The 54417-nt window shown below is 39.6% G+C and overlaps 1 protein-coding gene across 1 annotated transcript; it reads left to right on the top strand.

Moving 5' to 3' along the window:
• Positions 1-10442: 10442 nt before the first annotated feature.
• LOC133779821 (diphthine--ammonia ligase-like) lies at positions 10443-39150 on the top strand. Its single transcript, XM_062219724.1, has 11 exons — positions 10443-10520; positions 11073-11134; positions 11236-11349; positions 11722-11947; positions 12037-12069; positions 12172-12251; positions 12326-12401; positions 12703-13048; positions 13179-13510; positions 13645-13982; positions 38892-39150. Exons 1-11 carry the CDS (start codon positions 10443-10445, stop codon positions 39148-39150), a joined length of 1944 nt encoding a protein of 647 aa, XP_062075708.1.
• The last annotated feature ends 15267 nt before the right edge of the window (positions 39151-54417 follow it).

Raw genomic sequence — 54417 nt, 5'->3', positions numbered from 1 at the left:
CGAACAGTTTGAGAAACAGATCAAAGGGTGAAAGTAAAAAGTTTTTCAAAATTTTTTTTTTCAACTCCCCTTAGGGCGGGAAAAGCCTATTTTCCAACTAGCCTAAAGATCGAATTTTTACTTCGACTTTACGTCCTAAAAGCATGATCCTGACTATTAAACTAACTCGTAACCTTTTTCGCCTACAAGACATTCTACTCACAAGCATCTCAAACCAGAAGCAGATGAACTCAAACAGGCAACATACAGAAGCATGCATCATGAAAATTTGAAGCATAAGGATTCAAAAACTTACCAAGAAAATGGTCGTGGAGATTGGAAAAGAGTCTTCGGAAATCAAGGAACTCTCGGACTGAGCCTTGAAATTGCAGAAGAACGGTCTCCGGAGAAGATTAAAGCTCTGGTTTTTAGGGTTTCTTAAGAAGACAATGGCGTGCATAAAAAGAAAAAGGGAAGTTTGGAGATGTTATATAAGTTTGTCTGTGACATAAAAAAGGTGTAATCATCAGTTTCCCTTTTTTGAAGTATGGGGAAGCGGAATAGCCGTCGAATTATTACTGGGGAACCGAAAAGTCATTATTAGACAGGAGTAGGTTGCTTTTTCCAAGAACACACGAAGGGTTCTGACACGTATGGTGGGGTTACCGAAGAGTCGTTCGCTCAAAAGTTTATTTATTGCTCGTAATAAATAAACTTGGGGGGCAAATGTTATCCAAAAAATTGGCATTGATGACGTGGCAAGTGATCCCAGGACATGTGGCTGACATCTGGAGGAACTCTGCTAGTGTATCGACCAGAAGGTATATTATAAGTAGGAGGCGACCCAGCCTCACCTACGACCAGTCTGGTCGATAGTTTCGCATGAAACGTAATATTACTATAAAGATCTTTGTAAATCTCGAATTTAACTCACACAATCTCCTGAGTATCCGATTATTCAGGAGAGAATATCTGTAACAATCTTGTGTAATCCCCCTTGAGCCTATAAATAGAGAAAGATAGTTCAAGGAAGGGACTTTTGGCTTTTGAATTATTTGAGACTAGAATAATTCTCCTTGGAATATTGTATTGCTCTTCAGAGGTTAGTGAAACTCATTGAACCCTTGTTCTTTGATCACTCCTTTGATTCTCATATCAATAATAATCTAAGTGGACGTAGGTCATTACCAGATCCTGGGGCTGAACCACTATAAAATATCGTGTTCTTATTACTTTTTTCCATTCAATTCTTGTTAACACATTCATTCACATCAAGCATATTCTGACTCCGTGTCAGTTGACCAAAATCTGGGTCAACAATTATTATCATCTTTATCTTCTTCCTTACCATCAGTTTCTTCTCCAACACATTTTCCATTGTCTTCATCATCATCATCATCATCACCCTTACTTTCATCCTTCTCTTCATCAGATTGGTGCACCTTTTCTTCCTCTTCTTCTTCAAACTCGACATCTTCTTCTTTCGAATTATTTTCAACCATTTCATCATCAACAATGTTGGTATTGCCATCCTCCTCAATATTATTTTCTTCAACAGTGTTCAACTCAACAATCTTTTCTTCATGTCATTTCTTGATTCTTATCTCATTAAGGCGACTATCATCACTACCATGAGAATCCTATTAAACAATAAAAATACAAAAAAAATTAAAAAATAAAAAATAAGGAACAAATAATAATAGGACAAAGCACAAAAAGTTCAAAAAATATCCATAAAATAATACATACCTGATTCCCTAAAAAAATGGGAACTAAATAGATTATGAAGCTTCAAAAAGCCTTCCTGAACATGACTCTTCAATGAAGACAACTCATTAATGAAAACCTTATGGCTCTTTTCTAATTTCGTGTTGCTTTCTTCTAATCTTATGTTTCTTTCTTCTAATCTCTTACTGCGTGCTTCTAAAGCTCGCAACTGTGCATGCATGTTGCTTAGCGAAACCTGAGGCATATTAGACATAGGAGATGAACAACTGCCAATAGCAGACTGAGTGTGAATAGCAAGCAAAGAATGTGAAGAACCACTATAAATAGACTGAGGAGGAGTCTCCACAAAGTCATCAACTCCTAATGCAGCAACTCTAGAATTAGTTGCAGTAGTTACATGAGCAACACTAGCATTTTTCAGCAACACCACTGTCAACCTCAATAGCATCATTTTCTTTTGGAAACAAAGTCTTCATTTATGAGTTTTTTCTCTCCTCAGAAGTAGGATATATATTCCTCAATTTCAACTACATGAAAAAAAAGTCAAATATATATATACAAAAGTATATCATTAAAAGCATATTATTAAAAATAAAAATACCTTTGCAACATTCAAAGATAACACCTCGGTCACCTCTGAGAATGAAGGCTGAGTGTTTCTTGACCATTTGACAATGCATGGGATAGATCCACGAGAGAGATGGCAATATCTCCCATTCAAGTATGGGCAACACTCAAAAAACCATACTTGAAAGGCATATGGAAACCCAAGCAACCTATAAAAAGACTTGTCTTTTTTCTTTTCATCTTTGTTGCTAACTTTTTTACTTTTCATTCCAACAATCTGTTTCTTCAAAGATTCAGCAGTGGCCTTGAAAACTTCCTTACCCCAAGAAAATTCAGAAAACTCACCACTGTCTATAATATTGAAGTCTTCTTTTGGGACAATATTAGTATTAGAAGAACTAAGCAAGAAATTGTGCAAAAAATGCATCAATAAAATCTTCAAAGCATCCTCATCATTTTGCCAGCACTTCCCATCAAAGCATTCCTTAAGAACTTTCTTATTGATCTTTGAATGGTCCTTAAAATATGAAGAATAGAATAAAGACCATCATCCTTCGTAGCATATTTCATTTTATCTGTTGATCCCAAACAATGTAAACCTATGACCAATGCAAACTCCCTCATCCCAAAACGAAGCTTCATTCCATTTATACCAACCCAAATCTCAAGTTTGTTGGGTTGATGCAACTCCCTGAGCAATAGACTATGGATAAGTTGATGTTGTATTGTGAACTCTGGCAGATTTAGGAAATGGCCAAAACATGAATTTCCAAATTCACTAACTTGCTTCGTTGAAAGCTTTTCGAGGATAGCTTGAATCTGAGAATGTTTGATTGTAGAAGAAATTGTTGAAGAACAACGATTATCCGAATGTATTAGGAAATTCTGTAATGACCCAACTTATTCTAGACTTTGGACCATTAATAACTACTATACATAGATACTAATTTTAAGAAAACATACATGTGAAACATTCATAACTTTATAAAAAACTGTAAGGCAAAGGTTGAAATACATAAAAATTCAGTTAGGATATGGGATCCCATTGTAACGCTCTGGTTACCCCAGAACAGTTACGGTGAACGGTGAACCAGAAATTTGACCCGCTTCCCGAGTCCCTTGGTTAAAAACGTGCTCTAAGTATGATTAACAGGTTAAGGTGGAAAAACTAATAAAAATGAATGGATATTTTTTATTACAAACTGCTCTGCAGAGCCAATCAAAATATTTACAAGTTGTTCTCAGTACAAAATGGTCATTACTGTTCAAATTTTACAATCCCGCCGACCTAAGCAGCAAAAATAGGGTAAACCCCCTAGTTCCTCTGAGAACGCCTTGGCCGTGGTGGTCAAGCGGCTGCATATGTACACATCACCACCTAAGCTCTCCACTCAAGGCTGGGTGAGCTTTTCTTTCCCTTTACCTGCACCACATAGCACCCATGAGCCAAGGCTCAGCAAGAAAACACAATAAAGCATGATATAATATCAACAATGATCATAATAATCATTCAGGACCATCAGTCCAAACAAATAGGTGACAGTTGCAAAAGTCACAAAAGTGGGTACAACCCTCTATAGCCATGTGACGATAGGGCCACTCGGGCTTAACTGATAAGAGAACCTTTCATAAGTTTGAACAGGATAGGTGTATGGTGAATAGTCACCAACATAACCTTCCTCATGACCATAGAGTCATAACCTTAGAACAGCGTTCCCTAGCCATGTGACAAACAGTCACCAGGGCCACATGCCTTGGCTCTGAGTAACTAGTCTTAGACTAGCCAAGCGCTTATAAGTTCATCGATCTTAGGGTCGGTCTAGTGTTAATGCCTTAGAGCCATTCAACACTGCTATCGATTAGATCTAATCTTCATTTGGCTCGACGTTCATGACGCTATGCCATTTCTGACTCTTTAGGTCAGTGTCCCTGACTAGTCAGTACATGTAAAAGTAATCAAAATATACTAGAATTTAATATGCAATCCATATCCACATTTATCAATCAACATGCCTCAATAGCAAACTCGCATGTCACATATGCACAGGGTGCAGTTTTCTTACCTCCTATTCGAGCGAGAATTAATAATAAGAACGACCCTTGAGAACGATCAATCTTTTGGTCCTTTAGCGGTTACATGGTCATAACCAATTATAGGGTTTCCATCAATAAAATGAATAATAAAGGGTTCCCAAACCAAAACCTAGCCTCCGAGACCTCAAACACTACTAAACCGGGTAGTAGGATTGACTTCGAGGCCTAAGGCTAACATCCCTAAGCCAAAAAGCCATTTCTGGCCAAAAAGCCACTAAGGGCCGCGACCCTCCTTGGCCATGCTGCGGCCCACCCCTCAAACAGAGGCGGCCAACTTCAGCACTCTTCAAGGGCCGCAGCCCTCCCTGGCCATGCCGCGGCCCAACCTCCAGTTCAATCAAAATCCCTGTTTTTCTTCCCTTGCAATTTCTCTTGGAACCAACCTTTCAAACCAAGCTTAAACACCACTCAAACCTCCAATACAACCCCTAAACTTGATCTATAACACTCCCTCATCAAAACCCAAGTGAAATCCCAACCAAAACATCCATCAATTCCAACTATCCACAACAAAATCACAAGTTGAAAACTAACACCAAAACAGAGCATACCAGAAAACTAATGGTTGGAAACTTACCTAAAACTCAGGTTGTGATGCTCTTCAATGGTGGAACACTCTCCCAAACCCCCAAAGTCTATTTCTCAAGCTTGAATCCTCAACAAGATTACCAAAAATCACAAAGAAGGTGAAGGGGAAGGAAGGTACGGGTAAGCTCCAAACTTGCTCTATTTTTCTCATCAATTTTTACTGCTGAACTGAGTTTATATCTATCCTAGGGGTAAAAAGACCATTATACCCCTAGGTCAATTATGGGTTTCTAAAGGCTCCCAAGGGCAAATATGTCCTTTCCAACCCATCCCGTTAATCATAATTAACGCTCTCCAATTCCCGTTATTCTCAATAATCCCAAACACCAATAATTCATAACCTGTTACCCTTTTACTCCCGGCAATGCTCTAATCTTTAAAATCACCTCGAGACTCAACCCGAGCCCCGAACTTAAACCTGTTATGACCAGACCGCTAACTAGTAATCCAGGATCGTCTCATGCCGAATAGCTCGAACAAACCCACATTATAATGTGGTCTCAACACATATCATTGACATGCACACAATTATACAATTATACCCTCAACGGGCCAAATTTCCATCACACCCCTGTAATTAAAATGTGGACTCACATGCATGCATTTAACATCATATTATAATATAATTCACATATGCATGCATAATATCATTTAATGGCTTAATTAAGCAAGTATAGCCCTCCCGGCCTACTAATCCCGCCATTAAACCACATCGGAGAAATCGGGGCATTACACCCATTGTTTGAAAGTAAAACATAACTTAAGTCTTAAAATTTATTACAAAACAAAGTGCAGAAAATACACAGAAACTTAATAAAATGACTAAAAGCAACTTCATCCTCGAATCGTTCACACAGTCCACCGAATCCGTTCTCCCTCAATACACAATCCCAAGCTTCCAAGAATCTTACCGTCGCCATAACTATTTTCCTGCACGTATAAAACAAAGGAATGAGCCTAATGCCCAGCAAGGAAAATCTACTAAAAGCATGCAACATAAACTATAAACATATAAACATTCACTATAAACATATATCATAATTCTAACCCATGTACATGGTAACTATTGGGGTTTGCTAACTAAGCAACTATAAGCCTCAAAATAATGAGGTTTGCTAGCTAAGCAACTATAAGCAACAAGAACATAAAAGTGTTAGGGTTTTGTAACGACCCGACTTTTTCTTAACTAGATCCACTGAAATACGACTATGACTATATGGGGTCAACTGGACCCTAACGATCAACTTTGGTCAAAATCGGACGTTAAGAACTAAATAAAATTTAAAGTAAACTTTAGAAAATTTTACATTGGAGTACTTTGAAATAAAATAGTATTTGGATGGGATCCCATAGTTTTAAAAACAAAATGTAGTTAAACGTAACTTAAGAAATAGTTTGTAGCCACATGGCTTTCTTTAAATAAACTAGTAAACATTAAATTGATAAAACTGTTACTAGACTCAGTGGAAAACTTAAGAGAACCCTGACAACCCTGCAGGTCGGTTGTTTCACAGTATGCATACTTCAGACAAAATCCCCTCCAGCTTATTGCATTACTACTTAAGCTTTGCCCTTACCTACACACACAGAGTAACTGATGAGCTATAACGCTCAGTAAGGAGGCTAGCTACAACTTATGACTCTACTATCAAAAACAAACTTTGCTTAACAGAATTTCATATCTAGAAACTGCAAACTGAGCAACACGTCTAGCATATTCACATAAGTCAAAGTGTTGCCTAACATACTGAAAACATATAATTGAGCCATCGTGTTATCTGTGGGGTTTTAATCCCAGTGTGGCCTCCACGGCCTAGAGAATACTCTCCTCCCGTACCAAAGGGGTACACTCCGCTAAAACACGATGACTTTACTTACTTGGCGGATAACCCCACTGTACGGCTGCATGGGGAATCCGCCCTCACAAGGCCTTGTAGTGAGCCATCGAGTTATCTGTGGGGTCATGATCCTCGGGTGGCCTCCGTGGCCCAGAGAATACTCACCTCCCGTGCCAAAGGGGTATACTCTGCTAAAACCTGATGACTTTACTGACTGGATGGCTAACCCCACTACACGGCTGCATGGGGTCCACCCTCACAAGGTTTCCCTTGACAGTCACAAACATTGCACATGCATTCATGATACACTGAGCACATTCAAACACGATATATGGGTACTATCATGCGCATCCAGCCATATAATCACACACATATATATAGCAACTAGAATTTAACCAGCAGTATACAAACATGCAAACAATTCACTAAAATCACAACAAGCTAAGTTACTCTTGGTGTATACTTCCTTACCTCTTGTCCTTAGCTTTCGTGAATTATGTCTTCGTGAGTATTTCCGATCGCGTTTAGACCCTATAATCATATTGGGACAATATGTCTTAGTTTATGCTTACTAAGATTCTAAAATATATAAGGGAATTTAAAAAAACAAAACTGAAATTCCCGACCCTGGCCCAAACCCGAGCCCTTGGGGTAAAATGACCATAATACCCCTCTCAGAATCCCAAACTCAACTTAGAAAATTATTATTTCCAATAATAATTTTATCCTAGGCCATGTTCGAAGCTTCAAGTCAAAACTCCAATTATTTCTTAAAATTTTGTTTTCCGATGCTCGAGTCCAATTCACGAGCCCCGAGCCCACCTCTTGACCTTGAGACTTAAAATTGGTAATATTGTACTTCCTAAAATATTTTCTAAGTCCTTGAAAATATTTTTTTAGGTTCTAAGACATCAAATCTAAACTTTGAAACTGTACGCCCTGGTTTTCCCACGGGCTGTTAGCAAGCTGAGGTACGGCCTAATTATATCTACCACGTGAACATCCCCAAGACCGGAGCTGCCATAGAAGGTTCCTACCTCCTCAGCTCCGGGTAGCCTAAGGGTTCGCCAAGATTAGACTGAGTTTGGACTCTGGAGGCCACAGGTCGAGGGAAGCATCCAGCTCGTGGTACGAGCTAGGGTTGGAGGCTGTGACCTTTTATAAAGTCAACCACGCAAGGTAAACGTGCATATATCAGACATCATGTGTCTGATATATCCCAGACTTCTCAGACACGCAGCATGAACGTGAGCATTCAGACACCCACGACTAGGTTGGGCCGTGCGGCCCATTATCCCCCTTACCTATTGATTAGACCACACTTCATGTGTCAGGTTTTAGGAATTAATCATGAATGTCACAGAGTTGACATGATAGGTAAGAAGGTCACGGGATGACCTTCTTACCAACTCCTAGGTGCCGTCTCCTATAAATATGGAGACCCTGGGAGTTGGTAAGGGTTGGATTCTATTATGTAAGAAATACCCTGTAAAAGAATACCAAGCATATAACAATAATATTGACTGGTGGAGTAGAAGGATTTTAACCTTTGAACCACCTAAAAACGCAATTGTGTCACCAGCCCATTTCTAGAAAGATCATTCATCCATTTCGGTTCAACATAAGCACTAATCCCTTCCTCTTATTTTCTTAATTACCTGTTGGCGAAGAACCGCGTCAGTAGTTTGGTGCTTTCATTGAGGGCAAGTTAGATTGGTGCTGTCGCAAACATCCACTATGGTGACCACTCGATCCAGATACGGTAACGAGACGGAACAACATGATGGGCAGGAGGTTCATCATATCGCCATCCCCGGCGAACAAATTTCTGAGGTTCAACAGCGGCCGGGCAAGCAACTGGTGGGCCAAGATGACACTGGAAGTTCGGCGCCCCGGCCACCTAATCCAAACCTAGGTTATTACACTGCGGTGGAGATGGAGAATGCTCAGCTGAGGAGCCTGCTAGCAACAGCTAATCAGCAGATCAAGGATGTGTTGGCCCGACTACCCCCTCTTACAACCGACGCTAACGTCGGAAAGAGGCAAGGCGAGACTCATAAGTCCCGCCGGGGTAATCGGTCCAGGCATAACCACTCGGACAGACCTCCGACAGCCAACTCTATTCCCTCATCGCATCGTCGAGAGGCAAACTTCGAAGAAATGCCTAGAGTCGAACAGCAACAGTACAGTCGTTCGGTCTGAACTTCAACTCCCAGCTCCCAACCAGCCTCGAGCGTGCCCAGGAGAGCTCGAGGAAATTCCTGAAGGAGATCCGAGGAGGACTCACAGCATCAGCCCGTCCCCACCAGCCGTCCTGAGCCACAACCAGATCGCCAAGCGCGGGACCCGCAGGTTGGCAGGGCTGAAAGGCCCTCACCTAACTTGATCCGCCCTGATGGAACTAGGATCGCATCCCCGGTCAGGCATCCTCCCTCTCCAATAAGATATCCATCTCCTCCTCGGCCCATCCGAGATATTCCAGCCTATGGAAGTAGCAGGAGAAACCCGCCATCTGCAGGACCTTCTCGACGTAGCAAGGCGCCGAGAGAAAGCACAGGTCCTCACCACCAAAGGCGAACTCCGAGCTTTTCTAACGGGAGCTACTGGACCGGCAGTCGCCGGAGCGACCTTTCTGGCGGAGACCTGCGCCAGCGTTTAAGCTCGGCACAAAGTCCTCAAACCACCCAGGGGGGCGACCTGCGAGATTGCCTTAACTCTCACAGAGGAGAGCCAATAGGAGGCGGCAGCCATGCACGCTCAGGGGGAGACCTGTCCGAAGTACGTAACGGCGGGAATGCCCTAAATAACCTATCTCAAGATAGGAGGGGCAATAACCCACCAAATATGTACAATGGATCCGGAGCTGTTGAGCAGCCCCGGAATAACAAAGGAAATCAGGACAAAACCCTCGAGCGTCTGGCTCAGATGGAGGAGCTAATGAGGAAGCTCCTGTCGGAGAAAGAGAAAGATGACTATGATTCAGAGGAAGAGATGGAGCTCTTCGCCCCCAGCATAGCAGCAACAGCTTACCCACCCGGTTTCTGTATGCCGCACCTGTCCAAATTCAATGGACACTACAACAATTTTGACTATATATTACGGTAAAAAATGACACATATTAGAAAGCGTTATTAATGGGAACACACGCTTTTTTTTTTCAGAGACAATTTAGGCGCCAACTATTTCATTTGCTGCCTAATGAAAATCTATCTATCCCATTTGCCTCCTTTGCCCTCTCTTTCACACTCACTCCATCGAATCTCTTCTCCCTCACGCGATTCTCCATCACGGCATCTCTCTTGCTGGAAGTAAGAACCCAAGAGTCTCTTGCCTATGGAAAGAACCCCTTCATTCCATCTGAACCTCTTTCCCCTTTCCCTCTTTCTCTCTTCAATTCCGAATGTGTGCTCCTCTCAGAAATTAGGGTTTTTTATTTCCCTCTTTCCTCTTCAAAACCTCACAACCAAAACTAAAGATGTTATATTCCCTAAAATTTTCCCAACTTTCGACATCTTCTTTGGATGGGTAAGTTTCTACACTTTTAGTTTCAGATTTTTGGCAATTTCTCCCTTACGTTGCTATGTATCTATATCATATTTATATATATATACTGACTCCGTAGCCTCCACCACTTCGACAACGGCGACAATGGAACCCCCGGAAGAGGCCGAAGAGACACTGCAGACAAAGCTTGAGTCTGAGAAGCCTGCTCCGGTTTCTTCCAGGGTATCTTTTTTTTCGTTATCTGTTATCTATATTCAGCAATATTTTTGTAAGTATCTATTTCAAGAATTTTTTTTTTTTTTTGTGTTGCTTGAATGGAATTATGGACTTAGCAAAATCAATTTCTACTTTTGTTATTCCTTATGGTCTGTTCAAAACGTGATTTTAAGGACGAAAGGGAAAAGCAAGATTTATGGGATTTTCATTATAAAGAGGGTTGAAGGAGGAAATTTAGGGATGTAAATTCAGTGAAAGTTTGGATTTTTCATTTTTCTACGCCATGATGAAATGCGTCCAATACGGTCACCAGGTCCTTTCACTTTTCTCTATTTGGCTCTCTCGAAAATCCGTTATTAGTTTTTTGAGTTTCTTTTTTTGTTTTGGTTAAATTCATTTTTTATCATCTTCAAGAACTTAACTGCCCAACTGAATAATCTAATGCTAGTTATTGTTATGGAATTTGATGAATTGGGTTTGTGTTATAACCACTAATGTTGGGTTGGGTTAAACTGAAAGAGTAACGATTTTCCACTTAATCATGTTGCCATTGGGTAGGTTGTGGCATTGGCGAACTTGATGCCAGTTGATGATTTAGTTGACGAGCTCGATAGCTACATGTACCAAACTGTAAGCTTTTTATTTTTTTAAATGAATGCCCCAGAACTTTATTTAATGATGAAATATGAGCTTCAAGTCCCCGAAAATGTATCTTAATTAGTTGTTTGGATTGGACTATTGATTGCTTTGATCAGGCTGGGCACCAGATAATCGTTAGCTATGCTGAATGCATGGGAGTGCCCCTATTTAGAAGGAGAATACAAGGATCCACAAGGTAAGCCTTTATGCAGAAACTTTTGGTAAAAGCTGTATCTGATATTTTGGCGAGTTACAACGTTTTCTTCATATTTTCATAAAGTGATATGGGGAACAGTAACAGTATGACTAGCTTCGTGATCAGATTTCAGAAGTAGAAGGGTTAGGAGAAATCATTTATTTTTTTTGAAAGCTGCAGCTTTTTGAATGAAGTTATCTTGATGAGATCTTTGTACTTAAAAAAAGGATCTTTACTACATCACAAGAGCTTACAGTAGTGTCTTTTTTATTAGGCGGTTTGGTCTTCTTAAAGAATTTTTTGTGTCCTGTGATAGAAGGGTCCATGTAAAGCTTACTTTTCAGTTTCCAATGAATTTTGTGGATATTTCAGGCATGAGAAGCTTAGCTACACAACAACTCCAGGTGATGAAGTTGAAGATATGTTCATTTTGTTAAATGAAGTGAAAAAGCAAATACCTTCTGTTGGTGCAGTATCTTCTGGTGCCATTGCATCAGATTATCAGAGGCTACGGGTGGAAAGTGTGTGTTCAAGGTTAGGGCTTGTTTCTCTAGCATATTTGTGGAAACAAGATCAGTCATTGCTCCTTCAGGAAATGGTAATTTGTATTTTGGTATGTGAATTTGTTCATTTAACATTGAAGATTCGTACATCTCATACAATGGTTTTCTTTTCTACTATAATCAGATAACAAGTGGGATATTGGCTATTACCGTAATGGTATAATTTTTAATTTCACTTGTTATTTAGTCATGCCTTTTCTTGTTATATTTTGGAAAGAGTTCTACCTTCTATTGAACAGTTTTTTTTCTCCTGTTATAGGTCGCTGCAATGGGGTTGGACCCTGCAAAGCACTTGGGCAAAGATTTAGCTTCCCTGAGTCCCTATCTGCATAAGTTGAAGGGGTATGCTATTTTTTTACCTTATATTATTTTAAGTTTAGCATTGTAAATTGATGGTTAACTATCATCCTTGGCAAGTTGTATGGAATTAATGTTTGTGGTCAAGGAGGGGAATATGAAACATTAACACTTGATTGCCCTCTCTTTGTTGTGAGTTTCTTCCTTTCCTTTTGCCTGTGGATATTTTATAATTTCCTGCTTTCTTAAGAGGTTTGTTGTCTTCATGATGACCATGAGTGTGCAGTTAGTAACTTAGCATCATATATTTATAAATTTTTTGTTTGTGTTATTATTTGGTTTAGGTAATGATCTCTGCTACTAGAGGAAATGTTTTCAGATTATTTATATTTTGATAAAATATACACTTGTTATGGTGTCACCGTTACAAGGTTTATGGTGATTGTATTTCCATTTTTGGCTCTATTTTATTTATTTAATTTTGTGGTTACAGAATGCTCGGATTATGCTCGATGACTCTCAAGTTATTCTGCACTCTTCAGATTCTATTGCTGCAGCTGCGGTCCTTCATACCTTAGCTTTTCATTTGGAACATAAGAAATTGCATTGTTCTTTGCCTGGCAGTGGTGAAACCCACGAGATCTGTCTGGAGAATAAGGGTTCTATCTTTGAAGTGGAGGGAGACAGCTCACAAGTATGTGACGCTGCAGTCCAGTCTGCTGTTGAAGTCCTTGACTCGATCATTATTGCAGAAAATAAGCTTCACATTTCGAGAACACAAAAAGGTGATACGTTTTCCATTTGTTGCTGGTTGGACCATTCAAGCAAATCTTCAGCAGGTAATCAAAGGATAATTAGTTTGTAGTACACAGATCTGCAAGCTTCTGTGTTTCCCTCTTGTTCATTCCTTATGGTCAGTGCTTCTAGTCTACAACATAATCATTTTATGTTTTCTGAATATTTTGGTAGGCGTACAAGAAGAGTTGACAGTTGTGCTAAGGAAAATGGAATTGAAACTTGCGGAATATGGTTTTGGATGGGAAAATGTCCTCTATATTCATCTCTATATTGTTGATATGAAGGAATTTGCAACAGCAAATGAAACATATGTGAGATTTATCAAACAGGAGAAATGCTGTTTTGGTGTCCCATCGCGCAGTACAATTGAATTGCCTTTACTGGAAGTGGGGTTGGGTAATGCATACATGGAAGTTTTAGTGGAAAATGACCATACCAAAAGAGTTCTACATGTACAAAGTATTTCCTCTTGGGCTCCCAGTTGTATTGGACCATATAGCCAGGTGCAAAGCTGCACGATCCTTGTTACTGAATTGATAATTGGGATAAGCAATGTGCATTATTCTTGTTTGGTCAATTATTTAATTCTAGAGAATTTCTTTTCCTGCTCTGATTTCATGTTTTTGTTTGTTGATAGGCAACACTGCACAAGAATATACTTCATAGGGCCGGGCAATTAGGGCTTGATCCTCCCACAATGATCTTATGTGAGGGGGGCGTCACTGCTGAGATGGAAAAGGCATTAGAAAACAGTGAAGCTGTGGCAAAATGTTTTAATGGTTCAATATCTACTTCAACTATTGTATTTGTCATTTACTGTTCAGCATGTATTCCCTCATCTGAGAGACATCAGATTCAAGATAAGCTAGATGTATTCCTTAAGCAAATAAGGCCTTCCCATTTCAACAAATCGAGCATATATGAAGCTGTTGATCCCATTTTTCTGTATATCCTAGCCCCTGATCTGCCAAAAAGGTATATGTGTAGTTTATCTATATGTAAACTAACTTTTCTACATTTTCACTAAATGTGTCTCCTGAAATTTGGTTAAATTTATATTCATATGCCCTCGGCATCTTTTGTCATACAGAGCACTTATGGAAGTTAAGCCCATTCTTTTCATCCAGACCTGGTGACCGTATTGGATGCATTTCATCAGGTTTGTTCTTTTTTTTCTTGGAAACATCCACCCTCGCTGCCCTAGTGGACATTGTTTGCACATGTTTAGAAACTCTATTATGTGGTCAGGGAATTTTTGAGCCTTTTTCTCCTTATTTAATGTTGAAGTTAAACTAATTGCTCATTATTTTATGTTGGAAGTTAAACTGTGCTGAGCCTTTTACATATTTTATTTATGCATATTCTATAATATGATTTACACTAATGAACATGACTATTTCATATATGTTTCATATCTTGCAAAGCTGCTTTGTTATGGTTTATACTGTACATATTTTTGTTTAATCTAACATTACTTACTTAAGTAGTGTTGGGTTTCATTGCTTTTTGCTTTTCATATATGTTTCATTGCAGAGTTAAATTGTTTGACAATAAGAAGAGATTAACAGTTGTAGGCTTTAAAAAATTTCAGAGCAGCATCATGAGGAGGTTTTCCTTGGAAACTTGAGGAGATTTCAATTTAGAGAGCTTCAGATGGCAACAAACAACTTCAGCAGCAAGTACTTGTTTGGATGATGAATTGAAGGATGGAGCAAATTTCATGCATGATTTACTTTTGTGTATCTTGTAATGTTTCTGTTTTTCATTTTTAAAGTAAAAAATGTTCAAGATTATAAAACTTTATTATGTTATGCTTTCAAATTTAAGTTAGAACTAAGATCTCATGAAGTAGACATATTCATGGTTTGAATTAGTTATTGTTTAATGTAATACTTGTGGTTTATCAATCTATTGAGAATTAAATTTTATGATTAATTTAGATTTTTTTTTATCAAAATACAATAATGAAAATCTTTTAATTAAAAAAAAAACCTTATAAGTATACTTATCAAAATAAAATTTAAAATATATTATCCACACTAAAGTAACAAAATTTTATTACTAGACTTTTAATATGTTAAGATTTAGAAATATATTATAAGCATAACAAATTGTTATGATTTATATATTATAGCAAACTAAAAATGCTATCAAAATAATCAAATGTAATAGTGGAAAAGTGTTATGCATAAAGTATAAGATTAAACTCCAAATTTATAATCAAATACTCTAACTAAATGTTATTATTTGATTATTATAGCAACTAAAAATGTGTTATTGAATAGTTTAAGATAACATCGAACATAACATTCGAATACTGTTATAGAAAAGACAGGACTTTTAATAACAGGGGCTATGTTAGCATTTTCAGAAGCGTTATCAATACTCCCGGTTAGCAGTTTTTAAGTGTTATGAATACTGTTTTTTCTTGTAGTGGGAGACGGAGATCCGTCGGACCATCTGGGATGTTCAACACCTTGATGATGGCTCACAACATCGGCCCCGAGCTGAGGTGTCTGATATTTCCCTCCACACTGACAGGACTAGCCAGGCAGTGGTTCAAGCAAAGCAAAAGACAATCGATCAGTTCCTGGAAGACTTTTTCTGCTGACTTCAAAAGGGCATTCCGAGCCTCCTAGGCTGCCCGCGTCAAGGCCGATTCTCTGGCTAACGTGAGGCAGCAGCCCGACGAAACTCTGAAGGCTTACCTGAGCAGGTTCGCGAACGTCGCTGCTCGGGCCAGAGACGCGGATGACAGCTCCAAGCTCATGGCCTTGAGAACTGGAATCCTCATCGGAGGGGAACTCTAGAAAGATATACAAAGGAAGGGAGTTAGCTCAGTGAATGAATTCCTTAACAGGGCCCAGGAATGGATCAACTTGGAGGAGGCCGAAGCCTCAGCTGTAGGGACCAGCTAGGTCCCTGAGCAGCCCGCTGGAGTGGGGACGGAGGTCGTGACAGCGACCCAAAACATCACACAGAATAACCAGCACGGTGGAAGCAAAAGAAAGGGGAACGGCGAGAATGGCCAGCATGGCCCAAAGAAGAATAAGCCCATAGACAAGTTTAAGCCCGTCTACGTGACTTATACAGAGCTCACCCACTCTAGGGAGAATATCTTCCTGGCAAATTCTACTCGTCTCCCTTGGAAGAGGCCGGAGCCGTTGAAGCACCAGAAGGGGAAGAGAGACACCTCCAAGTTTTTCCGTTTTCACAACGATGTTGGCCACAATACCGATGATTGTAGGAATTTGAAAGATGAGATTGAGACTCTCATCCGAGCTGGCCCCTTGGCCCAGTACGCGTGGAACAGGGTTCCAGCAAGTCGACCTGCTCCGGAAGTCCCAGTCAGTCAGCCCGGGTCTCGGGTAGATCAGGACGTCCCTCCTCCCGTGATAGGAGGAGAGATATCCACAATATCTGGAGGTCCGCATCTGGCTAGCACGAGCAGGGGTGCCCAGAAGAGGTACGTAAATGAACTCAAGGCGCATAATGGAGTAGAGTTCATCCCAGAACAGCGTCTGCCGAAGCAGCAGCGATTCGAGAGGCAACCGATCATTTTTACAGAAGAAGATGCGGGCCATGTCCAGTTCCGTCATAACGACCCTCTTGTCATAGCAGTTCAGCTCGCTAATAGGAAGGTTAGGAGGGTGTTGATCGATAATGGGAGCTCGGTAAACCTTCTATTCCGGTCCACGTTGGAGAAGATGGGTCTGGCTGTCGCCGAGCTGAAGGCAACCTCCATGATGTTGTATGGTTTTTCAGGAGAAGGATCAGCGGCTGTAGGGACTATCGAGCTGCTAATCACCCTAGGAGAAGGACCTCGGATAGTCTCCAAGCTCCTCGAGTTTGTGGTCATTGACTGCTCCATTTGACGCGCTCATAGCCTTTGAGGCCGTCACTTCCATTCGCCACCTCGCGATGAAATTCCCTACTTCCACGGGAATATGCACTGTCCATGGCGATCAGCTCACTGCCAGGGAATGCTACAACATTTTTATGAAGGGAAAATCGAGACCCGGGCAGCTAGCAATGGCCATCCAAGGTGGTGGAGAGGAATCTCAGGAACCCTTAGCTGATCCTGAGATTGAAACCTCAGAGTGCCGAAGGGGAAAATATCGTCTTAAGTGAGGATATTGACCCCCAAATAGGCGAGGACAGGTTCGAGCTCCAGGCTATTGAGGAGCTCGAGGAAATAAACATCGATCTGCAAAACCCTTCATGGATGGTCAAGCTCGGGAAAAACCTCTGTAGCAAGAGGAAGGCGGAGGTGACTAAATTTCTGCAGAACACACTGGATGTGTTTGCGTGGTCACACGAGGACATGGTGGGAATCAGCCCAAGTGTCATCATGCACACCCTTCATCTGGATAAAAGCGTTCCTGCGAAGTCTCAGAAGCAGAGGCGCCTCGGAACAACCCGGGCTGAACCCTTAGAGGAAGAAGTAGCCCGGCTCAAGAAATGCGGCTTTATCTGTGAAGCCAAGTTTCCGATTTGGGTCGCCAACCCCGTGCTGGTCCCGAAGTCCAACGGGAAGTGGCGGACCTGCATTGACTTCTCTGACCTGAATATAGCCTGCCCCAAGGATTGTTTTCCATTGCCAAGGATTGACCAACTGGTGGATGCCATGGCAGGGCACGAGCTCGTGTCCTTTATGGACGCGTACTCAGGCTACAATCAGATCGCCATGAATCTGGCGGACCAGGAGCACACCAGCTTCATGACCCCGACTAACGTTTATTGTTACAAGGTCATGCCATTCGGGCTGAAGAGCGTCGGTGCTACGTACCAAAGGTTAGTAAATAGAATGTTCGCAAACCAGATCGAGAAGAACATGGAAGTGTACGTTGATGACATGCTAGTCAAGTCAAAGACTACCGATAACCATGTTTCCGACCTGGGAGAATGCTTCAAGATACTACGGGAGTATGGCATGAGGCTTAATCCACAAAAGTGCACTTTTGGAATCGCATCGGGAAAATTCCTGGGTTTCATCGTCAATACCCGAGGAATCGAGGCAAATCCCGACAAGATTAGATCATTGCTCAAACTTCCCTCACCCAGGTCGCACAAAGATGTCCAAGGCCTGACAGGAAGGGTGGCAGCCCTCAACTGGTTTATTTCAAAATCCACCGATAAGTGCTTGCCATTCTACAACCTGCTCCGAGGAAATAAGAACTTCGAATGGACAGAAGAGTGCGAAAGCGCTTTCCTCGACCTGAAGACACATCTGGCCAAACCGCCCGTATTATCCAAATCAAAGGCAAGAGAGCCTCTTTTTCTCTACCTAGCTGTCACCGAGGATGCAACTAGTGCCGTATTAGTCCGAGAAGAAGACCGGGTTCAGAGACCAGTTTACTACATCAGCAAGAGACTTCTCGGAGCTGAATCCCGGTACCCGTTGATGGAGAAATTGGCGTTCTGCCTTATCACAGCCTCTCGAAAGCTCAGGCTGTACTTCTAGTCCCATTCTATACACGTCATAACCGATCAGCCTTTAAGGCAGGTTTTGCAAAAACCTGAAGCATCGGGACGTCTGTTAAAGTGGGCTATCGAACTTAGTCAGTTCGAGATTTTATACACCCCACGAACTGCTATAAAAAGTCAGGCCCTGGCCGATTTTGTAGCAGAGTGCACAGGATTCCGGGAGGATCCTGCAGAAGACTCACCCCAAATCACCTCGTCCCAGGCGTCGTGGAGGATCTTCCTGGATGGTTCATCCAATGAGAACGACTCCGGGGCTGGAATCATTTTAATATCCCCTGAGGGACATAGATTCCACTCGGTGCTGAGATTCGGATTCAAGGCCTCCAACAACGAGGCTGAATACGAAGCTTTGCTGGCCGGGCTAAGAATAGCCCAGGAGCTGAAGGCGAGCTCCGTCCAGTGCTTCATTGACTCCCAGCTCGTGGTAAACCAGGTTCTGGGCGAATATCAAGCACGGGGACCCAAGATGGCTGCCTACCTAGCAAAGGTAAAAGTTGAACTGTTCGCGTTTGGGCGAGGCTCAATCGAGCAGATACCTCGGGAGCAGAATGCTAACGCAGATGCTCTTGCCAAGCTCGCCACCTCCGGGGAGACGGAGGCTCTGGGGTTAGTTCCGGTAGAGTTCTTGAATAAACCAAGTATAGAAGAAGCTCGGGCAGAGGTCGAGATGATCGATGCTAGGCCGACCTGGATGACCCCCATCCTTGAGTATCTCACCGAGGGGAAGCTACCTGAAGGGCGTAATGATGCGCGGCGAGTACTGTATCAAGCTCTCAGGTATACGATAATAGACGGGGTGCTATACCGACGAGGGAACTCCCTACCTCTCCTACGATGTGTTCTTCCAGGCGAAGCAAAGGCCATCCTGCAGGAGGTGCATAAGGGTTTTTGCGGAGGTCACACTGGGGGGCAAAGCTTGGCCTTAAAGGTCCTGAGGCAAGGATATTACTGGCCCACTCTGTCCAAGGACTCGATCTCGTATGTCAAGAAGTGCGACAAGTGCCAGCGGTTCACTACAGTTGCCCGAGCTCCCCCAGTCATGCTGAAGATGATCTCTTCCCCATGGCCATTTTCAGTTTGGGGAATCGACTTGGTTGGCGCCCTCCCTACTGGAAAAGGCGGGGTCCGCTACACCGTGGTGGCCATTGACTACTTTACGAAGTGGGCTGAGGCAGAACCTTTGGCAACAATAACTTCCAAAAAAGTCCTCGACTTCGTGGTTAAGAGCATTATCTGCCGATTCGGGCTGCCTAAGAAAATCGTGTCCGACAATGGGACTCAATTCGACAGTGACCTATTCACCGAATTTTGCGAAAAGTACGGAATTATGAAAAGTTTCTCCTCCGTGGCCTATCCTCAGGCGAATGGCCAGGTCGAGGCCGTCAACAAGACGTTAAAGGCGAGCCTCAAGAAGAGACTAGACGAAGCGAAGGGGGTCTGGCCAGAACAGTTCCCCCAGGTTCTATGGGCATACCGGACCTCGCATCGGACTCCTACGGGTCATACTCCTTTCTCACTGACCTTTGGGAGTGAGGCAGTCCTCCCTGTGGAGATTAAGGTACTTTCGCATAGGGTCCAGGCATATGACCAGGATCGCAACCACGAGCTACTCTGCACTTCCCTCGACTTGGTTGATGAAAGACGAGAAGATTCACAGCTCTAGCTCGCACATTATCAGCAAAAAATCACTCGTTATTTCAACTCAAAAGTCAAAAAGCGCGCCTTTAGCATGGGCGACCTGGTCCTCAGGAGGGTTTTCTTAGACGGTAAGGATCCCAAAGACGGAGTGTTAGGGCCAAACTGGGAAGGGCCATATCAAATCATCGAGGTCATTAATGAAGGAACTTACAAATTAGCTCGGCTCGATGGAGGCGCAGTCCCATGAACTTAGAACGCCATCCATTTAAAGAGATATTATCAATGATTGCCTTGTAAGGCCTAAAAGGCCATTTTTTATGTATTACGCAATGAGAATTAACTTTTTCGTTTATGATTGTACATATTTACAAGTGTAATCTAAAGTAACCACGAAAGACCCTTTCCCAGTTACTTGGGGGGCATATGGTGCCTAGATATAACCAGGTCGCCTTAAAAGGCTTAGAAGTTAATTCAAATCGATTGATCATTGTTCTTCTTAAAGAGCACGAGATATTGATAAAAATTAACACGAACTAAGCTGTACCCTGGATATAACCAGGTCATAAAACTTAGAAGTTAACTTAAATCGATTGATCGTTGTTTTTCTTAAAGAGCACGAGATATTGATAAAAGTTAACACAAACTAAGTTTTCAAATTAAGTTCCTGGAAATAACCAGGTCATAAAACTTAGAAGTTAACTTCAATCGATTGATCGTTGTTTTTCTTAAAGAGCACGAGATATTGATAAAAGTTAACACGAACTGAGTTTTCAAATTAAGTTCCTGGAAATAACCAGGTCATAAAACTTAGAAGTTAACTTAGATCGATTGATCGATGTTTTTCTTAAAAAGCACGAGATATTGATAAATGTTAACACGAACTAAGTTTTCAAATTAAGTTCCTGGAAATAACCAGGTCATAAAACTTAGAAGTTAACTTAAATCGATTTATCGTTGTTTTTCTTAAAGAGCATGAGATATTGATAAAAGTTAACACGAACTGATTTTTCAAATTAAATTCCTGGAAATAACCAGGTCATAAAACTTAGAAGTTAATTTAGATCGATTGATCGTTGTTTTTCTTAAAGAGCACGAGATATTGACAAAAATTAACGCGAACTAAGTTTTTTCGAAATAGTAACTAAAGTGCGTAAAGACAAGGAAATAAGTCAATTAAAAATAAAATTGATAATTAGATTGTCTCGAGGTGGAAACACCTCATGCAAAAGTTACACAAAAAATTTGAGAATACTAAAGGAAAGGGTGCGAAAGAGGAAGGCCCTAAGCTCCGCCAGGCTGCCCCGTGGAGGTCGCCGTCTCGCCCTCCTGCTCAGCTGTGCCGGAGTCTTCCCCGATCTCGGAAGTTGCTTCTTTCTCGAGGCGAGCTTTAAACCCCTCCAGCAAGGGCTCCCAAACGTCCGCTCCCACGAAGGAGAAGTCACCGTCCGAGTTGTAGACCCAGCAGTGATAGAGCATGTCCTCCATGGAGATGCTGGAGGCTGCCTGCTCGGCTTCCAGGGTGGCCTTGGCCTCCTCGGCCCTAGCCTTCACGGTGTCTAGCTCTGCCCGCGCAGCGGCAAGGGCAGCTTTGGTTGCCTCGACCTCTTGAAGCTTGGGACGGGCTTCTTCCAGCTCGGCCCGCGCGGCTGCTAGGGCATCCTTAGCCTCCTGCAAGGAAGTCTGGTGGGTGGCCACAACCGACTGGTGCTCTCCCCTCATATCCTCGAGCTGGGCCTTGGTCCTGGCTATGCTCCTGTGAAAGGCCAAGGCGCTCTGCAAAAACAGAGAAGCAACTGCCTTAAGAAAAAGAGAAGGGAGAAAGGAAAAACAGGGCAAGGCATGCTAATCAAAGATCACAAAAGGATAAGGTCAGCTTACTGTAAGGGCCATGCCCAATGAAGATTCCAGCACGCCCACCGGGCTCATCGTTTCGATGGCCCGTAGCTCCATCTCTTTGAAGCGGTAGAAGTGGCTGACAGCGTAGTTCACCGTCTCGTACACCGTCCCCCTAAAGACATCTGGGATCTTCTCCAGATCCTGGGGGTCCACCAGGATGCGTAACTCGGAAGGCACAATCGACGAAGTCCCGGGCTCCGCCCCTGTGCTTCGGAAGAAGGCCAGAGCTCGCGGAGGTGGTGAGGGCATGCTCCCTCCTACAGCAGGGGGTACGGTTTTCTCGACCTGGGCGGTTGGGGTCTGCTCTTTCTCCTTTGCAGGAGACTTGGTTGGGGTCCCGGCGGCTTTCTTCGCCATCCGGAACTTCTTCATTTTGGGCCAAGAGGCCCCAGCTGAGGGGTTCCCCCCGGCGAACACAGCCCACTGATTTTTTCCCCCGGATTGAGACATCTCCTCTGGCAAAACAAATATATGGTTAGTACACAAGTCAGCAGTCATGCAAAAACAAAAACAAAGGGAAAAATGCGAAATTCAAGTATATATATGTACTAAAGGGAATCCTACCCCCCGAGCTAGAAGAAGAGTCTATGGTTACGACGATCGGCCCCGGAGCTTCCGTGGGGGAATCTAAGGCAATTATTTCTCGAGCTGGCGCAGGTTTTGGATCCGAGGCTGTCTCAGGACTAGACTCTTCTACGTACTGCCTAAGACCTGGAGCTACGGTACCCTCCCAGAGTGATGGCCATGACCGAAGGTTAGTCCCATACTCCTCGAATAGGATCGACCTAAAAGCTAGGGTGTTGTCTACAACTATGGTACCCCTAGGACGGCTACTTTCGTAATCTAGCACGTACTGGCTCCCGAGGATCACAGACTTCTCTATCCTCGTGAAGATAGCTACAGAACTAATCTAAGTCAGAAATGGATACAGGAGGAGCTAAATGGTGCTTAACATACAAGCTAAGGTTGAAAGGCACTTACGAGGACGGTTGAAGTAGTGCAGCTCCCAGTTTCGAAACCCCGTCGACATAAAGAATTGATCTTTAAAGTCGTTGGGGTGGCTGGGCAGCTCGATGACCGCGGCCATGTTAGGGAACCGGGTTAAGTAATAAAACCCGTCACCTCGCCCTCGCTGCTCAGGGCTGGCCTTGAGGCAAAAGAAATATAGAATGTCTGCAGGAGTGGGGACCTCCCAATCCTGTTTCAAGAACAAGTACCTTAACCCCGCCAACAAACGGTAAGAGTTTGGGGGGAGCTGGAATGGGGCCAACCTCACGTAATTGAGGAAATCGGTGAAGTACTGATCCAACGGGAGGAAGGCCCCCGCCTTGAAATGTTTGTCGCTCCAGGCCGAGAACACCTCATCAAGCGGCGCGCAGCTCCGCTCACCTTCTAAGGGAGGTCGGGCAACCACGTTTCCTCTCCCCAGCTCGATGTTATGGGAGAGGAATATTTTTTTCACCCTCGCCTGGTCAGTGATCTTCGAGACGATCCTCTCCGCCTCAAAGAATGCGTCGGGGGCCACCTCGAGCTCCCGTTCCACTGCTGGCCCGAAGTGGGGGATTGGGGATTCAGCCATCACCTCCTTTCCCTTGTTTTGTTGGGAAGACGAGCTGCCAACGAACTTCTTGGGAGCATTCATCTTGGGTCCTATCTAGTCGCCTAGCGAACAAAAAGAAGAAATTTTAGAATAAGGCGACCAAAAAATGGAGAAGAATCTGAATGTGTTTCCTTAACACGAGCTGAGGTAAGCCCAGCCTGTGAAGAGTGAGACCACACGGTTCTATGAACATGCGCCTAAGCTCCCAACAGATCCCCGATTACTCGGAATTCGTGTGTCAGGAGGGTCAGGATAGAATTTTCCTTGGGGGGAAAGTTTCAGTAGGCAAGTAAGGCAAAACCGCCTGTGAAGCGTGTCCCCTAAGCTACCCAGTTTTGCACCCAAAATACTGGGTACTTTAAACAAGCATACCCAAAATCCTACCCAGAAAATTTCTCCAAAAAACACACCAATGCTCCTAAACGGTTTTCTACTGCAAAGATACCCTAACCTAAAAGGCTTTTACCCTTCATGCCCACAAAAAACCAGCAAAACCTTGCATGGGGCTACAGTAAATATTTACCAAAGCTACAGTGAAAATTAATTTCAAAACATGCACAGTCAGGAGACTTACTGAGTGTTCTGGTTGAGAAGGGGATGAAGGGATCGCCTGGGTTGGGGCTTCGTCGGAGTAGTTGATTCCACAGCTTCGAAGGAGCCCTTACGCCTGAACTTCTTGAGTGCTGGGAATGACAGCCGGAGAAGAAGAGGGTTTTCTCTTTTGAAAATGAAGAGAGAAGAAGAAGAAAATTTCTAAAAAATTTCAAATGAACGGGTGGCCAATGCGTAAGGTGGCCACCCCTTTTATATACGTGAAGGGTCGCGTGAGGAGGGCTGTAGGATTGCCCTGATGTGGGATCCAAGGCCCTCCACTCGAAAGACAAAACGACGGCTGAGCATAGGCTAGGCCATTAAATGCGGTTCTCGGAAGACGTACCGTCACCAACCACGATGTTCCACGTATTCGGCGCCTGCGTAAAATGTGGAATATGAAGAGTTCATGAGGAAGCCTAAAAGCCCCTACTGTGGCCCTATACGACGTTGTGTACCACGAGCAGGGACTTGGGGGGCAAATGTACGCCCTGTTTTTCCCACAGGCTGTTAGCAAGCTGAGGTACGGCCTAATTATATCTACCACGTGAACATCCCCAAGACCAGAGCTGCCATAGAAGGTTCCTACCTCCTCAGCTCCGGGTAACCTAAGGGTTCGCCAAGATTAGACTGAGTTTGGACTCTGGAGGCCACAGGTCGAGGGAAGCATCCAGCTCGTGGTACGAGCTAGGGTTGGAGGCTGTGACCTTTTATAAAGTCAACCACGCAAGGTAAACGTGCATATATCAGACATCACGTGTCTGATATATCCCTGACTTCTCGGACACGCAGCATGATCGTGCGCATTCAGACACCCACGACTGGGTTGGGCCGTGCGGCCCGTTATCCCCCTTACCTATTGATTAGACCACACTTCATGTGTCAGGTTTTAGGAAATAATCATGAATGTCACAGAGTTGACATGATAGGTAAGAAGGTCACGAGATGACCTTCTTACCAACTCCCAAGTGCCCTCTCCTATAAATATGGAGACCCTGGGAGTTGGTAAGGGTTGTATTCTATTATGTAAGAAATACCCTGTAAAAGAATACCAAGCATATAGCAATAATATTGACTGGTGGAGTAGAAGGATTTTAACCTTTGAACCACCTAAAAACTTAATTGTGTCACCAGCCCATTTCTAGAAAGATCATTCATCCATTTCGATTCAACATAAGCACTAATCCCTTCCTCTTATCTTCTTAATTACCTATTGGCGAAGAACCGCGTCAACAGAAACTAATTCTCGAACCTAGAACCTTTCATGAAACTTAAATAATAATTCTCGAGCCTAGCTCGTAAATTATTAATCTTAGATATTACTTAGATAAATTTTCTAACCCCGACTCATTAAAATCAGACCTAAAACTTAGAAGTATTTAATCCCAAGCCTTGCTATAAAATCCTAAAATTTTTGGACCAATTACCATTTTAGTCCCTTTGGTTACCAACTTGTAACCACTAGTAACAAGTTGCTGAATGCAAGAACATGCACGTGACCTTCAAAAGACTATCACCTTCACGCACAGCCAACTTCCAAGGCCAACCCGAGCCTTGCTTGGACCCAAAATCCCCCACCATGGAAGTCAAGACATCACCCTCATCACCACCATGATCATCACTTCAGCCACCACCATCACCACCACTGGCCTCCACTATTAACGTCGGCAACAAATGGTGTTGTCCCTTTTCATGACAGCCACCTACCAAGCACTAACCACCACCAATTATCCCCAACACTCAAGATCTTTTCTTATTAAATCATCCCCAACACCTTAATGAGTGTTTCTAGACCCAAAGTGTTGATTTAAATCATGTAAAACAACTCAGAAATTAATCCCAACTTTTAAGAAACGAAATCGAAAACGGTACCGTAAAAAACTTTGAAGGAAAACTACGGGCTTGTACTTCTTTCTGTGGCTGGTTCTTGGTAGTTTCTTCTTCCCTTTCCTATAGTCTTCAACACTATGAACACATACAAATCGTTCAACATAAGTTTCATGCACGAAAATAAGAGAAGAACGAAGCCAAGGATGGCACTTACACTAGTTCGGATTTCCGACCAAAGTTTTCGAAACTTAGGTGAAGCTTTCTCCTCTTTCTTTGCTTCCTTCTACAATCAATACAGAGATTCTAAGGACATGTCTAAGATATATAACTCAAAGAAAAGCCAAAGAAATAACTCACTTTTCCTTTCTTTTCTTGGACCCGAAGTGGACGTACACCAAAAGAACACAACGTGTTCTCTTTCTTCTTCTCTCTAGGCCTCTCCCTAAAACTGTGATATGGTCTGAAGTAACTGGAAGAAAACACTCTAATTCCCTCCCATCTAACCTCTAATAACTTCCCATGATCCTTTCAAAAACTTCCCACCAAAACTTGATTTGTGTGGTTGGTCGAGACACACACGTGAGAAGCACAATAATATATGTGCTGAAATGTTACATGCATTTTATCCAAAATAATGCATTAAACCATGTCTTAAAATAATTAAAATAAACTATGGTCTAAGCACTAAATAATGCAACTTTGGTATAAACTTATGTCTATGATTTTACGTGAGTCCTTTCAACATAAAATCATAATTTTAATCCCATAAAATTCCTCTTGAATTATTCATAGACTCTTAGTGAATACGTCACAAAATCATACTCTAAAATGATTCTATGATTCTATGTGAATTTCAAACACATAAAATCATATACTAAAACTCTTTGAACAAGATGTCCATCATAAATTTATTTCACATCTAAGTCCCCAAACTATGGTCTAAAGCGATCAACTCACACTTCTTTAATTAAAATAATATTCACCAAATATTATTTCAATTATTATTCATACTCTTAATAAAAAAAAAATTCACACAATAATATTTACATAAATCACAATAAATAAAAAAAAAAAAAAAATTCAGGGTTATTACAGGTTTGCTATTTAAGCAACTATAAGCCCCAAAATATATATCATAACATATAAAAACATGCTATAGCATAATCATATAAGCATATAATACTATCCTATTTTCCTTACCAAATACCGGGATGTGAGAGCAAGGATGAGATTTTGGAACACTCCTAAAAACCATTAATGAGAAGGTGAGTATTTCTAAAAGAAGAAGATGAAAAAGGAAATAAATCTAAACCACCGAGAAGAAGAGCTTACCGAAATGAAACCTCAAGTTCAAAGAACTTAATTGCCTAACCATGAATGGAAAACAGCAAGTTAGGATTTGAGTAGAGAAAAACTATAAAAACTAATGAAACAAACAGAAATGAACTAGGGATAGGAATACCTTTGAATGCACTATGACTAAACTACACCTCGAAATCGAAATACACACTATGAACCTTACTTCCCAAGTGTTTAATAAGCTTAAGATGATAAAGCTTATAACCCCAACCCAAGTGTTTAACACTCTAAAGTAAACCTAACTGCTTGAAGGCTCTGAACTCAGCTTGAAGAATGAAAGAAATGGCTGGGTACTAGGTCCTATTTATAGAGTTCAAGAATGAAAAGATCTTCATTTAGCTTGAATAAAAATAATGACTTTTAAATTGAAAATCATTTGAATATTCATTCAGCAAAGGCTTAAGACTCGGTCAAAAAGATTCTAAGCTTATCAAGAGGTTATGGAATAAAATGAGCTCGGTTTTAAAATTGTTTGAAAAACCTGCCCTAGAGCCGATATATCGCCCATGGTAGGCGATATATCGCCTAGGCTTATGTTCCCGAGGCTCGTCAAAGTGTTCGTGCGAAGTTACGTGTTTTTCGTATTCCCCGAGTGGCGATATATCGCCCCCTAGAGCTGTGATATATTGGCATATGCTGAAATATTATACACATAATTGCACTTTTTCAGCCTAATTTGAATTGAGTAAACAGCTTTGGCTGAGTCCTATAAAGATTTCAAAGCTGTTGGCAAACTTTGAGATTTTCAAATATTACTCTGAATAAACTATTCCTCAAAAATACTTAATTTTTTCAATAAACATGCATATGACAAGTGTCATTATCTTATTGGGTCTATCTAAACTTTATAGTATACTAAATATCATCTTCATAATCAGTTATATTAATCATACCTTATGTTATAATTAATATTCTTAAACTGTAGGTTAAACTTATAAAATCTACAAGTGTTGCTACGAGTGTCCAACTAAGTCCCGGCTTGAACCAAAATCCACAGTAATAAACATACTACAACTATTACTAGTCATTACTATTACTACTACTATCTAACTAGCTAAGTAAAGTTCTTGGACTCTACAATTCTCCCCTACTAAAAAGAATTTCGTCCTCGAAATTTACTTAACAAATAATTCCGGATACCGGGCTATCATGTCCTCCTCCAACTCCCACGTTGCCTCTCGTTCAAAACTATTACTCCATAGGACTTTGACTATTGGAATACTCTTGGACCGTAACTGCTTCATCCCTTTATCTAGGATGCTAACCGGTCGTTCCTCGTAACTCAAGTCTTTCTGGAGTGCTATCGTATCGTACTTGAGGACATGAGATGGGTCTAACACATACTTTCATAGCATTGAGATGTGGAACACGTTGTGGCTATCTGCTAGGGCTGGTGGTAGGGCTAATCTATACGCAACTGCTCCCACATTGTCCAATATCTCAAAAGGACCAAAAACCGGGGACTAAACTTGCCTTTCTTCCCAAACAACTTTACACCTTTCATAGGAGATATCTTCAGGAAGACTTGATCTCTGACTTTGAATTCCACATCGCGTCGCTTGGCATCCGCATAGCTTTTCTGACGGCTTTGAGCAGCGAGCATACGCTTTCTAATCAGTGCTACTGCTTCTTGAGCTTTTCTAACAGCTTCGGGACCAAGGAGCTGTCTTTCTCCTACCTCGTCCCAGTGTAGCAGGGATCGACACCTTCTTCCATAAAGTAATTCATAAGGTGCCATCCCGATCGTTGACTGGTAGTTATTGTTGTAGGAGAACTCTATCAGCGGCAAGTACTTATTCCATGATCCACCAAAATCAAGTACACAAGCGCGTAGCATATCCTCTAAAATCTGTATCGTACGCTCGGACTGACCGTCTGTCTGAGGATGAAAAGTTGTACTAAGACTTAATTTATTACCCATGGCTTGCTATAAACTTCCCCAAAATCTCGATGTAAACACGGATCCTCTATCCGACACTATTGTCTTGGGGATTCCGTGCAACCGTACTATCTCTTGAACATAGATGTTTGCGTATTGATCCGTTGTGTATGAGGTCTTAATAGGCAGGAAATGAGCAGACTTAGTTAGTCTATCTATTACTACCCAAGCTGAATCATGCTGCTTACTTGTTCGTGGCAAACCTGTCACGAAATCCATAGCTATATCATCCCATTTCCATTCTGGTATGCTAAGTTGCTGCAATAAGCCTGCAGGTCGTTGATGCTCTGCTTTCACTTGCTGGCATATTAAACACTTAGACACAAATTCTGCTATGTCCTTCTTCATCCCTGGCCACTAATACATTGCCTTGATGTCGTGTGTCATCTTGGTCGACCCTGGGTGAACTGAGTATGGGGTATTGTGTGCTTCCTCTAAAATCGTCATCTTAATCCTTTGATCATTCGGCACGCATACCTGATCCTTATATCTCAATAACCCTTGACCTGATATTGAGAAATATGTGGCATTGCCTTCTCTGACTGCATCCATATGTGCCACTAGTGTGTCGTCACACCCTTGCCCAATCTATATATCTTCTAGTAGATTTGACTAGATAGACAAGTTAGCCAGCTTACCGACAACTATTTCTATTCCGGCATTGACCAGCTCCTATTGTAGCGGCTTTTCCATTCTGGCTAGTGCTACTAAACTTCCATAATTCTTCCTACTTAGTGCATCGGCAACTACGTTTTCCTTTCTCAGGTGGTATAGGATTTTGCAGTCATAATCTTTCACTAGCTCTAACCACCTACGCTGCCTCATGTTGAGCTCCTTCTGAGTAAAGAAGTACTTTAAACTTTTGTGGTCCATATAAATCTCCCACTATTCTCCATAAAGATAATGGCGCCAGATTTTCAACGCAAAGACCACCACTGCCAACTCCATATCGTGAGTTGGGTAGCAATGCTCGTACTTCTTCAGCTGCCTTGAGGCGTAGGCTATCACCTTGTTATTCTGCATCAGTACGCAACCCAACCCTTGCTTTGACGCATCATAGTAGACTATAAACTTGTCATTGGGTGTTGGTACACAGAGTACTGGTGCTGAGCACAGCTTGTCCTTAAGCAACTGGAAGCTTTCTTTACATCTATCATTCCAGTTGAATCTTTGATGTTTCTGGGTCAGGTTGGTGAGCGGAGTGGCTATCTTAGAAAAGCCTTCTATGAACCTCCAATAATAACCTGTTAATCCCAGAAAGCTTCTTACTTCTGACGCGTTCTTTGGTCTTGGCCAATCCTTCACAGCCTCTACCTTTGATGGGTCTACTGCAACTCCGTCCTTGGATATAATGTGCCCCAGGAACGCCCCTTGCGAAAGCCAAAACTCACATTTCTTGAACTTGCCGTAGAGTTGATGCTCCTTTAGTCGTGATAGGATTAACCTCAAATGTTCCTCATGCTCGACTTCGTCCTTGGAGTATACTAAGATGTCGTCGACGAACACTACGATGAATTTATCCAAGTAATCCTTAAAGACCCTATTCATTAAGTCCATAAACGCGACTGGAGCGTTGGTAAGACCGAAAGACATAACTAAGAACTTGTAATGCCCATAACGAGTTCTAAAAGCTGTCTTAGGAATATCCTCTCCCTGCACCTTGAGTTGATGGTACCCGGACCGTAAATCGATCTTTGAAAATACAGTCGCACCTCGAAGTTGATTAAACAAGTCGTCAATCCGGGGTAGCGGATACTTATTCTTAATCGTTACCTTATTCAGCTCGCGATAATCTATGCACATCCGCATGCCTCCGTCCTTTTTCTTCACAACTAGAACCGGTGCTCCCCATGGCGAATGGCTTGGTCTAATGAAACCCAAGTCTAGGAATTCTTGTAGTTGCGTCTTTAACTCCTTGAGTTTTGTAGGTGCCATCTGGTATGGTGCCTTGGAGATAGGCTCGGTGCCTGGTGCTAATTCTATCGTGATGTCAATTTCCCGAGTCGGCGATAATCCTGGTAAGTCATCAGGATATACTTCTGGGAATTCTCTTACAATGTGGACGTCCCCAACCTTAAGCGGTGTTTCCTTTACTCCATTTGTGATGCTGGCTCATGCTTGACATCCTTTTTCTATCATCCTTTGAGCTTTGAGAGATGATACTAGCGGGGTGCGTAGTCCTGAAACTTGTCCCATGAAGCATAGTCTCTGGCCGTAAGGAGTCTCAAACGTCACTTTCTTGCGTTTGCAGTCGATGGTTGCGCCATGCCGTGCTAGCCAGTCCATGCCTAGTATCACGTCGAAGTCTTTGATCTCTAGTTCTATCAGGTCCCCTTCTAATTCTTTGTCCTCAATCTTGATCGGTACGCCTCGTACTCTCCATGATGATAGAACTATTTTGCCGGAAGGCAACTCGGTTACAAACCTAGTTCTAAATCTTTCACAAGGTTTGTCTAGTTTTTCTATCATTCCTAATGAGATATATGAATTAGTGGCTCCCGAATCAGATAATATAGAACATATATTATTGAGGATAGAAACCTGACCTGTGACCACCTTATTGCTATCATCATCCTCTCCTTGGGTTAAGGCAAATACCTTGGTAGGAACCATCTTATCTTCCTTTTTCCCTTCTGGCTTGAGCTGAGGACATTCTTTCTTCCCGTGTCCTTTTTTACCATAATTGTAACATCCCTTGGTGTTTGCCCGTCATTCACCAGGATGTTTCTTCTGCCACTTAGTACACTGCGGGTACTCTATATAACCCGACCTACTGCTTCCATTGTTTGTTCGTGTCCTTTTATCGTTGTTAGACTGCTTATTGTCAAGATGCCTTCTTTTTTTACTGTTATTGTTATTGCTGGACTGATTGTTGTTGTTGTGGTGGTTGTTGTTCCGACTAGTCTGAGGTTGATTCTGATGTCTAGGCTCAGGCTTACTGGCTTCTTCTTTACTAACATTAGCCTGCAGCCTTTCTACTTCTATTGTCATCTCTAGAACGTCGGCATAGGTAGTATTTCTTGGGTTTCCTAGCTTAACCCCTAGCTCGATCTTTGGTCGAAGTCCTCTAACAAACTTAGACACCCTCAGATAGTTAATTGGAACCATTTTCGGTGCGAATTTAGCTAATCGGTCGAACTGCCGAGCATACTTTGCCACTGATAAACTCCCTTGCTTTAGGCCAGCGAACTCCTTGACTCTTGAAGCGATGACAGCCGAATTATAATACTTTTTGTGGAACAGCTCTACAAATCGGGTCCAAGTCATGGTGGAAACCTCATGCGTCTGCTGAACTAGGTCCCACCATATTCTCGCATCTTTCTTGAGTAGAGATGAAACGCAAGATATGCGGTCTGTGTTGCCGAGATTCATGTGTGTCAGGATTGGCTCCACGTTTCTTAGCCACTCTTCTGCCTCGAAGGGGTCTGTAGTCCCTTCAAAGTTTAGAGCGTGTTGCTTACGAAACTGCTCATAAACTGGCTCCATGTGTTGAACTGGATATGGCGCATAATTCTCCACTGGCCATCCCCCATATGGACCAACTTGCTGGGGTGCTGAGGCCATTTGCTGCTGCTGTGGTTGCGGTGGAGGCGGAGGCTGAGTCTGACTCTGAGCCTGTTGTCGCTGTTGCTGCAATAACTCCTCAACTTGTTGTCGCAGTCTGGCAATTTTTGCAGTGTTGTCAACTGGCAGCGACGGTGACGCATTGTAGCTGGCAGCAGCACGCACTCCCCTTCTGCGAACTGGAGAGGCTTCATTGTTCACCAGAGCAGCGTTGGAGGCATTTCCGTTGGTGCGAGCAGATCTTCGGAGCGACATCTTCAATAAAGTTCTAACAATTGAGAAAAACATGTTAGAACTGTACCCTAATAGGCTCTAAGACAAAACTTAATCTAAACAATCATAACTCGAACCTATTAATTATGACTCCTTATGAAAGTTATATAAGTCTTCTTTATTATTAGAGTGGGTTTCTATACTTAGAAAAATAAGCCACCTTTATTATTTTCTAAGTCTGTTTCTAATCATCCTATATGACTTAATTCTCAGGCTCGAAACTCATCTTTGTTCCAACGTTAACCATATTGAGGGAGGGTTGAGATCAGTAAAATGGTTCCCACTACTTGGCCCCCTAACTCCCAATATAAAAAATCGGTTCATTGATTTGTATCCACCCTCACCGAACTTAGTCATTATTTATTATATTTATTATTTATTATGATTGCAAAAGAAAAATCAAATTCATACATGTTAACAAAATAACATTGATATTAATTTGGAAAAAAAAATTCACTATTTACAATCATAAAAGAAAACAAATAATAAATTAAAATAAACAATGAACCTAATCTGTTCTAGAAATCGAGATCTTCTACATCCGATCCTTCATCTAACATATCGTCATCTATTTCTTCATATTCATCATTGTCTTGTGCCTCAAAATGCCTTCGAGGAAGATTCGTAAAAATTCTATGCTTTTGTTCATTTTTAAACTGAAATTCCATTTTTGAAGTGAACCTAAGTATGAGAAAGTAATATCTCATAGCTACCGTCAATTCATCTTCGTCATCTATCGTCTCCCAAATTTCTTCTAAGACTGCAATCACAGTAGGATAATCTCTAAAATGTCTAATTACTAAAATGTATTGCTCTGTTGATCTCATCATGATCTGCTTAGATTCTTGGAGGTGACCTATTTTCTTGTGGAACAAAAGTAGCCTTCGAGTGATTCTTTCTAGCACTCCTACGGTGTTTCGAGGTTCTCTAATTCTTTTTAAAGCCTTAATGGCTCGGATATCCTCATAAGTTAATGCTCTGTTCATTCTTAACTGAAACATAAAGACTAAAATCGTTAGCTATACTTATAAACATAATAACTATAATCATAAACACTTACTTGGCGGTCAGATTCGGAGCTTTGAGTGTGTGTATCGAGGAGAACTTCATGCGAATGAACCGTTTCTCTGATACCAACTGTAATGACCCAACTTATTCTAGACTTTGGACCATTAATAATTACTATACATAGATACTAATTTTAAGAAAATATACATGTGAAACATTCATAACTTTATAAAAAAATGTAATGCAAAGGTTGAAATACATAAAATTTCGGTTAGGATATGAGATCCCGTTGTTTGAAAGTAAAACATAACTTAAATCTTAAAATTCATTACAAAACAAAGTGTAGAAAATACATAGGAACATAATAAAATGACTAAAAACAACTTCATCCTCGAATCGTTCACGCAGTCCACCGAATCCATTCTCCCTCAATACACAATCCCAAGTTGCCAAGAATCTTACCGCCGCCATAACTATTTCCTTGCACATATAAAACAAAGGAATGAGCCTAATGCCCAGTAAGGAAAATCTACTAAAAGCATGCAACATAAACATATAACACATTCACTATAAACATATATCATAATTCTAACCCATGTACATGGTAACTATTGAGGTTTGCTAACTAAGCAACTATAAGCCTCAAAATAATGAGGTTTGCTAGCTAAGCAACTATAAGCCCCAAGAACATAAAAGTGTTGGGGTTTGCTATTTAAGAAACTATAAGCCCCAAAACATATATCATAACATATAAAAACATACTATAGCATAATCATATAAGCATATAATACTATCCTATTTTCCTTACCAAATACCGGGATGTGAGAGCAAGGACGAGATTTTGGAACACTCCTAAAAACTATTAATGAGAAGGTGAGTATTTCTAAAAGAAGAAGATGAAAAAGGAAATAAATCTAAACCACCGAGAAGAAGAGCTTACCGAAATGAAACCTCAAGTTCAAAGAACTTAATTGCCTGACCATGAATGGAAAACAGCAAGTTAGGATTTGAGTAGAGAAAAACTATAAAAACTAATGAAACAAACAGAAATGAACTAGGGATAGGAATACCTTTGAATGCACTATGACTAAACTACACCTCAAAATCGAAATACACACTATGAACCTTACTTCCCAAGTGTTTAATAAGCTTAAGATGATAAAGCTTATAACCCCAACCCAAGTGTTTAACACTCTAAAGTAAACCTAGCTACTTGAAGGCTTTGAACTCAGCTTGAAGAATGAAAGAAATGGCTGGGTACTAGGTCTTATTTATAGAGTTCAAGAATGAAAAGATCTTCATTTAGCTTGAATAAAAATAATGACTTTTTAATTGAAAATCATTTGAATATTCGTTCAGCAGAGGCTTAAGACTCGGTCAAAAAGATTCTAAGCTTATCAAGAGGTCATGGAATAAAATGAGCTCGGTTTTAAAATTGTTTGAAAAACCTGCCCTAGAACCAATATATCGCAAATGGTAGGCGATATATTGCCTGGGCTTATGTTCCCGAGGCTCGTCGAAGTGTTCGTGCGAAGTTACGTGTTTTTCATATTCCCCAAGTGGCGATATATCGACATACGCTGAAATATTATACACGTAATTGCACTTTTTCAGCCTAATTTGAATTGAGTAAACAGCTTTAACTGAGTCCTATAACGAGTTCAAAGCTGTTGGTAGACTCTGGGATTTTCAAATATTACTCTTAATAAACTATTCCTCAAAAATACTTAATTTTTTCAATAAACTTGCACATGACAAGTGTCATTATCTTATTGGGTCTATCTAAACCTTATAGTATAATAAATATCATCTTCATAATCAGTTATATTAATCATACCTTATGTTATAATTAATATTCTTAAACTATAGGTTAAACTTATAAAATCTACAAGTGTTGCTACTAGTGTCCAACTAAGTCCCGGCTTGAACCAAAATCCACAGTAATAAACATCCTACAACTATTACTAGCCATTACTGTTACTACTACTATCTAATTAGCTAAGTAAAGTTCTTGGACTCTACAAATTCACACCCTACAAAACATAGCAATGGAACACACTAAATTAAATAGAAAAATACAAATATTAACAAATTAAGCCACAATCAGCAACCCATAAAAAAACATGTTAATTAACCATCGAAACTACAAAAGCAACCCACAACAACTTATTAAGCAACAAACAGCAACTCATTAAGCAACACACACAACAATCAATTAAGCAACCATTGAAAATTCTAATCAACCCATAATATGCATTAACAACACATAGAACAAATAAAGCAACCCTATAAACTTCGAAGCAACATAGAAAGCAACTCACACCACAACCAGTTAAGCAACACAAACAACAACCATTTAAGCAACTCTTGAAACAATATAGCAACCCTATATAACAACCATTTCTAGCAACAAATAAAGCAAGCCATAAACAACATAGTAAGAAACCACACAACAACCTCTTAAGCACCAATTGAAACAATACAACAATCATTTATAGCTACATAGAAAGCAATCTACACAACAACCAGTTAAGCAACTCACACAGCAACCAGTTACGCAACCTTCAAAAGTCCTAAGAAGCTCATAATACTCATCAACAACACAAAAAGGAAACATATTTAACAATCCTATAAACTCCTAAGAAACCCATAGACAACATTGAAACCATAAACCCACAAAGAAACCTATTCAGAAACTCTTGCAACTTTATAGCAACATAGAAAGCAACCCTTAATAAAATAGAGCAACCAATAAAGCAATCTAAAAGTAACAAAGCACCAAAATAGATAATAAACAACCAACCTAAGCAGCCTAATAATACCTATCAAACAATAAACTCATAACATTAAAACATAAGGACCTCAAGAACCATTGCTAAAGTGAAAGGAATTGAAAATGTACCTCAGGAGCGGATTCACAAGGTTCTTTAATAGTTAATTGGCTTTTTTTTTGTTCTGTTTGCTTTCCTAGCTTCATGTTTGCTATTATAGAGCATTTTCTTCACTCTTGCTTCACTAGAAGAAGCAACTACAGATTTCATATTAGATTTAGAAGTTGGAATATTTGTTTGGGATAGAGGAGATGCGAACGAAAATCGTGTATGAACCATGACTCCTTAAAGTTGCTACTGAGAAAAACAGATACATTTACCAAAAACGGATTAAAATACATCAAAATTTGAACTATTAAGTCTATCTAACATTGAGCATCAGTTAAGTAAGCATTAAAAAAAATGGTTGGTTACCTCTTCAATTGATTTCCTTGCTTTTGAAATTAAAAGGAGCTTTTGTTTTGTTATAATGGATGTTTCAAAATGATTATCCATGACTTGAGAAAGTTAGATATATGCCTTGTGAGTCAAAAGAATTAATTGCTGCATTGAAAACTAATAGTCACAATTAGTATTGACATTACCATAAAATATCATGAGCAAAACTCTATTAGACTACAACCGGACAAATCACAGATCATCATGTGATAATATCGTAAATAATTTACATGATTGTTAAAATGAAGAAGAAAAAAATCACTTTGGTATTAAACTTATCATCTGGTATCTTATTATAAGTGATACTGACATACATCCAAGGGTTTTGTAGCATATCTTAATATCTTAATGAAGAAAAATAACTACACCACAGCCATTACACATGTTTATATAATAGAGGGAGAAAGAGAAGACCTTCAAAGGGATCTATAGTGGGCTAAGTTTTAGTCAAATCTATTTGAGCTAGAGTTAAATAAGCAAGACTAAAAGTGTAGGCCACAAAGAAAGATAAAAGTCGATAACATAGTTATATTCACATGAACTACTTGGCCTTTTTGGTCACAAAGAGCTCAAATAGCAAAGTCCCCAAATAAATATGAACATTGTTTAACATTAACAATAAGCATTGAGGTGAAAACATTTTCCCTAGAGACTTAAATTGACTTTGTCAAACAAAGAAATTTTTAAACCAATGCAATGTTGATTCGATTTGAACTCACAATGGATTAAATGGAAAATAAAACAAACCATTCAATAATCTGAGTATAGCCTAGAAAAAAATAAACAAAAAAATGAAAATTTCCAAAAAAAAACCCTTGTAGAGATAAAAAAAAACTAACCAAGAGATTTAAGTCTATTGAAGATGTAAGACCAGTGCACCAGCAAAAATTCATTCAAAATTCAAACTCCTCACACAAGTTGCACTTGCAGTGATTAAAACATTAGTCAAAGATATTGTTCCAATCCAATTTCTAATACCAAATCATCTTCTTTAACCTAATCTGCTATGCAAATCTAATCGCTAACCTCCAAGTTGAACAAGCAGTGCTGTAAACATACACAAATGACCAAAACCCAGTACAACAAAAAAATGATTATATACCAGAGTCTACTATAGAAATCGTATACACAATTCTCGACAAAATGTCTCAACCAATTTCTACGAGTTAGCACCCAAATTCAATCAAAGTCATTTCTAAAACTAAAGAGAAAATTTGATTTTGAGGAAAAGAGAAGAAATCAAACTCAATACATGGGTAGCAATCCTTATCTCAAGAAGCATATAGAGAAAATATAAGTGTAGTGGGAAACCGAGCCAAGAGATTTTCTTGGGAAGTAGCCTTTAGAGTTGAGAGCAATTTCTTGTTCTGGAGCAAGCTTTGGAGCTTTGATTTGGACCAAAACCAGTCGGGTTTCGTTGTGGTTTGTAGCTTAGAATTGGACAAAAACCAGTCGAGTTTTGCTGAGAAAAGGATAACTACAATTAGCATCTGGTTTTGCCGAGAAAAAGAGAAGATGAAGAAGAAAATTGGGTCTGGTTTTGCAGAGAAGTGGAAGCAACTCGGTTTAGAAAATTATTTGAATAGGTTTAGAAATTTGAGTCTGGTTATGCATGCAGAGAAGAGAAGAGGAGAAGACGAAGAAGAGTATTGGGGTATTCAGTTTACAAATGGTAAAAATGAAAATTAAAAAAATATTAACATAAAAATTTTTAAAAAAAACAAATATAAAAATGGAAACAAAGGAAAATACCGTATAAATGAACAAAAAAAATGTAAAATTAACGTATGCACACTGATTTCCATTTTCTTTTTTAAAACCTAAAATTAATATAACTAAAACTATAAAATGTGCATATACATACAGACTAATACAGTCGATATTAAAATATAATTTATCAAAAACAATTAAAATTAAATTTATATAAAACATAAACAAAACAAATCTTAATTTGATTTTTTTCAAAATCTAAAATTAATATAACTAAAATCTAAAATTAATAAACTGGGACATGTATATTCAAATTAATACAATCGATATTATATAAATTTTTAGATATTTTTGTGTAACTATTTTTTATTATAAAAATACTTATGATAAATATTTTATTTTAATTAAAAATCTATAATATCAACATTTTATAAGATAAGATTTAAATTAATTTTGAAATTATTCATATATCACTTTCTTTCTTCTTTTGATAACCCAAAACTTCTTTGTGAGTGTGAATTCTTCTTCTCTCTTCATTTTTATGTAAGTATCTCTATGTCACTCTAATGGCACGTTTACTAGACTATAATCGGAATCAGAAAAAATCAATAGAAAAATAAATAGAATAAAGAGAAAATTATATTTTACATTGTAATTATATAAAAAAAAAATCATTTTATACGACAAATTATATAAATTACAAAATTACGGTCTGTAATATTCGTTTTCTCGAAAAGGTAGTTTTGTAATTTTTCATTGAGAGTATTTTGTCATCTTACATATTTATGGGTTTAGATATGTATGGATTCCAATGATAACAAAGATTCTTGATTTCTCATGTTTGAGAACCTGGAATGAGATTTAAATCTCGGCATGTGCATAATCCCTAATAAATAATTAATTACGTGAGTTAATTTAATTATTTATTTATGTTGTGAATGTTATTATTATTATGAGCATAATAATATTAATAACATGATATGAATTTATTATATGGTTTATTGCATTATTATTTAACTAGATTAAATAATGGGAATTGCATGTAATTATAAAATGACCATAATGTCCCTATGTTTGAATTTAGTTGAGGGACATTTAGATGACATTAGAATATTATTTAAAATGCAATTAATTGATTAAAATTTAAATTTAAATCAGTTATAATAAGATCACTATTGACCCTCTATTTGGCCAACAACACGGAGTCAAATATACGACAGGAAATGAGACGACAATTAAGAATTCAATATAATGGAAGAGAAGAAAACACCAACGATTTATAGTGGTTGTGCCCCAAAGAATGGTAATGACCTACGTCCACTTAGTGCCATTATTAATATTGAATCTCAAAGTCGTGATCAAAGAACTAGGGTTCTTGAGTTTCACAAACCTTAGGAGAATTACAATGAAACAACGGATAATCGCAATATAGCTCTCTCTCAATATTCAGAAAAAGATTCAAAAATCCAAAAAGTCCCATCCTTGAGCTATTTCATGTATATTTATAGGCTCAAGGAGGGTTACATGGGTCAATGGGCCTTTAACTTTCCTTAATAACCGCGTATCAAGGTAATAAAGAGGAAATATTCAATGCAATTATTATAGGATTACAATCTTAGAAGTAAATAAATCAAATTATACGACCACCCTGGTCGTATCTAATAGTTAAGCCTGACGAAGTGATGTGCCTCTGGTCGATAGTCGAACAGCACTTCCACCATGTGTCAACCACGTGTGAGAAATCCTTGCCACGTCATCAGCAGCCATTTTTTGGGTAAACATTTGCCCCCCAAGTTTATTTATTGCGACCAGCAATAAGTAAACTTAGGAAACCGACCTTTCGATTACTCCACAAAACCTGTCAGAGCCGCCCGTGCTCTCTTGGAAAAAGCAATTAATCATGTCTAATCAAGCCCTTTTGGTTTCCCAAAAACTTGTCTGACGGCTATTACACTTCCCCATACTCAGAAAAAAGTAATTCATGATTACCTCTTTTGTCGTGTTGCGATCACTATATATAATACCCCAAATCCATATTTTAACTTTTTACTTTTCACTCGCCATCTTCTTATCAAGAACTCCTAAGAACTTCGACTTTCAGAGCCCAAAAAAATTTTGAGGAGCTTCCATCGTTGTTCGAAGGATCCACCATTCGGACGCTCAAAGCTCTTGTTTCAAACCCCTCTTTTCATCCAAGTAAGTTTTACGAACCTCTTGGATGTTTGAGATGCCATGCAAAACTGTTTTTTATGTACAAATTTGTGTTCTTGACTGAAACTGTTTTGGGGTAATGGGCATATTGATTGATGCTTGATAGGGAAGTGAAATAGTGTTGTATAGGAGTTAAAAGCCAGTTTGATAGTCGAGACCGTAGACTTAGGGCGTAAAATCGAAGAAAAAATTCGATTTTTAGGCTAGTTGAAAAACTGCGTTTTTCCCACCCTCTCAGAGTTGAAAAAGTTTTCTCTGAAAAAAATTTTACTTCTGCTTTTCAATCTATTTCTCAAACTGCTCGTATAAAACTTAGTTTTTTTGCTAGAATGTTGCTGGCCGTATAAAAGCTTAACTTTTATACGTGAGCAAAGTTATTCTAACTCTCAACACAGATTTTTAGGCTTTACGTTCTCATCTCCCCCTTTCTCTGTTCGCAGCTTTTCATGCAAGATCCGTGGGGAGGTGAGAGACCCATCGACGACGACTTGCTAGCTCAATTGCTCGAGGATGAGGAGCAACTATCGTTACTAATACCTGAAATTCCCTTTTCTCGTGCCACTTCAAACACTCTATCGACCCTTATCCAAAATATGGGTCGAGCAAAAACTAAAGCCTAGAAAAAGAAACCTTCAATCCTTCAAATCAGCCTGCTCCTTGGGCTAAAATTCCCTCGACCATTGGTCGAGAAAGAAATATCCTCGACCTTAGCCTTCAAACTCATGCTCAACTTCGAAATGCCATTCAACCAGATGTTGAATGGTATGTCGCCCCTTCTAGCCGAGTAACAATTAGGATGATTGCGAATTATATTAAAAAATATGGACTTCCTGGGGTAACCTTAGTCCAACCCACCAAAGACCAAAGGGCAAACTTGCCTGGAGGCGCTTTCAGCGCCTAGTCGAGGTATCATATCAAGGCAGGCGCTATCCTGCCTCTTCACCCTTTCTTCCAAGGAGTGGCCAACTATTTCGGGGTCGCTCCTTTTCAAATAACCCCTAATGGATATAGAATGCTCTCGGCACTCTATATCCTCTATAGCCATAAGAAATGGCCTGTCCCCATACCACACGAGGTCAACTATCTGTTCCACCTAAAATCCAACCCCAACCAGGAAAACATGGGGTTCTTCCACTTCTGTCACCAGGAAACGTCCCGTACTTTCCTGAGTGACACAACTTTTATTTCCAATGTGGGGAGGTACCACCTTGAGTACTTCCTGACTACGGACATGGTTGCCAACAATCTAGCCTTCTCCCAAGGAGGTAATACTTTAACACCCCTGGTCGTTCATTTTTCTTTAATTTTTTCCTGCACTTTCCTTAGATTTTTAGCGCCTTTCAAGCCCATGGTTGCGACCAGGCCCTAGTCTAGACATGGAGGTTCAATCAGCCCTCTTGGCCAGTATGACTGACGTGGAGAAGAGCATTAAGCATCTGGTCATAGAGGCTAACCTTAGGCTGGTCGGGATTTTGGCTCCTCACCAGGATGTGAGGGAGTCAACAGCAGGAAGTGCCACTGGCAAGGAGATTCCTGAGCAGCACCAAGACGTGTCACAACCTCAAAGGAGGAGGACGGCTGGAGTGACAATCAGGGAACCCTCTAGAATCCCACGAGCTGCCAATCCCCCGCTCCATTGAGAAAGGGAGAAAGGAAAGCCACCGAACCTCCCACTCCCATCGACGAATATTCAGATGAGAACGGTACTGATCTCTCGCTCTTAGATAATTTGCCAATTCCCTGTCACTTATTTGACAGGGACGGCAACTTTTAGTTTACTCCAAACTTAAGTTCAGATTTCTTCCAGGCAGTAAGTAGTTCAGTAAGTAATGTAGCGACCAGTAGTTGTAGCATGTGTTGTTTCTTTTTGTGCAGATATGTCTTCTAAAGATGTGTTCTAGCATTACAAAGTTGTCGTTGCATCTTCAGGCAGGAAGAAAGACAGCAAAAGGACTCGGGGGGGAGCAGTAAAACTGCCTCAAAGAAGGCCCGAGCTGAGGACCCTCCAGCCATTGTCCCTTCGAAAGAGAACACGCCACCTTCATCGCCACTCGATCAGGCAGCCTCAACTCCTCCGGTCGACCAGGACGCTACTCCTCCAACACCTGTCGACCAGCACCCCACACCTCAGGACCCTACCAGCCGAACACACTGCACTCAGCCTTCTCAACCCGAAGGCTCTCTGTCCAGCTCCGTGGTCAGCTCATCCAGGGAGGGGATATACAGGCTCTCCAAACATAAACATAGTCAAGAGGCCATTGATGACACTATTTCCATGGAGACCGACCAAATACTCAACCGGGGGTTGAATGAGATAGTTAGCGTAAGTTATTTCCTGATGCTGAATAATTTTCTTTTGATTTCCTGCCATCGCCTTACCCTTTGCATCTGATTGCAGGGATTACTGACCATGACCGCTGGCTGGCACCATGCGGCTGTAATGGTGTCCAAGACCAAAAATTTTGACATCAGGCTTGCTGAGGCTAAGAAAGTGCTTGAAGAGAAAAATGCTGACTTGCTCGAGAAGAACAATGAGCTAACCAAGAAGAACGACGAGTTGATTGAGAAAAGTGCAGAGCTGTCTAAGCAGAATGAGGGACTACTCGACAAAAAAGCCACTCTTACCGAGGAGCTGCTGGAGAGTCAGGATGCCCTAAAGAAATCCAAAGAAGACAAGGAAAAATTCAGGGAAAGCGCCAAACTTAACTACCAACAATCCAAATAGCTCGAGCTTGATTTGATTGCTAGCAGGCAGGATACGGAGGAGATGGAAAAGCACGTGAAGGAGCTTGAGGAACTCGAAGCCAAGAACTTGGAGAAGTACAAGGAAGCCACTCATCTTTGCTTCTATGAGTTTTGGAAGCACAATTGGAAGGCTAACTTCAGCTACCTGTCAGATCGCTTGAGGCAGACTCTAATGTCTCAGTGTGCCATTCGTCTGGAGGAAGAAGAGAGAGCTAAAGTTCCTGCTTCCCCAGAAATCACCCTAGCAACAGGGATAGATGGTGCAGATAATGAAGCTGGCGCAGCTGTCGACCAGGACGTTCCTCAAGACCCTCCAGCCTCTTAGTCTTTTTTCTTTCTATCTTTTAATCTTTTAATTACACGACCTACGGGTCGTGATGTAAAGACACTTTAATTTTCTAGTTAAAATTTTATTGCTGCATGGGCAGCTTTTACTTTTAATTGAACAATTACATCCAAGTAGTAACTGCTTGCGGTGTAAAAGGTTTCCTTACGATATTATAATATTTGCCTTTTATTATAACATCTGTTCGCATGACCGAACTTAGCAAAGTACTTTGGACTGATTTAATAAAATATAAATTTTTTGAAATATACTCTAAGTACCTTAGCATGCTTTCACTTATTTTGCTCATGTGTTTACATACCTTTCTATATGCTTTGCTTACTAGATGCCTTATATGCCCCCCAAGTGATTGAGGAGTTTAGGTCCTTGGTCACTTGCCTTGACTAGAACATGTTCGAACATTATTGGTCGGAGCAAAATAATTAAATGATAATACAGCAAAACAACACACGTAATGAGAAAATACTTGTAATAAATACAATAATTGGCAGGAATGACTAGCTGCACACAGTCCCTTATATTTCTCGTAATAAATGGACAAAACATGTTTGTACGAGTGATCAATAAGATCTTACACTTATATGCGATTAGTCACATAAAATGACCAACCCTTTTTCATAACTTGTAAAAAGTAAAATTAATACAAGCCAATTCTTTAAGAAGAATTGTTTATTGATAGTACTTGCAAAGGTGTTCTCCATTCCAATAGCGAGGAATGAGATCTCCATTTAAGCGAGCAAGTTTGTAGGTGCCTAGATGGAGGACTTCTTCAATCTGGTATGGTCCTTCCCAATTAGGTCCGAGTACTCCAGCAGCTTGATCGCGAGTATTTAGTAAAACCCTTCAAAGTACTAAATCTCCAACTTTGAATTTTCTCTCGCATACTTTAGAGTTGAAATACGGGGTGACTTTTTGCTGGTACGCAGCTACCCGAAGTTGGGCTTGTTCACGTTTCTCATCAATCAAGTCCAGGGACTCCATCAATAGTTGGCTGTGATGTGAGGGCGGATCTAACTCCACAGGCAACATAGCCTCATACCCATAAGCCAAAGAAAATGGAGTATGTCTTGTTGCTGTTCGATGAGAAGTTCTGTACGACCAAAGGACTTCAGGCAATTTCTCTGGCCAAGCACCCTTAACTTCTTCTAGTCTTTTCTTCAGGGTATCCTTTAGCATTTTTTTGACTGCTTTGACTTGTCCATTTGCTTAGGAATGAGCGACTGAAGAAAAGCTTTTGATAATCCCATGTCGTTCGCAAAAGTCCGTGAATAAATTACTATCAAACTGCGTGTCGTTGTCTGAGACGATTTTCCTTGGCAATCCATAGCAACAAACAATGTTTTTAACCACAAAGTCCAGCACCTTCTTTTCTGTTACACCAGTGGAAAACTCTTTTCGATATTCAGGACATGGCTGATGACTGAGGGGTCTATTCCAACCATGTCTTTGTGCGACCAGGCAAAGACTTCCTGGTTCCTCCTCAAAAACTCCACCAGTGCTTGTTTTGTTGTTATCTCTAAGTTTTTACCGACTTTCACAACCCTGGTCGGATTTTCTTCATCGAGTTGGACCTCTTCAAGACCTAGTAAAGGAGGTGAAAATAAGACTACTGATGTTGCTGCTGATCTAGCTAAGGTTGAAGCTCATCTAGCTTTGTCTTCGAAAGTTAGAAACAAGAGGAAAGGTGGACAAATAAACAACCCCAAGCCTGCAAAGGCTGCAAAGATGAATGCACAACCATGTGCACAGACGCCTAAGGGGAAGAACATGAAAAACAAGAAAGGTAAAGATAAAAATTTTCACTACAAAGAGAAGGGGCATTGGAAACGAGATTGTCCCATGTTTCTAGCAGTGAAAAACAAAGGTAATGATTATAGCTCATTTATCTTAGAAACATGTGTTTTAGAGAATGATAAATCCGTTTGGATTATTAATTCTGGATCTACCAACCATGTTTGTAATTCTTTACAGCTTCTTGAATCGTGGGAGGAAGTGAACGAAGGCGGCTTAAAGTTTAGAGTTGGGAACGGAGCGTTCGTTGCGGTCCAAGCTAGAGGAAGAGCTCGTCTGAAGTTCGGAAATAAATTTTTAATTTTAAAAGATGTATTTTTTATTCCAGATTTTAGTAGAAATTTAATTTCAGTTTCCATGTTGCAATTAGAACAATTTGTTATGACTTTCACAAGTTTTAATATATCTATTTCTTTCAATGGATCACAATTGTGTATTGCATGTTTGGAAAACGGGCTTTATATTCTGCGACCTAATGAACCCCTCGCTCTTAATAATGATTTATTCAAAGTAGCTAAACCTAGGACCAATAAACGTCAAAAGACCGATAACAATAATATGACGTATTTAGGGCACTTGAGACTAGGTCACATTGGCTATGATAGGATTCAAAGACTTACAAAGGATGGACCTTTGAAAGAATCACCTTAGGTGAATTACCTGTCTGTGAATCTTGTCTAGAAGGCAAACTGACCAAGCGTCCATTCTCTGCAAAGGGTGATAGGGCCAAAGAACCACTTGGTCTTGTGCATTCAGATGTTTGTGGACCATTGAATGTACAAGCCAGGGGTGGTCTTGAGTATTTCGTCACTTTCATTGACGATTACACTAGATACTCATGTCTTTACCTAATGCATAGGAAATCAGAAACATTTTCAAAGTTTCAGAAATTCCTAGCAATGGCTCAGAACCAATTAGGTAAAACGTTAAAGATCTTGCGATCTGATAGGGGTGGAGAATATTTGGATATGCAGTTCCAAGATCATTTAACTGAACTTGGGATTTTATCACAACTTACTGCCCCAGGTACTCCGCAACAAAATGGTGTAGCAGAACGCCGAAATAGAAATTTATTGGAAATGGTTAGATGCATGCTTGGTTACTCAACTCTACCAACTTTGTTCTAGGGACATGCAATTGAAACCGCGAATGTCATTCTCAATGTCGTACCGTCAAAATCAATCCCAAAAACACCTTTAGAACGCTGGAATGGTCGTGAACCTAGTTTACACCATTATAGAATCTGGGGGTGTCCCACTCACGTCCTGAGGAAAAAGGAGGGAAAGCGAGAATCACGAACTGAAGTTTGCATGTTTGTTGGCTATCCTAAAAGGAATCGGGGTGAACTTTTCTATTGTCATTCAGAAAAGAAAGTGTTTACTTCTGCAATGCTACTTTTCTGGAAAATGACTATGTCCAGAAATTTAAACCTCGCAGGAAAGTAGTTTTAGAGGAGATGGTTAAATAATTTGCTCCAAATAATGCTTCATCGTCTTCAATGCGAGTTGATGATGAAATTCCCACTCTTCATGTACAACTGACGCAAGTCGATTTAAATGAAGAAAGTACCATTGTTCCTGAGCAAACAGTCACGGAGCCTCGTCGTAGTGGGAGTGTTTCTAGGAACCCAATTCGCTATGGTTTGGAGGGTGAAACCAATATGGTCATTGGTGACACTAGTGATAATGATCCGTTGTCTTTTAAACAGGCAATGGCTGTTGGAAATGTGCCCTGAAAGCATATGTAGTAGACATTGTTTTTATGAAATAAATAAATGAATTGAATTTGTTATGCATATATTTTATGGACTATATTATTTTGTGATAATATTAAGTAAATATTAGGAAAATTCCTAAGTTCATATATGTGATCTCAAACACGTATTGGTACGGGAGATTGTGTTTGAGATAAATGAACTTGAATAGTTTGCAGTAAAATAAAGTTATGAAATCTTTAGATTAATTATTGCAAGTATGGTCCACTAGTATTATGAATACATGTGATCTAGATCCGGATTACTAGTGTGGTAGAACACTTTAGTGGAGGTGCTTTATATATTAGAGAATATATAGAACTGGGCCATATATGTTTATTAATACTTAGTTAAATACCGTTTAGAAGTATTAACTAAATATATCAACTGATGATCATATACAAATAGATCTTAATCCTGAAGTTACTATGAACTCCTATTTATGTATATGAGTTCTTTGATTCACTTGTTGGGGTCTGTCAGAATGATCAAGCTAGAAACTTTTGTTTTGGGAACTCATTAATGTAGATGGTTGGGGACATAGTATACAGATATGGAATCTATGCCTTCTCGCAAGAGATTAAATGATGGTTCTCTTAAGGGTTGACTTTTGGGACTGAAAGGTTATTGAGCTCAAATTCATAATTTAGTTATGAATTAACCTTCACTAGTAGAGTCAATGGTACTTAAGGAAACAAGAGATAATTAAAAGGGTAAAATAGTAATTTTATTCCCAATTAATTATGAACAATTATTAGAGGGTCAAGTTGTATGAAATGATTATATCAATGGAAGCTTTATTATTATAAAGTACTCAGTAAATGAAATGTCTATAATTACAAGAGTGCAGTCTCATATTTATAGTGGAATAATCATGAGATTAATAAATTAAGATTATTTAATTAAAGATTTTAATTAATAATCTCAAATTTATTGGAGCTTGGAATTATAGGTTCATAGGTCCCCATAGCGGCTCTATCAACACTGTTCAAGGTAAGAGTTGATATGAAGGGAAAATAGTTTAAAGACATATTTAATAAGAAATTTGTTCTTCAGGCCAAATATGCAATTACATGATAATAGTGATTAATTAATTAATTACAAATTAGTTGTAGTTAACAAAATTAATTAATATTTAATTATTGTATAATTTTTGAAATTATATTAAATAATTAAAGTAATTTCAAATTTTAATTAAATAATTAATTAATTATAATTTTTTGAAATTATAATAAATTAAATATTTATTTTGGAAAATTTTGGATTTAATTAATTGGTAGAATTAATTAAATATCTTTATTTGAGTGGGAGATAATAATCTGATAAGTTCAAATTGGATTTGAATTTAAAAGATTAATATTTATTCAAATAATTAATTCAAAAGATAATTAATTTAAATTTGAATTAGTTATCAAGTTATTAGATCTTATCTGACAAAACAGTTTGAATAAATAATTGAATAAAAATTGAAAAAACAACATCCCTAAAATTAGGGAGGCTACATGTGCACACACAGTCCATGGACTGTGTGTGGCATGTAGGGAAATTTTCAAGGATGAGATTTTCATTTTTATTTATTTATTTAATTAATTAATTAATGGATAATTCAAAAATTGGTTTTTGGATTTTTTCATTAATAGAATAATTAATTAATTAAAAAGTAAATTGTAAAATGGTTATAGATTTATTTTTAAAATTTGAATATTTTCTTTTAAGTATGACTAATTAGAAAAATATTTAGAGAAGTGAGACAACTCAGACTATTCGCTCTGTGAAAAATAGAACGATAGTTTTCTCTCCCTGAAAATAAAGAACCAATTCTCAGGCTTATTCTCTTGATCTCATGAGTTGAGTACATCAAGTAGAATCACAAATAAACTATCCTTCATTCTCTAAGTGCCCACACATTTCTTGAGGTGTAGAGAACGCTTTGGAAGATCTTGGTGTGAGTACGTGGGAGCGGCTTGGATAGGAAGATCGTTCTAAATACGGAAAGATAGCAAGGACACTTGATAGGCAAGGACACTTGATAGGCTTCAAGAAAAATAAATTTTTATTATTATCATGCTTATGATTAATGTATGTATATTAATGGATTCGCATATTTAAAGGTAGTTTAAATATGTTACAAAACTTTTGTTGTACACTGGGCCAACCCCACCACCATTCTGCCGCGTATTAGGAAACGCGTTCCTAACAATTGGTACCAGAGCGTTCATTAATCTCTGCATACATTAATTATTGTGTGGGCATAATATGCATTCTTATGTTATTGTACTATATGTGAATGGATGGATGTATGTATGATAATAGTTTATTCTTAAGGGTCGTTAATTATATGGTGTTTTGGGTTTAGGAAATGTTCTTAAAATTCTAGATAAAAAATGTAAGCCATTTTGGGGCATAGGAATTTTTATAATTTTAATTTTTCTGTGTTAAAATTATTTGAAAAATTCTATAAGGCCCGAGTCCTGGGTTCCGAGCCCCGAAGCCCGAGCCTCACCCAGCTTGACTGCTGCGTGCCCAGCCCCAGCGTGCTGCCTGCCCAGGCGCCCTGCGCACCTCGCCCAGCCGAGTGCACGCGCCCAGCCGAGTGCACGCGCCCAGCGCGCGCCCCTGCCCAGCGCGCGCCCCTGCGCCTCACCCAGCTACACGCCTGCGCACCCCAGCGCCAGCTGCTGCTACTCCCAGCCGTGCGCCCCTGTGTCTCGCATCCAACAGCAGCCCGTGCACCCCAGCCGCATGCCCCATGCCGAGCCACCATATGCAGCCGCCCCTAGGGTTTCTAAACCCTAGGGCTTGCATCCAAAAATTGTCCATTTAAATTATGGGCTTAATTAAGTTAACCCATAATTAAAAATTGTTTTATTTTGAATTAATTGTATGAGCCCAAATTCAAATCTGGGCCTAATAACTTATCAGGCATTAAACTCAAGTTAATTATTCTTAAATTTTTTTTAAGATAATTAAAAGTTATTTTAATTCAAAATTAAATGGATAAGTGGCTTAATGGATCAAGACTACTTGTGAAGGCCCTAAGTAATAGATAGAGATCTATTTAGGTCTTATTTAGTTTCTTACATTTTTGTGTATATTTTTGCAATTGTTGTAATTTTTCTAGAAATACCCAAGACACCCGGCCCACATTTATTTATTTATTTATTTAGCTAGTATTTATTTATTTAAATGTTTGAATGTGATTAAATTGTTTAATACTTTATCATGCATTTTTTGACATGCCATACATATAACCCACACAGTATTTAAAATTATGCATGCATCTCATATGAGTAGAAACATGCCTTAGGATTGTCCTATGTGATTATATGCTGGTCCATATAATAATAAATCTAGTTTTTAACTAGTTCAAGAGCGGAAATAGATTTTAAAAGTTTTTTAATTTCTAGTATTTAATAAAATTATTTTATTAAATTATAAATGATATTCTTAGTAATTATGGAAAAATAAAAATGAACTAATTAGGGCATAGTTCTATAATTTTAATTTTGCTTAATTTGATTAGTAATTATTAGAATATCATTTGGTAAAAATAGATCACTTTATTTTTACAACCAATTAAAAAACATAGCATGTTTTTGAGAAAACACATGTTCTAAAATAGTGAGTGGGAGAGGGAGTTATGACAATAAGTCTCATGGTCTCCATTATTAGTTAGCACCGAGGTAACATGGAGAGGGCCTCGCGGCACCATTGCTTGTGTCCCCCTAAGGAAGGCTTTCGACTGTGTTATTCTCAAGGCAAACTTCTTTTTCAAGAATAGGATTTAATGATGTATTTCAAGTTTGACTGACCCTAAGGCACACTCTTGAGTTAAGTCATTGATCTAAAATAATGGGTTACACTCACAAGGTACATTAGGCTTTCGAGCGGACTAGTGTATTCTTGACCAAACAAGCGGTTGTTTATAAGTCAAAAGAGAAATATTGATTTAAGTTTTAACTTATAAATTTAAGAACTTGTCTCAAAATTAATTTGGAATTAGTCTGACCTACCCTAAGGCTGGTCCATTAATGTTCAAATTAATTAATCGTGGAATTAGTAATTATTTTTATGAGTTTTTTGTTGCATTCATGCATCACGTTTACTATTCCGAAAATAACTTATATTTATTATATGCATAAATTCATTTTATTTATTTATTTATTTTCAGCAACAATGTCTAGCTCAAATCCTTTATCTTCTTTACTTAATGAAAAGTTGACATAAAATGGAAATCAAACTTGACCATTGCATTAATATGTGAGAAGCCTAAAAAGTCATCCAAAAGCAAAGAGAACAAGAACACTAAAACCTCCAAAAGGAAGACCCCAAAAGGGACTTGCTTTCATTGTGGAGAAAATGGTCACTGGATGAGAAACTGTTCAAAGTATCTCGCTGAACTCAAACAGAAAAATACAGGTAAATTTGATTTACTTGTGTTAGAAGCTTGTTTAGTGGAAGATAATTCCTCATCCTGGATAGTAGATTCAGGAGCCACTGACCATGTTTGCTTTTCTCTTCTGATTCTTAGTTCAACGAGGAAGCTTGTTGATGGAGAGGTGACTATGAGGGTAGGCAGTGGTCAGATTGTCTCTACAGCAGTAGTTGGAACAGCCCATTTGGAATTTGAGAATAATAAATTTCTTGTTTTAGAAAATGTTTATTAAATTCCTGGATTTTCTAGAAACTTAATTTCTGTTTCTATGTTGCATGAACAAAATTTTAAAATATCTTTTAACAATAATTCGATTATTATTTCAAGATATGGTTTTAAGATATGTTATGCAAAATCTATCAATGGACTTTATAAATTGCAAGCTAAAGAGAAATCTGTTAATAATTCTGAATTATTTAAAACAGCCAATCCAAGATCTATTAAACAACAAAAGATTGATTCCAATAGTGATACATATCTGTGGCAATTGAGATTGGGCCATATTGGTCTAGACAAAATAAATAGGCTTGTAAAGGATGGTCCTTTAAGAGAACTATCTATTGGATCTCTCCCTATTTGTGAATCCTGTCTAGAAGGAAAAATGACCAAGAGACCTTTCTCTGCCAAAGGTTCAAGAGCCACAGAACCACTTCAGCTAGTACATACGGATGTTTGCGGTCCACTTAAATTACAAGCAAGTGGAGGTTATGAATACTTCGTCACTTTTATTGACGATTATTCAAGATATGGTTTCCTATATTTAATGCAAAGAAAATCTGAAACTTTTGGAAAGTTCAAAGAATTTCAAGCAGAAGCTAAAAAGCAATTAGGTAAGTAACTAAAAGCTCTTCAATCTGATCGAGGAGAAGAGTACTTGGATTTTGAATTCAAGGACCATCTGTGTGAGCATGGCATTCAATCCCAACTCACAGTACCTGGAACGCCATAGCAAAATGGTGTTTCGGAAAGATGGAACAGAACGTTATTAGATATGGTTAGATCAATGATGAGTTTCTCATCATTACCACTGTCATTCTGGGGCTATGCGATTCAATGTGCTCTATACATATTAAATGTTGTTCCTTCTAAGTCTGTCCAAAAGACACCCATAGAATTATGGAATGGTTGTAAACCTAGTTTACACCATTTTCGAATTGGGGGGTGTCCTGCACACGTTCTTAAAGGAAAGACCGGTAAGTTGAAATCACGCTCTGAAGTGTGCATGTTTGTGGGTTATTCCAAAGAGACCAGAGGTGGAATTTTCTATAGTCAAAAAGAAAATAAAAAATTTGTATCGACAAATGCAACTTTTCTTGAACATGACTATGTGAATAACCACAAACCTCGCAGTAAGGTTGTTCTGGAGGAGATGGTCTCAAATGAAGTTGCAAAGTCACCAACAACAACCAATGAAAAACGGCAAGAGGAAACTGCTAGTTCTAGTCAGAATAGTAGTGAACCTCGTCGTAGTGGGAGGGTTAGCAAGCAACCCACACACTATGAACACGAAGTTCAAATGCTTGTGTCTGACACAAACAGAGACGATCCATTGACATTTAGAGATGCGATGAATTATTCTGACAAGGACAAATGGCAAGATGCCATGAACCAAGAAATGGAATCAATGTAATCTGGGTTCTTGAAGACCCACCTGAGAATATCAAACCCATTGGTTGCAAGTGGATATTCAAGAAGAAAAGAGGAGTCGATGGGAAAGTAGAGACTTTCAAAGCAAGGCTTGTAGCCAAAGGTTACACACAGAAAGAAGGGGTTGACTATGAAGACATTTTTTCTCCTGTAGCCATGCTAAAATCCGTTCGTATACTCTTATCCATAGCTGCGTGCATGGATTATGAGATTTGGCAAATGGATGTCAAAATAGCTTTTCTGAATGGCTACCTTGATGAAACCATTTACATGTCTCAACCAGAAGGGTTCGAGTTAAAAGGTCAAGAGCAAAAGGTT

This window comes from Humulus lupulus, chromosome 5, assembly GCF_963169125.1.
Source record: "Humulus lupulus chromosome 5, drHumLupu1.1, whole genome shotgun sequence".
Lineage (NCBI taxonomy): Eukaryota > Viridiplantae > Streptophyta > Magnoliopsida > Rosales > Cannabaceae > Humulus > Humulus lupulus.
Note: the sequence above shows the minus strand (reverse complement) of the source record. Positions and strands in the feature narration are given on the sequence as shown.

Excerpts from the sequence above, each read along its gene's own strand:
- LOC133779821 (XM_062219724.1), top strand. The coding sequence starts at position 10,443 with ATGGAACCCCCGGAAGAGGCCGAAGAGACACTGCAGACAAAGCTTGAG. Across the intron at positions 12,070-12,171 it reads TATTGGCTATTACCGTAATG|GTCGCTGCAATGGGGTTGGA; the intron begins GTATAATTTTTA and ends CTCCTGTTATAG. Across the intron at positions 12,402-12,702 it reads TTGATTGCCCTCTCTTTGTT|AATGCTCGGATTATGCTCGA; the intron begins GTGAGTTTCTTC and ends TTGTGGTTACAG.